This window comes from Amblyomma mixtum, chromosome 7 (genome assembly GCF_055824585.1).
Source record: "Amblyomma mixtum isolate Tamu chromosome 7, ASM5582458v1, whole genome shotgun sequence".
NCBI lineage: Eukaryota > Metazoa > Arthropoda > Arachnida > Ixodida > Ixodidae > Amblyomma > Amblyomma mixtum.
In genome coordinates this window covers 41,131,405-41,182,265 of record NC_143018.1, presented here as the reverse complement: position 1 = coordinate 41,182,265, position 50,861 = coordinate 41,131,405, and the positions used below count along the sequence as shown (strand labels likewise).

Here is a 50,861-nt window from a genome sequence, read left to right as displayed (position 1 = left end):
GCTGGTCACAGCTACTGGATTGTGTAGGAGCGTTCAATTTCTTAAGGAACATTATAGCCGAGCCATTGAAGAGCTACAATTGTATAGTCACTAGCATTTAGAATGTAGCAGCGTAGAGAGCAACGGAAATTAAGCGAGACAGACCCGTAGAAATTAACAAGCATAAAAATGGCAAAAAAAAATTTGCCCCTACACTGGAAACGCGGTACTGTTCCTCCGTCGCGCGACTGCCGGTCAGCCAACTGAAAAGAATTTTCAAAGAGGTAGATTTAACGTTCGACATCACAAACCAATATGCCAAACCAGAAATTTTGAAAACTGTCGGTCGTCTTCGATGACGGCCTTCGATTTCTTATCTGCTGCGCACTGAAGCCAAAAATTTAAAAACATATTTTTAATTATTTAATATAATTTTCTTTTAATTTAATTCTAACCAGGCAGTAATTCCCGCTTTGCTGTACATGCACCTGCCCAGACCCCATCGGCGTATTGCTAATACTGCGGAAAGAAAAATCTGTAAGAAAGAATTGGCCGACGATTGATACTCGATAGTGCAAAATTTCAGAGCTGCTGTTTAGGTGTTTGCGGTCGGACGACGGCGCGCTAACGCTGAGAGTTGCGCGTAGGCCTGCGGAGTTGGCCCAGAAAGCTTGCAAGTTACACGATCAAGTTGCGCGTAAATATCCAGAGTTGTAGAAAGCATCCAAGTTATACGGCAAAACCACACCTCGCGTTTGCAGGAGCCGCTATACGGCGCCACTCGGGCGGGGAAATTATCGAGCGATTACCTTCGGCAGTACCGTTCCCCATGTCTTACCGTGGACGCTGCTGATCTATACAGTTATACCGAGCAAAAGACTCGGAAGGCTTGTGTTTCTCTGCGGCTTTGCCGCATAACTTGGATGCTTTCTGCAGAAAGGCAGACCTACGCGCACTGAGCGAGCGGCGTTTCTGAGGGTGGCTTATAGACTTTTCATGCCCAGGTCATATGGTCGAAGTTTCTCACCACAATAGTGGCAAAAGGGATGCATGTCCTTATTTCTGATTTTAGATATGCAGTCCGGGTTGGGAAGGAGTAAGAACACTCCCGCAACCCCCTAAGGCACTGACCAGAGACCAGACAACAACATGCTCCGTGGGCGATATATGGACGAATTACCTTTCTCCTGCTGATGATGATGATGATGACTGAGGCCGCTCTCCCAGGCTACGCGGCCAGCTTAATCTCGTCACGACTGGGTGCAATGTTCGTGGTTGCTTTCTTGGACCAGCATACGGTGTCATATTCACCCGCACTGTAGGATTCAATCCAAGAGGGGCAGAAATATGCTCCCTTTACGACATCATTAACGCAGCAATCTCTCTCCATGTGCAAGGACCCTTTCCTGGCACAACCTCTTTTCTTCAGCATGATCTTTTCGTTGTACTTTTTTCTTTACATCGTCTTATATTTTTCTTCCTAATTTTTCACTCGTTTCTATTCCCGGCCTTATTCAGTACACTGATTCCCCGCTACAAGGGGACACTCCAAGGTTGTAAGGGATGCACTGCATATGGCTTGACCTGAGACACCAAAGCATGTACACGTACCTATATTCCTGCGACGCGATGACTATGACCCTCAACCACATCGAAATCTCCTTCAGGACCATTCGAAGTACATCCTGAAAGAGCATACATGACCGATAAGCACCCTCCCTTTAGGCCAGGACGCACGTAAAGGCGCCATGCATGCTCAAACTTATCCTTTACCGACCACTATTAGAACCGCATTGCCTCACCCGCTGTCCTACAACCAGTGCAGTACTGATCCCCCCCCCCCCCCCCTCCGCCTCAAGTGAAAATACACCGAGAGATATCCTCGATCTAGTCTAGCTATGCATATACAAACCATTCCTTGCTCTAAAGCCAGGACAACCCTCCCTCCCCACACCCCCCACCCGCCCTGGGCCCCAGTGAGCGTATGCAGAGAGGGATACCCGCAATCTAGCTGCACCTACCCAAACCGCCCAAACCATTCCCCGCCCCGAATGGCCGCTCGAAACCGCCCTACTTCGATGGCCGAGCTGGCTCATTCAGTCTTCTCTGTGCTTAAATTGAAGTTACGGTTAGGCACGTGTAACTTTTTCTTACTTTAGACCACAAGAGTTAGTATTTCAACCAACGCATTCTGTTTTTAATTCGGGCGAAGTTACTGCGGTAATTTGCTTTCGAGAACTCGGAAGCGGCCACAGAATTCACAATGCTCCGCAAAAGCGACCAGTGCTTGGTCTCACAGCTGGGAAATGCTCTCGGCTGTGATCGTCTTGAGACTTTTGCAGAGGAGCGCTTCACTGAAGCAAGAAAATTGGTTTGGTTTATTAGGGTTTAACGTCCCAAAGCGACTCGGGCTATGAGGGACACTGAACCAAAAAAAAGGAAGGGGGCCTGAGGTAATGGAGGGTAAGTGGTTATAACCTTCACTTTATTCGTACAGGCGTCCTCCAGCTGATAACCCCGTGCTGTTCCGGCAAAAACAAGAGTACAGATTCTGAGTGCAATACTGAAATAGCGTGGCTCAAGAGGAGCATGAGGAGCAGCGTCCATCCATTGGACTCTGGTTGAGATACATTGAGATATAGGCGGGAAAATAATAACTGTTGGCCAGATGGGAAGGGCAATAGAACTTGCATTTATGCTAGTAGTCAAAACATAACCGAGTACTGCCGCGCAAGATAGCCACATGGGATTTGTCTGGACGGATAACAGCAGGATCATCACGGATGCCCCAAAAGACATTAAAACCCCCACGAACGTACTGCGGACGTTCAGGACGTCCGCAGGACGTCCGTGGCAGGTTCAATGCCCATTGGGGCGTTTCCAAGTGCTTTACATCCCGTGGCAGGACATATGTGCTCTGAGGCTGTCCCAGCTTGAACCCACAAATTGGCACTCAAAACAACGATAACCCCCTTCCCTTACATGGCGCTGCATGTGACGCTGTACTTTAGATCGGTTCGTCGTACCATAAAAGCAAAAGTCGCACTTGAACGGTCTTTCGCCAGAGTGCTGAAACATGTGCTCATTGAGAGAGCTAGGCCGAGAAGTCGAGAAGGGGCACACGTCGCACTTATACGGTCGTTCTCCGGTGTGGCAGCGCGTATGCCTAGTAAGGTGGAAGTTGGTCTTAAACGCCGCTTGGCAGAGGGTGCATGTGTACGGCCTCTCACCCGTGTGGAATCGGACATGTCTCGTAACATTAGAGGAGCTGTTAGATGTGTACGGGCAGAAGAGACAGCTGTAGAGTTGTCCCTGTTCTTGAAGTCCACTCTGTTTCTCTTGAGGAGAGGAGCAGAATCCTTCGCTGATTGCATTCGCTCCTCTTCCACCCTCGTCGTCGTCCAACTCACAGCCGGAAGCCGAAGTCATGAAGTGGTCGCCAGGACTGTACATTGCTCCTCCTGCGATTGCAGCCAATAATGCGAACGTTAAAAAAAAATCACCGGCTCTTTCTCTGACACTTAATGAAGCTTCTCCTCTCGCAACATTCCAGTGCAGTTGTTGAAGAATCCCAGATTCAGTTTGAGTGTCTTGATCTAGAGTCCATATCTAGTTTGGGATCGCTTTTAAGCACTAAGACAAGGTCAGGGCTCGGGCACACGTCAGATAATTGCGCAGTATATCAAGCCACGCAGTCAATGAAAAGTTATTCTTGATGGCGTTCGTTTACCTCGATGATTGTTTTCTCTGCGATCTATTCGTTTATGTGTAAAAGAAGAGGCACTGAAAGGCGGACATCGCCATCGTTGATCGTGACAGCGTGGAGGAAGCAATTATACATACTATAGGCAACGAAGAATTCCCGAGTTACCATACTTCGGTCATTACGTCATACGCCTGAAAACTGTCACGAAGACCGCTTACAGAAGACAGTTTTCAGGGACTCCGTATTCTAAGGGAGAACTGCCTTGACGCACCCGGTACGCAGTTCTTGTGGTAGAAACATATTTAGAGTTTCGGAGAAAAGCCAAAAAGCCAAAAAGTCAGAATTGAATTAAATTCATCGCTGCACTAGAACTATCGCTGTAACCTATGGAATCGTATTTGTACAGGTGTCGACACAGAACTGTTTCGAAGATAGCTGCAGCGATGCCCCATATTAGTACAAAGGAAAACGTAAGTAGAAACATAAGAACTGTAACGATGGGTCTTCAGTGCTCGCAAAGAGACCAAAGTAGGCAGTATCAAAACAAGTAACAAGCAGGAGGTGCACTGACGGTGCAGTTACCAGATGAAAATGAACGTAAAACTGTAACACAGCAGAACACAAAATTTTTCAACTTTAAGCACACATCTTGATTAACCATAGCTGTAGAGATACAAGCAAGTACAACAGAATTTCAACCACCAGCAGCAAATATACTGAAATGCTTAAAGGAAGCATGTTTAGTTATTTAAAAGGAAGTAAAGAGAGTACAATGTAAAGGCGTAGGATAGAATATTGCGGACTTCTGTCAAGTTAATTCACAAATCAGTGACGTGAGTACAAACAAATGGTGGTGATAGCTTAGGCATATACAAGGGTCCTGATCTGAAAACCCCGAGGGAGAATGCATTTAGCCATTGCAGCACTCAGCCTAGAAGTTACTACCGACTGACACAACATATCAATTGCAGTGCCGAAGGCGCATTCAACGCAGGAATAAAATTCAACGTCGCCAAAGCCTTCAAGCAAGCCTTTTCTGCGGGAGAAAAATCCGCTATATTCCGTCCCGCTGGGATGGTCGATCGGGTATGAGGAAAGCCGTCGCAGAACCCTGGAAAAAAAAAGAAACAAAAAAGACTTTGCCTTCCTTCACTTTTCGCAGCATAAAATGCACATTTCTAGCAAGCCTAGAAATTGAGAGCAGCAGGCATGCTTAACATAATGTGCCCAAAGTGAAAACACTGAATATAGAGGGTGTCCTGGATGAAACGGGCAAGATTTTTTTTTTTAATCAATTGTCTTCCGTACTGAAATGAAGTGAATTTTGTTAAGGTTATGTAAAGCATCGGCCACTGTTTCTTTCATTCCTCCCGCTTTACTGGGCGATTGAAATTAAACAATGAACTTCATAAATATGCTTTGAACCCTGAGGTATGAACCGGAAAGTTGTAAAGCGCCATGAAAATGGCCCGACCTAAGGCGCTACCGACGGGGCAGCCATAGCGTGTCCCCGTTCATTCGGCAAAATGAGCTCACGAAATTAACACACACACACGCACACACACGCACACACACGTCCAGCGTAATCCGCCGCGATTACAGCGTTCTCATCAACGACTTCGTGCCGACTTCCCGCCTTCTGCACTGCCCACGACGGAGTTTAGCTTTGGAGTTGATTCCGAAAAACTTTGAGACCATTGCGGCGACCCGCATTGGAGCAATGCGAAAGCAAAACGTAAACATACACCTGACGTCTATGTACCATATCGACGTTCATGGTTATTATGACGTCTAAGTGTATTTTTTCGCGCTCAATTGATGAACTAATTACATCTCATCAACCAAATTTTTCCCACGGCAACATTTTATCACGCACAATCTGTCACAATCATACTTTCACATATTTATCTTCAGAGAACGACACAATCGTGCGGACACTTTTTGCTGACGCCGCAGAGCCATACATAATCCTTTCGCATTAATAAGCGCCAGCGCTCGTTACCAGCTGCTGGCGCTTATCTCCGAATCAGCACAGCAACGATGAAGCTCAAGACGCGAAGTTGGCAGCGCTTTACGAAATCTCGGATGGACAGAGGTGTCGCGTTGTATTTTTAATTTTCGCGGGCTGTCATTTCTTCCGAAAAAAAAAAGGGCTGCGCTAAGGCTGCCTCGTCGAAAGTGCCTGGGTCTGACCATTTTCATGCCTCCCGGCTACTTTCCAGTGCACACCTGAGCGTTTAAAGCCACATTTAAGACGTTAATAAATTAATGTCATTTAAAAAATAAAAATGCAGGGAAGAAAAACTGCCCGGTATTTTAAATAACTCCAGGAACATTTGCTCGCTTTCAGTTAGGAAGAACGATTTGTTTTTGTTTTGAATCTCTATCCATTTTAGCTGGAACAACGTTACATATAGTGATCATGATGGGTATAGTCGCATGGAGAGAGACCAGCCGAAAGGCTGGGACTATTCAGTTATAGTGCCTAGAATATTCTAGGCACTATAATTCAGTTGCAAATACACGTACCTCGCTATAGAAATATGGATTACGGAGATGCAGATATTACGTAACTTGGTCAAAACATGGCATGATGATGCCATGTCATGACATGATGATGCCATGTATCGCCGTTTAGTTTAGCGAGAATTTCTCGTTGAGCTGTAAATGCAACAATAGCCATCGTTACGGAAATGGGACATATGGGAGGTAAAAAGAGTAGAAAACTGAGCTGTAGTCGGATACAACTTAAGTCTGCAGTGAAGCTCCGCCCACATTCAGCCTCGGCGCGCAGAATTCCTCCACGACGAAACAGTAGTTCGCTGCTTAAACGTTTCTTGTTACCTAAACAAGAAGCTTATCGCAAGAAAAAAATGATGAGCTCTATAATTTTGATACATGTATTGTTTGATACAGACAAACATTAAAAACCTGATTTCGTTTACTGTTGCGATTGGCCAGCGGAGTTATACAAGACGCCGCGGACCGCGGCCCAGTGTTAGCAACTGCGGTTCCTTTAAGTTGTATCCTACTGTAGTAGGTTCATACCTCTGGGTGGGTACAGCAGGAACAACAAAACGAAAACGCAAAAAGGAACACACAGAACGTGGACGCTTCGTCCACGTTCTGTGTGTTTTTTTCTGCGTCCGCGTTTTGCTGTTGCTGCTGTACCCACCCAGAAATATGGAAGTTATACGCAATCAAACAGCTGCAGAGTCGAGTACACAAGACCGCGCGAGCTCTGCCGACGCTTCGAACCAAATTATTTCCAACAGGCGATTGTCGGTGTTTAATACGGTGCGCCCAGTGATGAAGACCTGCAAAAAAAGGAAGAAAACTTATTAACGAGAAAAACACTCAAGGAAGCACACTTCCGCAGTCTCAGGTCTTTTATGACTTGCTTCTCTTCCAAAATAAGTGCAAATATCCACACTCAACGCAACGGCTCTCAAAGTGAAGTGCCTTTTGTGCAAAAAATATCCAGACACCAAACCTCATTGAGCTTTACTTACGCTAAGTATGTACAAGAAGTTCACAACGGCTGCTCTCACTAAGGTACTGCCCACGCAAAAGTTTTCAGGCAGCAGCTCTCATAGCAGATTACTTAGGTACCGCTTCACGAAGGGCTTCAAATTATGAGCTGTCATAGCAAGATAATTACAGGCTGCCTGTGCAAAAACATCCTGGTACCAGTTCTCGCAGTAAGTTTCTTGCGTACATTCTCGGCAATATCTTCCGGGCATCAGCTCTCTCAACACCTTATACATGACCTGTCTGCTCGAAAGTGCCGAGGCACTAAAAGCTGATAATATTTTCTTTTTTGAGTAAAGAAAGTGGCGCACTAACTGCCGCACCTATATCAGTGCACACCTGAACCGCGCTGTAAGGGAGGGAATAAAAGTGTGAGTGAAAGGAAGCAAGGAAGAAGGAGGTGCCGTAGTGAAGGACTCCGGAATATTTTGGACCGCCTGGGGATTTTTAGCGTGCACTGGCATCGCACAGCACACAGATGCTCTGGAAGGCGAAACACAGAAGGCGCCCATGTGCACGCTAAAGATCCCCAAGGGGTCGAAATTGTTCCGCCATGCTAAGACACGCAAGAACGAAACTTTGGTGTTCTTGTTCAGGGAGAGAGAGAACTGGTTTGGTTTATCGGGTTTAACGTCCCAAAGCGACTAAGGCTATGAGAGACGCCGTAGTGGAGGGCTCCGGACAATTTCGACCACCTGGGGTTCTTTAACGTGCACTGACATCGCACAGTACACGGGCCTCTAGAATTTCTCCTCCAAAGAAATTCAACCGCCGCGGCCGGGATCGAACCCGCGTCTTTCGGGTCAGCAGCCGAGCACCATAACCACTGAGCCACCGCGGCGGCGGGAGAGAACTTTCATTTTTCAGGTTAAAGCCCCACCTCGATGGACACTTCCGAGGCGTACGGGCGGAGCGCCTACGCGTACGGGCGTACGCTGGAGCCTGTCTGCGCATGCGCGACGCGCGAGCAGGCGCGAGCAGGGCGGAAATATCTGTGCATGTCAGATATCGGCGCCCACCCACGGGCGCTAGCGCGCGCGTCGGAAGCGGGATACGGTTTACAACAATCGGAGGACCGCGGGGCTCTCGGGGACTTTTTTTGAAACGAACAGCTTCACTAGGGTCGTCAACACCGCACTTCGCGTGAGCTACGCCACAGATTTGCCACAGCTGCGCGTGCGCGAAACCGAGTGACGTCACGCGGAGCGCAGGTGGCCGCTGTGCCGCAGCCGTCATCCCTGCCTCGCGCTGACTCCATCCTCTAACCTTTCGCCGCCGCCGCGCGCTACTGCGCATGTGCGTCACCGGTTCCCCTCCTCGCCACCGTTTTGCTCTTCGCCGCTGCCGGCGGTCGCCGCCGCCGTCCCAAGAGGCGAATGTTCTTTCGCAAGGCGTTGCGAGAACGCGTGAGCGGCGGCGGCGGCGGCCATAGAAGAGGCGGCCATCCTCGCCCCCGTTTGACCCTTCGCCGCAGCAGTGCGCAGTGCACATTTGAAAGGAGGGGTATATAAGGCGCGCTTACCCATAAAACAGGCGCAGACACTCGCTATGGAAGGAGAAGAAGAGGCAACAGTCTGACGGCGCAGAAACACCGATCCAGAAGTGGTAGCTTGGGAGTTGGCTGAAAAGCAGCGAGAGCTTTTCGCTTCGAGATATCCAGGAGTAACCTTAGCGAAGTCACAGCCAATTTTTTTCTTCATGGCTGGAAGCTCTTTCAGGTTCCCCAAAATTTTCCTGGAATCCTTGCAGCTCCCCAGCCATCTTCTGTTCACGGCTTGACATTTTTTTCAGACGGCATGGAGGTGCATGCAACTTTTCGACGCCCGTCGCGGAGCGTGCTCAGCGCGCAGGCGCTTCGCGTGTACGCCTCGGAAGTGTCCATTGAGGTGGGACATTAATCTTCTAGAGATCTCGAGTATACCATTCATTAGATAATGTACCCTTTACCTTTAAGATCAGAAACTTGCGACATCTAATTGCAGTGCAAAAGATAGTCTATTCTCCGCAATTTTAACAACGAGAACAGACATCCATTACCAACGATAACAAAGAGCACGTGCTACACTTTTAGATACAAAATTCAAGTACAGCTTAATCCCATGTTTAGCGAGCTTGAAAAATGTTTCGGAACAACGGCGCAAGTTTCTATTTACCTCGCTAAAGATTGCCAGCAGTCTCAATTTCAGTGCCGTCAGGTGACACCGCTTCACATCAGTATTTTTCTAACATCCTCTGTATGCATGTGTGCTGCTGTAACTGGCTGCTTAAAAAGAAAACATTAAGGAATGAATTATACTTCAAGTGTTTTGCTTGTTACGGGAATTTCATAATGCAAGCTCATCAATGGTAAGTAATTAACTCATGCAAGCACACTGTAAAATTATATCGTGGGTGTCAGGTTATAAAAGTCAAGATGTAACCTGATTTCTATTTGGACATACGCACTCTTTTCTCACACATGAGGCAACATTTGTTTATATAAATTCTAAGTTCAAGCAAAAGGTTACAGAACAGAAGCACCGCTAACAACGAAGACTGCTATCAATAACCGAATGGTTTTCGGTGCAAGTACGTTAAAAAATTTATGGTTTCCATCGCCATGTTGCCCTTCACTGAAAGAAATCAGCATCCGTGTTACTCTTGGACAGACATGAGTGCATGAAAGAATTCGCGCTAAGCGCGCACGGCAACATGCTAGTATGGAAACTTTTTCTGATGGTTTCCCATATTACCGTCGCACACGAGTCGATTTCTGGACTTCCATATACCTGTGCGGCCTTTATTACGACGTGATAGTTGAAGTGTACAAAGCTCTTTTATCTGTCTGCCATGAAGCACCACACCTCACCTGTTGTAATGTGTGAGGCATCTGGAAGATTTTGGGCTTGTAACTTCGATCTCATTACATGTATCCACCCGACATTTATCTGCATCATTGTGATGCTTGCGAATTTAATTAATCCCTTGAATAAATCATGAAGATTGAGTACATTGGGAAAATTAATTCGTTAGTAATAATTTCTTGTAAAATGCGGGTGCTATTGTGCTCGTCGTCAAGGTAACTTACATAAGCTCTGTAAAGGGTGGTACTAATCGATCATGACTATTAAATTTGTAAAATAAAATGTTGCTGTGGTGTCTGGTGCAGACCAGACGCATGACACGGGACCACGCAAGCGCAGTATGCAAAAACCCTCTCCTTATATATGGAATATGGAAACCTTATACTATAGGAAATCATATTGAATGACGATGACGATATGTACACTGAAAGAAACGAAACTGAAACAAGAAAGAAGGATACAACATCGCCTCCCGCTTGAAAATACAACATAGTAATTTGCAACAACCAAAATAACATAAACTAAACACTTATTGTTCAGGTAAAGAAAACCCAAATCTTTCTACATGTCGGCGTACCCTAGTGCTGCGACGCAAAGGTTGCTCCACCGAATCCTCTAAAGGAGCAACCACTTCTTCATTAACTTCAGCCCTTGTTTCCGGCAATCGCAACAATTCACCCCGTTCAGCGTCTGCGCGGCTTTCAGGCCCAGCGGTACCCGAGTAGTCATGAGGCAATGCCCATGCCCATTGTTCTATTGTCTGCGAATGATTGCAGGGAACCCGAACTAGTTTAGACGCGTTCCAGCAACGACCGTCGCTCATCAAAAAGCTATTTTTGCCTTTTATGCCGACAATCTTGAAAGGTCTCATGAAGTTTACCGACGCTTTCCCACCGCCTGCTGGCTTGCGAACGGCAGGCGTCGGAGTTTCGCAGCGATTGGTTTCACAGATGAACGGCATTTAACATGGTGAACAAAGCCTTTCACATGCCCTAACTGTTCCGTGAACAAGTGCGCAAACTGGTGCGTAAATTCTGAAGGCAGTGAATCAGGGCGTGTCACCTGGCAGCAATTCAAGGTTGAGCCGTTGATAGTGATTCCCCAGGCTCCGAACGGCATGAAGCCCCAGCAGCGAAGTGCCCTTGGTTGTGACATGAAAAAGCACACTGGCTCTGTTTCTCTTGTAAGATACGTCAGCAAGAAGGCAACCGCTTAACTTGATTTCTTATCAGGAATAGTTACACAAATTGGCAGTCGGCGGTCGTAATGAGTACGTGTCGGCCAGATATTTGTGGTAGTGGTCTTCACTGAGCAAAAAAACCATTGTGCCTGTGTCGACAATCAACGACAATCTTATCTTCCCGATAGAAATGTTGGCTCGAATATCTTTTGCCGACGCATTACGGTCACCGATTTGAAGTACCGTGACGGCGTTGGCCTTCTTGGGCTTTCGAACGGCATATATTTCTTTTTTTTCGATTTGCACATGCTTGAAAAGTGACGAATTTTTCCACAAGAATTTTTCCGCTTGTTCCTCGCCGGACATGCAGTCTAGTTAGCCATATGCGATGACGAGCCGCACCTGTAGCAACTTCCTTGCTCAGAGTCTGGCCTTTTTCGCACATCTTGAATCTTGTTCACAGTGCTATGCGCGAATTCTCCGAGCGCTTGTTGTGTTTGCTCAATTTGCTTCCCGATGTCAACAGCACGCTGCAATGTAAGCGAAGACCCTTCATAAAGCATGCGTTCACGGGTTGTTCGTGACGAAGTGCCTTCCAGTAATTGGTCTCGAATCATGCTATCGGTAGCACTGCCAAAATTGCAAGTAGACGCAAGGTCCCGAAGACTGTTTGTAAATGCTTGAAATGTCTCACCAGGCCGTTGTCGTCTTTGGCGAAACCGGCGCCGCTCCACCAAATCATTCGTAGCGCTCGCGAAATGCGTATCCAGTGCAGCAAGCGCGTCCTTGAACTGGTCCACCTCTTCCTCCTTGTCCCCCTTGTCCTCGGCCTAGGCGTCCGCAGTCACGTCTGCTCCTTGTGCAAGGATGCTGTAGAATATTCGCTGGCCTTCAACCCCGAGCGAGTTTAGCAGAATTGCCTTGCAACGCTTCGGCTTCAGTTCATCGCCGCCAATGGCCTCCAGGAAATTCAGGAATACGCGTTTCCACTGCTGCCAAGGCACAGCCGGGTCACCGTGTGCAGGCAAGAAAGGGGGCGGTGCTGGGAAACACCCGAGTGACATGGCTCCGATACTGATCCTCGTCGCCAATATGTGGTGTCTGGTTCAGACCAGACGCATGACACGGGACCACGCAAGCGCAGTATGCAAAAACCCTCTCCTTTATTCGTCACAGTGAAGCCACTTATATAGGAAATCATATTGAATGACGATGACGATATGTACACTGAAAGAAACGAAACTAAAACAAGAAAGAAGGATACAAAAGTTGCTTTTCCCGAACTCAAGTCGTTCCTGTCAAGTGCACGTTTTTTAACACCAAAATCAAATCAGCACAGCACTACTACAGAAATATTAGCTGCCTAGCTATCTCTTACGTTGCCGCGGCTTTTCGTATGCCTTTGTTTTAATCTACCCGTTGCTCATTCGGTTTCCGTTGGCGTTCATTCAAGCCATCTTATGGTGAAAAACATATCGCTGATATAACATGGTAGGTCGTAAAAATCAGCTCGCTTTATTTATAACAAATTTGCACACACTTCTGCTACCGGGATTCGATCACGTATCCCTGGTCTGAGCGGCCGAACAACATGTATACACTGAACCACCGGGACGTGTCATGTGTATGCTGGGCTTTAGGCGTATCCGCAGCTTGCTTTAATTATTACAAGGCGGAACACTGACGACAGTTACGACCCACCGCACCAGACGATAGCACAAGCTCCTTCATCTGGTATCCCCTTCGCGAAAAGCAACCGAGCATCGAGGTTTGCTTCTAAGTCGTATTCTGGAGACCTTGCGGCACTCCTACGGACAATAAGGTCCGGAACGGAGAGGAGAAGAGCTCCATTTACCTCACAGAGATTTAGAGCTTAAAGGGATGCCATAAACGTGCTGCTACGGCTAATGAGCGAAACCCGTTGATCGGTTACTTCTGGCAAAGACCTTCGGTCATGTATGGTGCACTTGGCGCTGATTCAGCATGCAGTACCAACTGCCCGGCAACATCCCTCTCTGAAGGATGTGTACCTAAATGAATCAACGCCGTGTAGTCTAGGACATCCCTAGAGGGGTCGAAGGGCTCGAGCCCCAACCGCCTCCAAGAGTCTCGAATTCATCTCAGGCATGAATTCGGCCCGAAGCTCGGAGAGAGAGAGGCAGGGTGGAAACGTTAACAAAAGCAGTTTATTTGCTGCTGTTAGAAGGGGGGTAGTAAGGCGACTGGCTCACCCGGCGTGTCGGACTGTCTCCTTTTGTTGTGGTCAGGGATCACCCATGTCGATAGGAGCCTCGCGGGGTCCTTTAATGGCGGATTCCTTTTCGTGCCGGGACGCTGGGTCGGTCAGCTCGTGTCCGGATTCATCAAAAGCCTCGGTTACATGAATGCGACAGAAGTCGACTCCAGCCCACTTTTTGAGGGAAAGAGCAGGTTTAGAGAAGAAAAGGCGCGACTAGTCTTCTACTCGCTTCCTAGATGTTTTTGCACTTTCCCTCAAAACGTGAACTGGAGTCGACTTCTGTCGCATTCATGTAAACGCCGTTATAGAGGTCTTCCTCACGCGGGTGCCGACGGCGGGAACTCACTCGAGGTGGAAAGATCGTCTCATCTTCCTCGCGTCCAGAGTTCAAGTAACTTCCACGGGACCCTCAGCTGGGGACCCTCCTTGCTCTCCTGTCCCCTCGTCCTGCCAGCCCCTTCTCTCCTACCCGTCACGGCATCCTCCAAAACATCTCCTTCTTTTCCTGGCTAGCTCACCGAGGGGGTTGCCGCTGCTTGTTTCCTCGGAAGTGCCCCCCCCCCCCCCCCCCTCGCGACCCCGCTTCCTTTCGTCAGGGACCGGTGGGTTTTCGCGGGCGACGGAGAGCGTAGCGCCCGCATGACGGTCTGTAGGACGGTGCACGTTCCTGGAAACCGCCACGAGCTGCGGGCCGTTAACTCGGACGCTGTACTTGAGCTTGAAGGTCGAGGCCGAACGAGGCATGAAGGTCGCCAGAAGTAAAACAGGCGCGTGGCCCGTCTGCCATCATCAACCACATGGGTCGTCACAGGCGACGGTGGCATAGTTCCCCTGGGGCCGTGGTAAACATTCGAACAACCTTTCCGTTTTGTTTTTTGTTTTTTTTTGTTGTCAGCCCGCGTGAGCATTAAAGTCGTATACAATACTCTCACTGCGCTGACATCGGACTGGTTTGAAGCACAGCCCAAAGTTCGCATGTCTCACAAAGTTGGTATTGAAAGATGTGACACTATAACGGCATTTCAGTCTTTCCGGCCTCGCACATCACGTGAATGGAACCACCTTCCCACAGATATCGTCCACCTTAGTGATAACCAGCACTTTCATACTGCACTTGCTAACATTGTATAACAGGAGGATGAAAACACTTTGTTTTTTAATATGCATCACATCTGTTTTTATGTCTTGTAACCACTCCCCTCTTTTATGCCTTTGGCCCTGAGGTTTCAATAAATGAAATAAAATGTTTGCTGTATTCGGGAGCAGATACGATTGTTTCTCTAGTTAAGAACGTTCATTTTGCAACCTTACGAAAACAAAAGCTCTCACTGTCGTCATCAGTAGCGCTGCCTTGTCCCAACTCACACTATTAAGCTCCATGATCATGCCTTTGCGGTCTGCAGGAAAGAAAAAATCGGACGCATTGCTTTGGGCTCGCGGTCGATTAAAAGTTGGCCGGTGCTTCGTTATTATGCATAATGTCGGCCTAGCTGGCATGGTGCGCCGAGATTTTAGGGGACTTGTTATCGCACACGTGTAGGTTTGGACATTCCGATGAACACTGAGTGGCGATTTGACTGATTTAAAGCGGTTGTGGCTGTGAGTTAGCTGGTCAAGAACAATAAATTCGATAGGGAAGGGTAGAGTCTTCGTCTTTGCAAGCAGTGAAGGTTCTTCATGCATATCCTAGGTTGCGCAAAAGAGATGTAGCACACAAAAACTTTCCGCGCGTAGGTCGTGCGAGCAGGCGTACACAGAGCGATACTGAAGCATGCACAACAGCTATAGGGTCATTCCAGGGAGATGTATCGTACCAGTAATTGCGGGCAATTTATCCCATAACACGGATCGTGCTACGAGAAATATACCACGGCAACTGATATTGAGCTTTAATGCATGCTCAGTGCACTGACGGAAATGTTTTCATAGTTTATTTAAAGTACGAGATTGAAAGCATCTGAAATTGTGGTCAATAGCCTGAGTGTAAAAACGGCATTCGTGCGCAGTGAAAAAAAAATCAAGCCTAATCTTGGCCACACAACTAGCTATAAGCAGGACCGCGCACTGCTCGCGTGTCAGTGACCGCGAGGTGCGAGCAAAAAATTATAATAATAGCATGCAAAGAATGAAAACGGGCTACCTCTTTTGACTTCACGCGATCTAAAGCTGGCTTATGCACTGGCTTTCGTAATCACGGGTGTCGTGGTCCGCTCTCAGGAACAGGACCGCTCCACTAATTCACACCGCATCTTTGGCAGCGAAGAACATAGCACTGACGAAAACCCTGCAGACAAATAGTTCGCTGATATTTCCCAAATATTACTTGGCCTCCCTCGATCACGTGCAGGCAGCGGGCAGGCAGACAGGCACGAGGCATGCTGATGTCACCTGAAAGCATCAGTGGTTTTCAGGGTCACTCCCTGTTCTCACTCCAGCGTCTCTCTCCTGACAGCATTGACCGCGTTGTTGGGCATGCTCCCTTCTGCCGCCTTCGAAGGTCACATTGCTTTGAGCAGGGAAAGGGGTTGGGACGCGTTGGATGGTGTGATGTAGGTAGAGGCCCGGGCCAAGCAAATCCTAGCGTGCGGAGGCGCGATTAATTATGCTTGGTAAGTAATCCAATGCCGAAGGGTAATCCAATGGCGGTAATTCAAAGCAGCGGATGCAGCGAGCACAGCACAACCACCACCACGCCCATCCAAAAGCGGGAAATACTGCGAAGCGCAAGCAGGCTGAAGGTAGTTTGTTGGCCTCCTCAGTCACGAGGTCTTCACTGTTTTAGGGAGCGCAGCCAGCCTCCCTCCAGCAGCCCGCACGAATCGAACAACCTCAGGAGACGCATGCAGTCGCGGGAGCCTTCCGAGTACTCCAGTCAGAACAGGGCGGCCGTAGGAAGCCGTGCCGCTGTCCTTGATTTGGGCACGATTATGGCTACTGCAGCAGCTCCGATAGGTGACAAAATATCCTGGGAGAGAAGCACTTGTATGGAAATCCAACGATGTGATGAAAACAGTGCCGGAAGCTCCTCGCTCGCCTCAGTAGGCAAGAGCATCTCCAATGTGGGAGCATATCCGAACTGCCGCGAAGGCAGTAGTTCCATGCGGTAGGTACAAATTACTGATAGGAGTGGCCAGGCGTACCAATCCAAATAACGCGCAGATCCTTGGGCAGGCGGGCGATAACCCAGCCGGCCGAAATCCAGGTAGGCGACGAATTGAGCTGGCCCTTGAGAGCAGGCACTCACACGTCCTCACCCTTCGGCGACTTCGTGGAAACCTGCGAGTGGCACGCATCTCTGGCTGACTCTTCCTGAGGATCCGACTGAAAGAGTTTCAAGCTGTGAAGAAAAGAGGCTGGGAGAGCTAAAAGGCATTGAAGCCCTGAATAAAAGGGTCAGAGGCAGGGCTGAAAGAACTTAAACCGTGAAGAAAAGAGTTTGGGGGTAGGGTGGTGGGGTGACACTTAAAGGATTCAAACCCGGAAGAAAAGAGACGGAGAATGCCCCGCAGTTCACCGATTGTTGTAAACTGGACCCCGCTTCCGACAAGCGCTTGCGCGCTTCTCTCTAGACTCCGACGCTGTGCGTTGCCTTTGCGGACGCCAATACTCGAAAGGAGAAAGGGGGTATGCTGTAAAGAAGGGTTGCCCACGAGCGCAACGAAACGGCACAGGTGCCTCTCGGGCGTTTTCAGTTGAGCTAAGTTCGCGAAGAGAGCGAAAGTGGCTAGCAAAGCAGGCGGTGGAGGTGCGTGGATGGCAGCGAACCGCAAGAACCCGTATTGGGAGGGGGGTATGAAAGAAAAATGTCGTCAGGCAGAAGGGGAAGAGATGGGGAAGATTAGGTTGGGAGCTGGCAAAACGTCGCAAAGCTTGACAAAAGAAACGAACAAATGGCTGAGAAGCGTGCTTGGGCAGTAACATCTCGGGTAGAGAGAGGAAAAGGAATTGAAAACGAAGTAAACATAAGGAAATATGAGGAGAGGAAGAAAAACAAGACAAAATCAAAAGACCAAAAGAAAGCAGATAAGATGAAAGAATGAGAGGGAACCGATGAAAAAGGCAGCAGGGGCTACTAAACGCCTATGATTAGTATTATACCAGACTTCGTTTCGAAAAATGTTAGCAGAAGCAACACTAAAGCGGGACCCTCCCAGGTGATCCCTGTAGCCCTCCTAATGGGAGCCTTGCCTTATGGTAAGGAAAAAATGTTAAAAAAAAATAAAACACCTACGTGAGATAAAGTGCGAGGGTTAATTAGCCGCAATGATATGTCAATATTTTCATTTTATTCTTTTCGTTCAGGAATCCTGTCATTCACACAGCTACTTGTTTCTTCAATATAAGATTGATTGAAGTCTAAGGTTGTCCTGATTTTATCTGCGATTATCTTGTAGGCAACGGACAGTAAGCTGATCGGTCTGTAATTTTCAAGTCCTGGATACCTACTTTCTAATGAATTAAGAAAATGTTTCCAATATCCATGTTCCGTATAACGTTCCCATTAGGTATGCAGTAAGTTCCCTGCCTCAGTACATTCTGTCCGAGATGAGATCCCACGTGCCTCTTAAGGCCAACACACAGCCCAACTTCGAGGCCTGGAATACTGATACCACCCATGTTTTTTTGGCAACCGAACAAAAACGACTAGCCTCACGTATACGACGTTGACGCCGCCGGTGGCAGAACTGGCCTGCATTGCGAGGAGCCAGCGGAAGGCCAACAAAGACGTCACACACGCTGCGCTGTTTTTTTAGTTTCGGTTTTTCGCTTACAAGGCTTCAGAACGGCAGCCGGAGTGCGGCTCGGAGGCACTTGAGGATGCAGGCTAACACGATTTGCAGGTGGTCACATGACCTTAGATAACCGAAGGATTCCTCTATCTTGCAACGTCGGTTTGTTGCGAACCAAATGAACGTCACGCCAAGAAAAATTTCTTGGCCCCGTACAGCCGATCCGATCGTGATAACCTTCAAATCACGCTAAGGCTGTAGGCAGATAAAGCAGCTTTCCAAAGTGCTGATAATATAGCGACGGGAAGGAGGAATCCTTACGAAAGCCGGGCCGAGGTTATTCTGCTTGCTGAGCTGCTGGGGTGGCTGGGTGCAAAGTTTACGTGCTGCTCTTCAAAGGACCGGGACAGGGACACCGTCCTCGAGCGATTAAGTTGCCGCGTAAGTTTTTTACTCTTCTCTTTTTACATGTCTGGCTTCGAGTTTGTTGCGCGAGATTTGCGCCCTGCAGAGCCTGCCGCTTGGTTTGGTTCAGCTGGTAATTAAAATCCCTAGGCACCATGTCCGCGCCAGCGTAAAGAGAAACCCTGCCTGCCCCCTCCCCTTTTATCGTCAACTGGCGTTTTTTCTCTGCCAGGGCTAGAATTTCTGTCGAATGGTACATACTTATAGCTGGCTAATCTCAGTTTAGGAAGAAGGTCGCCGTACCGGTATCTCGCTGCTGCATTTGTGTGCAGTCATGAGAATTATGAGCGCGAACACGGCATCGCGTGTCGTTCTGCACAGACAGCGCAGCCTTTCGTACGCTATGTCTGCCGTCACACGTGTAACTTGCACTGCAAAAGGCTGTTTGTAGAGCGAACCTACTTCCAGCCATTACGTTTTTTGCGGCGCCGGCAGTTTCTGTATAACCTGACGTGCTCGCTGTCTACATCTGGAATACGGCTAACTGCACAAGAGTGATAGGTGGCACACGAACTCACCTAATAGAGTTCAGAGAAGCGCCAGCCAGGTGTGAAATTTCGTGTTTTGCGGGAGATATAGAAGAAGATCAAAAGGCGAATGCGAATTTTTTATTTATCGTTCCTTTCAGCTACAAGGGTGCCCGACCAGTATCCGGGCGCTCTTGTGACGAAAAACGTGCTGCCTAGCCAGCTTGATAGCACCCCAGAATATCTCTGGGCGTGAATGCCATTGTTACCGGGCAGAACTTCCATGTCCTTTATCAGTTATCCCCGTGCATTGCCGACCGAACGGGTAGCAGACGGCACCGCGGCGGTTGTATATATGTTCGTCTGCCACCCGTTACAGCACGATGATGGCGATGGTGTAAAAAATTAATTTCGTTCAACAAGTGTGCTCCGTCTGGGAGAGGCCTTCAGTCCCGGGGCCGGATTCTCGCGTGTTTGGTTGGTTTCCCCGACGAGTTGGCTTCGGCTATAGCGGCTGGCTGACCTGCCGCCGGCTGTTGTCATGAGGCTGGAGAGCCAGCTAATCCCCCAATTAACTGGCTGGAACAGCCAGCTACGTGACAATCCGGCCCCAGGGATCCTGCAGGAGCTGTCGCGAGCCTGGCTCGGTACACAAGTTTGTGCTGCTTATCCTAGTTGATGGCTTCCTCCTGACTCCGTTCCCTCTTCAAGCCTAAGATAATGCGAGACTTTACAATCCTATGGTCACTAAATCCCACCTTGCCGAGCACCTACCCATACTGCATGGTGCTCGGGAGAACGCGCTATATGAAGTCTATTTCATTTACGGCACGGTACTTAAATCGCAGTATCACCATACGTGATGCACTAGTGGGAACGAAAGCCGCCGGGGGGCGTGACTGGCGACCTAGGCCGATGACGTTTGCTACCCGGTGGTTAGAGAGCGCATTGGTGGTGTAGGCATAGATTCGTGCTTTGTGATGTGGGATACTTAAATGTGAATGAAATCAGCAGTCATCAAAGCCAATACAAAACATAATGGATTTTTTTTTTTTGTAAAGAGAAAAAGATTGGGCATATGGGTAATGCATACTTAGAAGGAAGCCACACCACGGAAATGAAGACGGGACGCGAGACAACAGAAGATCAAGCGCTTGTCGGTTTCTGGCCTTGATCAATGGAATTACATTAGCGCGACTGATTGTATGTATCCATATATGTCTTATTAAGAAGCCCCTCATTTCACCGCGCTTCTTCGCTTAGTGCTCAAGTGAGTTCCAGGAGAGTACTACGGCAGGCTGGTTGGTATGACATAATTAAGCATAAAATTTCGCGGAGTCAGACACAGGACATAAGTAGACAGGACGAACGCAAGCTTTCAAATAGTTTATTGAAGCAACGCCTCACACTTTCCTCAACAACAATACGCAAGCGCGCCAAGCGCTCCACCGTGCACTCGAAACGTAATCACCTTATCAAGCCGAGGAAGCAAAGTTCCTTTTTGTACAAGTGAACCGAAGTGTCGATAACACATTTTTCGAATCCTTATCTGTGTATATGCAAAGCTTCGTAAATTTCACTTGCCTTCATTTCTCTGGCGCCGCCGATTATCTTAGTTTTCTTGAAAAGCAGCTTATCTTTTTTCGTTGCAGATAGGCAGTGCTTAGTTCTAGAGCTGCCCACAGTGCGGGCCTGTCTACTTTTGCCCCGTGTCCTTCGCGCAGTTCTGTTTCATTATGCTTAAATGAGGCAGCTGTTGGTAGACACGGCACCTTTATTCCTAGGTCTGTTAAAGCTCGTCCTGAAGATCTTTGTCCCGTTGCACATTTCTTAGTGCGGATGCATTCGTCTTGACATACGTACAGTCTAGCGCGATTTGAAGGTTATCGCGCGAGCGTCGACCAGCCTAGCCCTCCAGGCACCTAGCGGCCGACTTTGGAACAGGAGAAATCATGATTTCGCACTCTCCTCTTCCTCGTTCGCTGTTCCGTGCAACAAGCTTCACCCCCGCGACGAGATCACCACCCTTTCTCTCTATTCTAAGCTTTGCATTGGTTGCGATAAAATGTGGACTTGGTTACCTCTCGTATCTTGCGGGCGATAACAAAATTGGTGGGAAAGAAAATAAAAAAAACTGATAGCCCAGAGAAGGGAGTGACAGCTGCTGAAGGAACAGCAAAAAGAGTGAGGGAAGCTGGCCTGATACCTGCCTCGCCTCGGCAGAGAATTCTGGGCCATGCCGCTGTTCATGTTCTCGGCCGACGCTCGCGCGATAACCTTCAAATCGCGCTCGACTGTACAGTGAGGTATACGCGTCTCTGTACTGGACTATTGCTGTACTGGGACAGGGGGGCGGATGGAGAGGTCTGATAAATGCACCCCCTTTAAAGCTGACAGAGTGCATTGAAAACTGTTCTTCTGTGCTTCCAGAGTACCTCTAAGCGAGACTGAAAGTGACCGTAGACGTATAAATAGCAGACAGGAGAAATAACGCCCTTCCCGCATGCAATTTTCGCTATAGACATATAATGGCACTGAAAAAGCTAGTGCAGAATGAAGCGGTTGTTTAATCCATGTAAATCATACTTCAGGAATTAAAAAAAAACGATGCAGAATGCTTATTGCACTTTAAAATTGGGAATCATTCTTCTCTAGGCGCCGCGGTGGCTCAGTGGCTATGCTGCTCGGCTGCTGGCCCGAAAGACGCGGGTTCGATCCCGGCCGCGGCGGTTGAATTTCTTTGGAGGAGAAATTCAAGGCACGTGTACTGTACGATGTCAGTGCACGTTAAAGAACCCCAGGTGGTCGAAATTTCCGGAGCCCTCCACTACGGCGTCTCTCATAGCCTTAGTCGCTTTGGGACGTTAAACCCCATAAACCGACCGACCGACCGACCGACCGACCGACCGACCGACCGACCGACCGACCGACCGACCGACCGACCGACCGACCGACCGACCGACCGACCGACCGACCGACCGACCGACCGACCGACCGACCGACCGACCGACCGACCGACCGACCGACCGACCGACCGACCGACCGACCGACCGACCGACCGACCGACCGACCGACCGACCGACCGACCGACCGACCGACCGACCGACCGACCGACCGACCGACCGACCGACCGACCGACCGACCGACCGACCGACCGACCGACCGACCGACCGACCGACCGACCGACCGACCGACCGACCGACCGACCGACCGACCGACCGACCGACCGACCGACCGACCGACCGACCGACCGACCGACCGACCGACCGACCGACCGACCGACCGACCGACCGACCGACCGACCGACCGACCGACCGACCGACCGACCGACCGACCGACCGACCGACCGACCGACCGACCGACCGACCGACCGACCGACCGACCGACCGACCGACCGACCGACCGACCGACCGACCGACCGACCGACCGACCGACCGACCGACCGACCGACCGACCGACCGACCGACCGACCGACCGACCGACCGACCGACCGACCGACCGACCGACCGACCGACCGACCGACCGACCGACCGACCGACCGACCGACCGACCGACCGACCGACCGACCGACCGACCGACCGACCGACCGACCGACCGACCGACCGACCGACCGACCGACCGACCGACCGACCGACCGACCGACCGACCGACCGACCGACCGACCGACCGACCGACCGACCGACCGACCGACCGACCGACCGACCGACCGACCGACCGACCGACCGACCGACCGACCGACCGACCGACCGACCGACCGACCGACCGACCGACCGACCGACCGACCGACCGACCGACCGACCGACCGACCGACCGACCGACCGACCGACCGACCGACCGACCGACCGACCGACCGACCGACCGACCGACCGACCGACCGACCGACCGACCGACCGACCGACCGACCGACCGACCGACCGACCGACCGACCGACCGACCGACCGACCGACCGACCGACCGACCGACCGACCGACCGACCGACCATTCTTCTCTAAATGGGAACATACAAAACTGCACTCCCACAATGCTAAGCTTGTCCAGGGAAGGTTTAGAACCTCTTGAACCTCTGCCTCAGTGGTTATGGCGCTCGGCTGCTGACCCGAAAGACGTGGGTTCGATGCCGGCCGCAGCGTTTGCATTTCTATGGAGGCGAAACTCTAGAGGCCCGTGTGCTGTGCGGTGTCAGTGCATGCTAAAGAGCCGCAGGTGGTCGAAATTATCCGGAGCCCTTCACTACGGCGTCCCTCATAGCCTGAGTCGCTTTGGGACGTTAACCCCCCATAAACCATAAACTCACACTAGCCGGCGATCTACACAATAAACTTTCAGAGTTACCGCGCAAAAAAAGCGGAGTGCTACATGCAGGACGTTAAGCATATTAAGGTTACATACCTAATGGCTAAGGGCTTGATTTTGCTAAAGCACTGTTTAGAAAAAGCTGCAAATAGACCTCTCCCTGCTTGCAAGTCAAAAGATGCCACGTGGAAGAGCAAGAGAAAATGCCTATTTCTTCGTCCTCGCGGGCGTTTCCTTGCACCCCTTCAACAGCGTCTGCAAATATAATGCAGCAGTTTGCTGGTTCGCGGCATCGATCACGCGATGAGGTGTTTTTATTTATTTATTTATTTATTTCTTGTACACCTCAAATGCCCCTGAATAGGGGTATTACATGAGGGGAAACAATACACAAAATGAATCTGAAAAGAATGACATGGGGTTTAAAACAGAACATTTTCATTGGCTTTTTTAAAATGGACGGGGCTGGTGCGGAGTGCGGCATCGGCAGGCAGGCCATTCCAGTCTACTGCAGTCTGGGAAAAGAAGGAATGAAGGTGCGCAGTGGTGCGTGCGCGGGTGGATAAACGGCTTTTCTGTGACTGGTGCGAGGAGACACGTGATGAGCTGGTTTTAGATCTGCAAGGGATGAATGATAAAACTTGTGGAAAAGGATGAGTCGGCAGATTTTGCGTCGCAGCTCGAGGTCAGGCAGGTTAGCTCTTGACTTCATGGCAGTCACACTAGACTGATAAGAGTAGTCTGAATGTATGAATCTAGCTGCACGGTTTTGCACTGATTCAAGTGCTTTAGTTAGATAAGAAATGTGAGGGTCCCAAACTGCGCATGCATATTCCAGCTTGGGACGAACCAACGTTATGTAGGCGGGAGTTTTAATAGACGAAGAAGCTACTGGCAAATTACGTCGTAAGTAAGACAGGACACGATTAGCTTCATTAGTAATGGCAGTGATATGGGTGGACCAAGAAAGGTCATGCGGTATGTTAATTCCCAGGTACTTACATGTTGATGTCGGAGAAATAACGGAACCGCAAAGTACGTAGCAAGGAGTTGGGTAAGTGCGTCGTTTTGCAAACTTACAAGCTGTAAGCTTGTAAGTTTCCTCATTAAGTATATATTATTGTAGTTTGTTTATTTTGTTAATTGATGCAATTTCTCTTCATAGCGGCAGCAACGTGACAAGGTGTGCACGTGTTTTTCCTGTCCCGCATTAAGACGTCACTTGCCGCCCTATGTCATGTGCATGACAACCCCCATGACTTCGCACCTACCGAAGCCCTGAAATGACACTTCGGTGGTTATCCAGATAATTTTCTGCTGGTTTCCGGAGTTCGAAAATGGTCGTCCAAGAGGGCATCCCTCAAAGCCTCCGCAAACCAACAGCAGAAATGACTCCCACGCGACAATGGCTACATACCAGACACGATAAGTGTGTCGTTCTTACAATATGACAGTCTCGTCCAGGTGTTTTTGCATAACACTTTTCAAATTTGAAGTTTATTCATCGTTTCAATACACAAGATGAAAAGGCAAGAGATAAAGGCGTAGCCTGACAAGCGCTCTTGCTTCATCGAGCAGTCACAGCGAACAGGATGTATATGTACACAAAGGTTGCAATAATAAAGCGCATATGTAATAAACAAGACAATTGCGCGCACATCTTGCATAAAAATCAACATCACAGAAAAGAAGGTAGTACTAGGAAACAGATTTTCTAATTATACAAATACAAAAAAACCCTATAAATATCAATACAGCCATTACTATAATGTTTTTTCTAATAACCACTTCCTCAGTTAACTTTTCGCACCTCGAAGCGGAGAAGTGTCCGTGTCCTGTCAGCATGCAGCGGCATACGGCAACTAGCACTTTTTATGCTTCCCAGGAGGCGTAGAATTTTTTTTTAATTTGTTGCAGGAGCCCTCTCCCTCATAGCCTGAGCCACCTTGGGACGTTAAACACCATAAAACCAAACCATTTGCTGCAGGTGCAGGGGTTTTTCAAGGTGATAATGGCAGCCAAGGATAGCACTCATCAAGGCGAATGAAGAACGAAGGCTATAAGCAGTTTACTTGATGTGATTTATTGGTCAGTGACTGGAAGAACGATGGATATCTTAATTTTCTGTGAAAACGGAATGCGGGGTGTGGGGAGCGGACGGTCCATCAAGCTAGGATGCAGACCCGTAATAGAGGTTTAGAATAGGGGGGCCCCAAGGCTTGGGGGCCTCAATGAAATGGCTGGCCCCAGCGCTACGTAAGAGTGTGCCAGTGAGTTTTAGAATACGGGTCTCCTCTACGCAGCGGGGACAGGCTTGCGTTTCTGTTGCAGCGCCACTACGACCATCCAAAAAGCTACTCCTCAAAAGTTTTTAAGATATGAGTTTTTTTTTCTTCATCAGAAACTGCTATTATTGCAGACACACGATTTAAGAGTAAAAAATTGTAAGTGTTTTTTTACTGAGGCAGGAAACCCCATTCGAACGTCCCACCAAGTCACCTCTACGGCGACCAAACAATGCTACTCGCTAAGCCTAGTAGCATTGTAAACACGGAAGCAATCTGAAAATATGGCGATTTCATCGCTAAAATTTTGTGGCGCGGGCATCTTCAGACAAAGCGAAAGCTTCGTGCGCCTTTCGTTTGCCAAGAACTTAGTATACAGAGCAGCGGCGACGACGAATCGGTGGTGAAGAGTATAGTGAACTATAGTGAACAGAGAGGCCCCGCTTCGATGGGCGCCGCCATGTTGCCTGTACGTAGAGCGGCATTGAGGCGCCCGCTATTTCGCAAAATAGCGTTCACCGCTAACGTTAACCCAAGACGCAGCGCGGGCATAGCGTTCTGCGCATACGCACTTCGACGCCCAAACTTCTTGCGGGGGCCCCCAAAGCTTTGGGCCCCCTATTGTTACACTCCGTAATAGACACCTTTAGCATACCGTGTACCATGCTATCGTTACCGGTACCGGAGTACCGGGAGCTCGCGCGCAGCCAATGCGCATGCGCAAATCGCCTTGACGGCGCCAGATGTCGCGATGTGCCCACGAGCTGCGCGCGCGTCTGCAGCATCGAGGCCATGGAGGAAGCAAAAACTAGGAGGGAGCATGACGTCACAATCTTGAAGCCTAGTCATAAAAAATATAGTGGAAAGCATCATGGGAAATAGGCCCTCACGTGACAAGGCAGCGGTAGCTCTTTGCCGGATTTCGGTTTCGGTTTCACCCTCTCGCTCTACGAGCAACTGCGCGACCATCTGCTCGTGTTCACTGACGGCTCCGTGGTGAGCACAAACTGCTCGCTCGCCGAAGCGGCCACCGTCCCCGAGCGACGCGTGCGCTGAATGCGGCACAGTGGAGACATTGGAGCACATGTTCCTTCGCTGTGTCGCTTCTGCAGTGCCGCGTCGCGAGATGATCGCGGCCTACAGGGCGCTGGGAATCATCCCGGACAGTCTCGAAGCGCTCCCGTGGCCGCGCGGCAGTGCGCGCATCCGTGACAGAACAATGGTGAGCCTCTGTGCGTTCATCGAGCAGGCGGACTTGACTTCCCGCTTGCTCTTCGCCATGTAGTGCGAGCGTGACACGACCGCTCCGTGGGTGCTAGCTACCTGGGACGGTATGCGCGGCCGGGCGCCCCACCCCGGCCGCTAGTGCGGTGTGCCGCGCGCGCGATTAGTCCGAGACAGAACGCTACGTGCGCGCGGCTATGTAGTACATACAGTTTACTTCTTTTTGTGATTGTGCGCAATGGCCGGGAGACCCCGCGCAGGGGCAGACGTAAAGCCGTCGGTACTCTCTCTCGACAGCGAGAGAAATACTTCACTGCTGCGTTTCACGTCGGAACCGCATATGTGCGCGAGCGTATTCGGCGCGACTTGTGCCTCGAGGATAGCGGAGAACGGCGGGCTCATGGGCGGGCCGAAGTCCGCCTGCCCGAGAAATAAAACCTTGCGCAGCGCGCCGGAGCGCTCGTAAAACACGTTCGTCCGCCTTGAGCGCTCTGGAAGCCACTGCGCCCTTTTTTTAGAGGCTCGTTTTCTTCGCCTACTCTCGAGTTCTCCGCTTATAGCATGCGCTGAAATAAACACTCCGTATGTGTGTATAACGACGAAAGGAATTCCTCTCCATTATTTTTATGAACCAAAGTTGAACAGTGACGAGGTCGCGGCCGCACCCTTTGATGAAAAGTTTACCTGCAGTTTTCTACAGTGCTCCCAAAAACTCGAGTGTAATCAACAGAAGTGTTGAGACGCGGAGCCTTCAGACAACCTCGAGCTCAGTACGCATTCCGCCAAAGCTGCAACACAGGCGCTGCGCTTCTGCGCTACATCGGAGCACGGACGTTCACTAAAAAGCACCGCTGGTTGGCAGTCTGGTAACTGTGGAGGGCCTATTTAATTCCCAAGAGTCAGTGCGCAAAAGAGCCCTCGGAAGCGGCGTCAGAGGAGGGAGGCTTGCAGAGGCTGAGCGCACTCTCTCCTAGTTTTTTTCCTCCATGATCGGGGCCAATCAACGCTTGCTCAGCGGCGGTGGGCGGGCACCCGGTACTCCTTTAGCGGTAACGGTAACACGGTACACGGTATGCTAAAGGTGTCTTATGTCTCTTTTTAACGCAACAGCGGAGGACGGGAAGGTTCCAGCCTCAAGGAGGTATGGTCGGTAACTGACCACTATCGTTGTGCGGGATTGCAGGAGTGGGGGCCGAAGAACACCATGCAAGATCCAGGGCCCAGGGTGCGGTACCGACTGCGCGGTCACCACTTCAGTGGCGTCAATTGGCGACCGACACGGTTCGCCGAGGCCGTGCCCATGATCCGCATCTGTGGCCTCTGCCATACGATTCCCAAGGAGACGGTAGCTCTTCCCTGCGCACATTTTCTCTGCGAGTTGTGCCTCAGAGCCTGCACACAAGACGGCCGTAGCGTTTGTCCGCTGGACGGGGAGGCCTTCGCAAAAAAGCAATGCAGCTGGAATAAATTGCTCATTAGGACAGGGAGGGAAATGAAGGTGAGATTTTTTTTTTTACGGCGACAACTGTCATAGGTTTAGTTTAGCAATATAGCCCTGCATTTTACTTTTGAACGTACGACGTCAACGATAAGATAATTACTGCGTGAAATGACTTTTTTCACATTGACTATACGATTAAATGACCTAGTTGCTGTTGTTACCTCGTTCCAACTAAGTTGGAAAGAAATAAAATTAAAAAGGCATAACTTGTCTGATAACATCCAATTCTGTGCAAAATACTCAAGTTGTCTAGTTTTTCCGAAACGGGGAACTAAGATACCTTGGACTGATACCAATAAGAAAATGAGTGGTGTTCTGTGAAGGCAACGCCAAGCCACAGAGGGTATAGCAAAGTGCTCTAAAAAAAAAAAAAAACCTTTCGCGGTTATGTTTTCTCATTGAGTTTTTCACCAGCGGCGTTCTTTTATGGTTTGTGCTTTTGCAATTTTGCAATGCAATGACCCCACCAACACCTCTGCCTAGCGCTCTAGGACATGTCTTCGTTGTCGGCGGCATCATGGTGACTTGACACTACTAGGCCGGTAACTTACCGGTGACTTTACAGTTACCTAATGTCACGTGATGGTGATGTTGTTGCGTAGTGACGCCATGGCCACGTGTTGCTGAACGCCAACGACGGCGATGCCACTCACGCCACGAATGAGCAGCCAACAACCTCGCTGTAAAGCGTTTTGCGTTTCAAGAAATAATGCATGGGTTCGCTTTTGCTCCGGCTCATTCTGCTATGTGGAACTGATTTACCATTGACCAGTTCTTTATTTTTTCTTCCAAGGCTCACTGCTGGAACGAAGCCCATGGCTGCAAGTTTGTAGGTACCATGGTCGTCATGCTGCGACATTACGAGACCCAATGCAAATTCCACGCTCTCGAGTGTCCGCAGTGCGGAGACGCAGTGTTGCACAATCAGCTTGCCGCTCACTACGTGGCCGGATGCAGAGGCGGCAATCCCTCAACCGCTGGAGACGTGGACAGCCGGCTTAATGTGCATGACGGCAGAGCAGCCGTGGAGGAATTGAAAGCCATGGTGGCATACCCGCTTCAAGACCAGCTTCCCGCTCTCCAGAGCCAAATGAACACACTCATCGAGGAGTCGAGGACAGAAGCCGTGCGCTTGCTGGAAATCATTAGTTCGCTCACTCAGTCTGCAGACACCATAAAGGACGGAGTGGAGCAAATCGCCGGCAACGTGGCAACGACGCTGGCGGAAGTCCAGCGATCTCGGGAAGATTCCGAACAAAACACAGGCGGCGTCATCGGAGCTTCTGTCCCGGTGGGGTACATACCGTGGCACACAGAGCAGAAGCTCATTCTTCGTAGGCTGGAGAAGTTAGCCGAGCAGTCACTAATTGGTATGGAACAGCTACGTGAGAACACTGTGGCGGACACCCCGCTTGTACTAATCAGCGCTGCGGCGGATACAGGGCTGCTACCGATCGTTAATGCCTCACCCGAGCCACCCACTACGTTTAGGCTGAGTGACACTGACCGGCTCTCATCAACAGCTTTAGTTGGCGAGAAAGTGTACATATTGGGCGTGAAAAATATTGGGCACCTATTACCGACTCTCTGGACACCAGGTGTTATCAAGAAGGGAGCGACATTGACCATATGGGATTTCAGGGACAGGTATCTGAAGGTTACTCTCACTGCCACCAGCAAAATTGCGCTTATTGGTGGTGGTCCCTTTCTTGATGTCCGTTTGGAGTTCTCCTGCCTCATTCCATCCTCTCGATTGCCGTCGGTTCGATATACTGTGAAAATGCTGCATAAAGAGCCTCGAAAGAATCATCACTTGGAATTGTCGGGTGAACGTCGCGACTCAGGTAATTTACACTCTTACTTTGGAACAAGTCTTGAATTGCTCGACGTCGAGGGTTTCCTTCACGACGGAGAATTTCGTCTTGAATTGAAACAGGAAGTTTCTTAATTGACGGGCACATATCATCGTCTAGCCACTCATCGTCACAAATGTAGACCTCGCCTTGTTTGGGCATTGTTGTCGTTTATAAGTGAACTTTGTGTCTCATCGTCAGTTTATCTTTTGTATTGATTGTTTTCGTCCCGAAAAATGACACTGTAAGCGCTCTTACACGATTGCACCATCCACGTCATTAGCGCACAGGGATTTCACCCATGAAATTAATTCTAACGGTAAAACTGCGGAGAATTCTCGACTGTCTTGGCGAGCCTTGTATATCTTTATGCGGCTCCGTCGATGAATGATTAATCGAAGGTTCTTAGGCGTCTGGTCATCTGCATCTCAGCTTCCAAACATTTAAGCAGCACAGCAAACATTTAAGCAGGTCAGCAAACATTTTACATTATATCTCCTCGATGGGATCGCGTATCATACTTTTATCTCTCCTACATATCATAATCATGTCAATTTCATAAATCTCATATTTTATATTGGACCGCATCGGACAAAGGCGAAAAAAAACCCTAATCTGCGTTTCTTCGTCAGACCAGCCGTATGTGTATGTTGAAGATTTTAAATTCTGCTAAAATTGACCATCTCCGAGATGTTCGGCATGAAAAACAAAGGTGTTATTGAATATTGCACAGTCAGATATTTCGCTTATTTGTACCTTTTTCGCCAAGAAAACTGCTTTCACTACGATATGTACAGAAGCATATTCGGAAAAACGACGCTAAGCCCAAAATGCCTCGTATTGCTGACGCTCAGCGCAGTGCTTATAACTTTCTAAGCTTGACATGCCAAACTTGGCTAATGCGCGATTTCTAGTGACATTGAATTAATTGCCTTTAGACAACAGTAAAAGTAGTTTGTAATTAATTGGCGTCAAATATGTTTGTGATTATTGACCTGAATTTGTCAGGAATTATCACTGAAATGTTTCTTGGATGCATTTGTTTAAAATTATTTTGTCGGTTTATTAAAAATCTCACGAAGTGCTATTTGAATCTGACTTGTGAATACTGAATTATGTGATTTTTTTGTCGAAAATAAAGGCGTACAGTCATGCTGTTGGTTTTGCCCTTCAGGGCAATAAGGGCTCTGAAAAAGTAAAACAGAAATTTCATTAGTGGTTGGCCCTAAGGTAGAAACTGACAAAGCTTACGCTATGTTGTGTAATGCTCGAAACCCAGCGAGAGCTGGGGTGCAAGTGTGTACTGTGCAGATCTCCATCTTTGTTACTTCGCATGATATCTGCTGTACGCACTGTCCACATGCACGTCATCCACGAGGGAGCTCTCGAGCCCGACGCATCACGGCGGCGTGGCTGGTCGGTCTTTGATTCAGGCCCGAGCCCAAGCAGCACACGTAATGCACCCAATATTGGCAATGTATCGGTAAAGGCCGACCCTTTCAAAGGAGAAGAGAGAAACCATCCATTTCCAATATTGGCTCGACTACTTGTGCTGCTTGGGAGGCGACAGAAGTGCCGTATGGGCCGCGTCGCTCTAACTCCCACCAACCTTGGTGCGACACATTCTACACCCACACACCTGCTTACCATTCACTGCTATAATTGAACGCCATATCGGGTAAAGCTCCACAATCTCGCCCTCTTCGCTCAGTTTTCATTGTGCTCTACCTCACCCTGTTATTTCTTGCAAAGCTGAGGGCGACTGCGCACAGCATTGCCCTCCTTTAAGCTTCTGTGGCGGCGCTGTGGTTATGGCGCTCTGCTGTTGAGCCCATGAAGTGGATTGAATCCCAGGCGTAGCGGCCGAATTTAGGTGTAGGCGATGTGCGAAAGGCGCCCGTTTGCTGTGCGATGTCAGCTCACTTCAAGAACGCCAGGTGGTCTAAATTAATCGGGACTTCTCCACTACCGCTTCTCTCGTGGCCCAAGTGCTGCTTTGGGCCGTTGAGGGCATTGAATCCCGCATAGTATACCGTAGCAGATCTCTCATCTACCTGCTTCCGCCCTCACATTAACAGACCTAAATTCGATCGCTGGTCTGAAGTTCCCGAAACAGGTCCCTCTTTAAGAAGGAACCATGTGTTCTCCACATCGCAAAGATAATGACAGTGAGATGTTCAGAAATCCTCTGGCAATGATCGCTTTACTACGACACAGAAAATTGTGTTCACCAGATTTGCACTGAGAAGGCTATTCTTTTTGGCGATGAACTCGCAGTGCCAACGTGGCGATGCTCAATCGGCTATTTGCGCCATGGCAAGGGCCTCAGTCCAGATGAACGAAACGATACCGATTTGTCTGAGTTGGTCAAATGTTTAGAGGAATTAGTCTGAGCGCTTATGTGTGAGTCTGTTCATACTGCGCGCCTATCCGGCCTGAGGGATGAGTGGTTTGCAGTCGCTAAACGATGAGCGATGATTCCTTGTCACTCGATCGTAGGGTCAACACAAACATGAGAAGAAACACATGTATCCGTGCCTTTACATTCTTAGATACTACCTGCAGTTGTTCCCTAAAGGTGCCCTAAAGAGGATTCTGAGCTTGTCTTTATACAGCGGGAACTCTACCTACACGCTCCGAGCATTCTTGGAAACTTCGAATTATTTTCCTCTGGCTGATCTTCCTATTAAATTCAGTTAAACGTCCTGGCACCCTCTTCTTTATTTTTAGCTGGCCTCCGAGAGCAGGCGAAGTCAACCAACGCGCGGAGTGCCTTTATCCAGTCACGTGGCGGCTTCGCTTTCGCTTTTACTTTTTTCTCTTGGGGAGGGGGGGGGGGGGGGTTGTGACTAAATATTTTTAGTAGACAACATAACCGCAAACTAGGCCCAAGGAAATAAAAATACGCGTGGACTCTTTGCTTTCGCAGGTCATTGCGTATCAATCCGCCGATGGCAGCGTGGCAACACACCACGCGATTGGCTGAAAGGCACTCCTAGCGTTGGCTGAGTGCTCCTACTCTCGGAGGTCAGGTTAACAAAGAAAATGGCTGGAGTCGGGACGTTCGACCCGATTTATTAGAAAAATTGGCAGCAAGGGACAATAATTCGAAGTTTCTAAGAATTGCTCCGAGCGTGTAAATCGAGTTCCCGCAGTAAAAAGGCGATCTCAGAATAATTTATTAGTGCACCTTTGAGTTTTAACACTGGAAGCACAGACATAACAGCATGAAGCAGCGTGTAGTTTGAAAACGGAGGCTGTGGATAGCACCTCAAACGTGCGTGGTCTCTCGACCCGTGGCAGTATGGAGATCATTACGTCAAAGCTCCACGCACCTTAGATTTGCGTCGGACACACGTTCTTGGTTCCCTCGGAAAAAAGGGCATCCGCATAAACGTAATTAATACTTTGAGCGCATATTAATGCCATTGAACACGACAATGCGGTATTTGATATGTGCGTCACAAGTGAATACCTTTAAGAGGACGTCGGCGGTAGTGCATTTAGTGTAAGAGCGTACGTTGTTGGGCTAGTCGGTCAATCATAGTAAATACAAGGGGGGTACTGCGCACGAAAAGACATGGACAAGAAGATAACACAACAAGCACAGACTCGCGACTAACTTTATGTGAAAAAACGACACTCCTTTTATAGTTTCAAACTGTCACATTACACACATGTGATGTGACACGAATGTGCATTTGGTGTGTTTGTGTGTGATTCGATAGAATATATGGGATTCTAAGAAGGTTTAAGCAGGGGCTTAAAAGACGTTAGGACTAATGAGAATTCGCTTTTGATAACAGCTGCACGGTAAACATTGGATGAACGTTCTCGCAAGCATTCATTGTTGCGAGGAATCGGAACACTTATGAGCAAGAGAAGAAGAGCGCCTCCTCGTCAGAATTCTCACCAACACTGTACTGTGCCCGGCGGTGCTAAGCCATTTCAACACATCCTTTGATGGCGCGTGTCAGTTCTTTGGGGAGGTGGCTGAAACCTTCCACATGGTTTGGGCGTGCGAATCAAACCCATCTCCCCCAAACCCACCAGAGAGTACTGGGAGGCGACCCTGCTCGGCTGTTTAGACCTCAAGGCCCAAAAGGCCTTGGTTCAACGGACGCGGGCGGCGTTGCTTGCGAATGCACCAAGTATTGTAAGGGAAAAAGGGCTCTACCCCAATCATCTCTCTAGTTATTTAATGGCTGATAAATTCTTTTTGCTACCAACACCTACTCATACTAGTTCAGCACCTTACAAAATGCGGCCTCCTAAAGTGAATGCATCAGACTACCATTAATTGTTGAATAGTAACTTTAACGAAATATTTCTTATGTCACTGAATGTGAAGCTTGAATCGCACATCTTTGGCGCTTAAAGGATGCCTGCTGTCGTCTGGGGTTTTATTTATTTCGTATTTATTATCGCTACAGTTACGCTGGTCAGAGACAAGACTAAAGGAGCACACCGACTGTTCACATTGGTTTGTAGTCCATTGTAACTCTACATCAAATACGCATGCAGTTGTGTTACCAACTACCTAAAGTTTAAGCCATAACAAGGGCATTTTGAGAGTCTTGGCGATTGCACGTCAAGGCTGAGGAGCAGTTAATTCGTGGGCTACTGCGTTATTTTCCCGCAGACCTCTGACGAGCGCAAGCCATTGGGATACCACGATCTCCGCCCTTACAAAAATTTTTTACACAGTGCATAGACTGTCCATACACTTTTATCGTGTCTATAGACTCTCTATGAACAAATCCTAGAGAACAATCTGTAGGCAATACAAATGTTGTTGGCAGTCTACAGACAATCTATAGATTTATGGCCATACGCTTTTAGTAGACTTTTGTTTATAGGCAGTCTATAGACTATGAATAGACAAAAATAATATCTACACGAAGGCAGTAGATTCTATAAGAAGTCTATAGACTGTCTATAGACCATTTCTATAAGGGCGGAAAGCCATGGTAAAAGGAAGGTAAGATTTTAGTGAGATGAAGTACGTGCACGAAAAGCTCAAGCAGGTTACTAGGTCGAAACTTCTTTCGGGAGGATGATCGGTAATTGAATATCAATCGTGCATTTGGCTTCTTTACCCTGGTTGTAGGCAGTTTCAGGGACCCTTCGTAGTGCCTTAAATGACGCTTAATTTGGAGGCGAACGCGTTTTCTTATGGTGAATTTTTATGGTGTAAAGGGATCTCTGGCCAAAGAGCACCAAGGCACAGGTTGTTTTCGTCTACTAAAAATGTGGTCAAAGACCCATTTCTCAAGCATTTCACACTAAAGAAGCCGAGCAGCAGGCAGAGGCAAGCTTGTTCCCGTTTTATCACCGGTCGGTACCCGGCAGTAGTGGAAATTGAACCCTTTATCTCCGGCGTACGGTGCGCATTCTCAAACCACAAGGTCACCACTGCGATATTATGCGTTTTCCCTTGTTCCGCTTTGTCGTTCGAATACATTCACGCTGATGCGCTTCCAAAAGCCTTAGTAAAAAGAAAGTAGATATGAGGGCTGCGATAAGGGCCACGTGCCACGGGTGATATGGTCAAACGAGTTACTCTTACTGAATGGCCGGCCTCATCTTGAATTCGTAGGCAAGCTTTGATATTTTACCGAGAGTAAGAGCCTCACGGCACTGTCAGCAAAGAGCTGTATGGTAAATGTCTTTCAACTGCCTCGCCTTTCTACTTCCTACGCTTCGGAACACTACTTTTCAGTTTATGCAGGGAGAGGAATCCCTGCTGATAACAGTAAGGCAAATGCAACAACCATGGAAGAAATGGAAGGAAGATGGATACGAGTGGTTGGCTTGAAAAAGTTGCAGGGTTTTAACGTAGACGTGCGAAAGCTTTCGCTCACAGATGGAAGATGGAGACATCGACGTGAGATGCGCAACGTGAACCTGTCTTGCAGTTTAAGAGGAGGGGACATTGGCTACGGCGATGGCATAAGCGCTCCCGTGCAGCAGCCAGCAACGCTTATCTGTTCGCGCCGCTGGGGGTTCGAAACCCACTCATGGCAATATCTTTTAGTATTGAAGCTTGGCCAAGGTCAGCCTCAAGGTCATGCAAACCACATGTTTCTTGTTTGTGTTTGACCATGTTCAGAAGTGCATACGCATTAAAGCTATACTGGAGTGACAAAGCGTTGCCGTTAAATAAACGAACGCCTCTTCAACACCTATAGCGCTCAAAGGTAACGCGGTTGATAGGAAGAAAGACAATAATCGTTGAAACGGGCGCGATAAGCGGGGCGGTGGACAGATCGTTAGAACGCTGGGAAACAATAGCGCGGTATCTTGACGTTGCTGTAGTAACCGACGGCGAAGTGGTTGGCGTCTAAAGGCGACGCATTCGACCCGGTGATAAAATAACTTATCATTCTGCCTCAGTGCAGTAGCGGAAACCGAGAAGATCGCCATGCCGGATCCGAGAACAAGTACGTTGTACCGCTTGCGCGATCACGTCGCCGGCGTCAATTGGCGCCCAACGCGGTTCGCCGAAGCCATCCACGTCACTCGCGTCTGTGGCCTCTGCCACATGATTCCTAATAGAACGGTGCTCCTTCCCTGCTCGCACTCTCTCTGCGAATCCTGTTTAGACGCCAGCGCCCAAGATGGCGGCGGTGTTTGTCCCCTGGACAGGGAAGCCTTCGCCGCGGACGAGTGTATTTGGAATCCGTATCCCTCCAGGAAAGCAGTAGCATTGAAGGTTAGTGCTGGTTTCTTCGTGTTTAAAATACTGTTGTAACAAACGCTTCTTCGCGCTGCCGCTTCGGCTGTTCCGGATTTCTGCGTCGGCGTTGTCGGCGTAACCTCCATCCCGAGTAGCAAAGTGAAACGTCACCCGCAAGGTGGCGCCAAGGGAGGTTCCCGGTGTGTGACTCGCAGCTTAACACACCATATGAAGAGCTGCGCTCGAACCTTGCATTGCCGAATATCGTAATCGTGTACCAGTTTTCCTTCTGAGGACCAAACAATTCTCAAGTGTTGCAGAATGGCTTTATGTATGGAACTGAAACGAGCCCGAAAGGTCTTTGACGCGTAGCGACACGATACGAGCCCAGCTGTGCGTGCGATGTATAGTGCGATGGGCCCGTTTTCAAAAGAGATGTTCACCAAATGCATGAATTTAGTGCGTGCTGCTTTATTGTTCTTTTACAGTCCAAATTGATTTTAGCTGTCCAGTGGACATTGTAAACGTCCTGATTGGCTCTCGGTACAGCGATAACCTAAATAGAGTTGCCTAAAAGTGTTACCTAAAATAGAGTTACCTAAAATCACTGGAACAATAGGGAATTTAAAAAAATATCCTTTCTACACAAACTAAGCTGCTGGGTTGCAACTCACTGCTCAGCTCACATTTCAATTATTGGCAGTTATTACGGCGTGCTGCTACATTAACAAACCTTGAACGCATTTATTTATTCAAAAAAAAAGATATCTCCGGCATGCGTATAAGTCATCGTAGGTACATCATAGCGCAGACTTCGAACCAACGTCATAATAACAAACCTACGTCATACCTACGAACCAACCTCATGCAAATAGACGAATTAAAGAAAAACGCATTAAGCTATCGAACAAGACATGGAGAGGAATGGATTGTGTCGACACCTCGTCTGAATCGTGGAAGAGAATGCATTCACTACACGCTTTCGTCTCTTCTTAACATGCATCATGCCACCAATTTCGATTTGTTTGCATGTTTGCGACGGGAACTGCACACTAGGTATACATTTAACATAGCTTAAGTTTACTTGTATACATATTGCTTTTTCTTGTGTTATTTCTGTATTCTTTGGTGTATCCCTCGTTGATTTAAAACTGTACAACCGTTCGTACTGCCTCGCTGTTGAACTTTAGGCTTGTAGACTCATCAAGTTTTTTTTTCTACAACGCCTCCATCTGTACAGTAAGGTGTAAAAATAAACTGATTTGATTTTGATTTGAGTTACCCGACCGTAGATAAATCTTGAATGAGAGATAAACCTCAAACTAACTTCTGCTCTTGTACCGTGCATCGACAATCACGTCAGATTGTCATGTCAGATCACCTCAGCGCTCTAGGCCGAATGTGAGAAACGCCCTTTCATACAATTTCCTGGCTCGACTTGGAATCGCTTCAATTACCACTGAGCCCATCTCTATTTTTTCTTCTTGAAGGCTCACTGCTGGAACCAACCCCATGGATGCGAATTCGTGGGCACCATGGACGCCATCTTGAGACACTACGAGGCTGAATGCACATTTCCCACAGTAGAGTGCCTGCAGTGTGGAGTACCGGTTCTGCACAATGAGCTGGCGAAGCACTACGTTACTGGGTGCAAAGCAAGCACTCACTTGCCCTCTAAAGACCACGATGTCTCAGTCACTATGGGTGATATCAGAGCAGCTGTGGAAGAACTGAAGGCTTACGTGAGAGATCCGCACCACGACCAGCTGTCAACTCTTCCGACTCAAGTGAACCAACTCATGGAGCACTGTAGGCAGGACGCCACACGTTTGATGGAAACCATGAGTTTGCTTACTAACTCAACAGAGAATATAAAGATGGAGGTGGCACGAATCGCAAGCACTTTGTCTTTTACACCTGCGGAAGACCGCCATCGTCGAGGAGGTTCAGCAGATGAAGCCGGAGGTGATGTTTCTGGAGCCGGTTCCAACGGAGCATCCATACCATGGCGCACAGAGAAGATGCTGATTCTTCGCCGCCTGGAAACGTTCACAAAAAATTCACTAAATGCTCTGGAGCAGCTAAGAAAAAGCGTTCAACCAGGCACGCGTTCGACACTCATCAGTGAGACCAGAGCCTGCCCACTTACCACGGTTGAGCAGCTGAGCGACGCTGAAAAGCTGTCATCAGACTCGCTATCTAGCACATGTTATTAATTGAAGCTATGCAACGCTAACGAGTTTTTGAGGTGTGTAAATGAAATTGGGTGGAAGAAAAGAGCACAGATGATTTTATGGGATGGAAGGGACAGGTATTTCAAGGTGACCTTCGCCACCGAAAAGTACAACAATGACATCAGGTTGTACTTGTGTTCGGAGTGCTTCTGTCTCCTCTCGGCTACTCGTTTGCCAAATGGCCCATGCAAAGTGACATTGCTGCATAAAGACTATGTGAAGAGACATGAGATGAAGGTATTCCCTCTTACACTTGCTCCGGACCCACTTTATTGCCGCTTCGATTTCTGGACGGAACTTCAGCCTATCAAGGACGGAGGATTCCTGCAAGACGGACAGTTGCACTTTCTGTTGTCCATGAGCGAACAGTGAACTAAAGCGTCGGGTCGTTGGGTACCTATTCGTCAGCAACATTGGTTTTTGGTTTGGTTTTTTGGGGTTTAACGTCCCAAAGTGACTCAGGCTATGAGAGACGCCGTAGTGAAGGGCTCCGGAAATTTCGACCACGTGGGGTTCTTTAACGTGCACTGACATCACACAGTACACGGGCCACTACAATTTCGCCTTCATCGAAATTCGACCACCGCGGTCGGGATCGAATCTTCGTTTTCGGGTCAGCAGCTGAGTGCCATAACCACTGAGCCACCACGGTGATCCCCAAGATTGAGTTTGCGTTCGTTCAGTTTTCATTTACAGGCTGACTTTACGTTCCACCATCCGCCTCTATTATCATTATTTACCTCTGCCTGGGTGCTGCACGTTTTGTTTCCTTTCAGAAAACGACAACCTGAAAGAGTGAGACGGCTTGTACATTCCACAACCTTCATGCTTATTGAACTGAACCTGAAAAATATACTGCTATAACCCTATATACAAGGCGTGGACAGATAGGCATATGGAAACGGTCATTAACAAAAATCTTTTAAGTGAAGAGCCACAACATAAAGAGGAGGGGGGGGGGGGTATTTTTTTTTTTAATTTCTGGCAACACGCATGATTTTTCGATTTCTCCGCAAGATAGCGCAAACTGGCGACAGCTGCCTGCGTGCCCCCCTCTTCTAGAAACTAAAGAAAGCTGTCTTTAGCGGCAGAAAATGGGAAAGGCAGATGCCAGAGAGTCGCGAAGCGCACTTGAACCCGCCTGGAGCCGCATGCTGCTCTTGAGCTGAGATAGGCCACCTCGCTTTATACAATGCTTAAATAAATTTTACACTTGAACATGTCTGGTTTCCTGCTCTCCCGAAGACGTATATATATGGTGTGATCTTATATATAGTCTCATCAGACCGCTCTCCCCGTAAAAGGAGCTCTTGTAAGTTAGAAAATACCAAAAACACTAAATACACCTGTCATCATCACTGACCCATGTTGCAAGTAAAATACAGGCATCACCAACGATTTTTGAACGTAGATCCTGGAGGCTACACTTACCGTCATTCTTTACAAATCAGCGGCAATCCGTCCTTTTCGGTAACGGCGTAACGAGTTTTAATAGACTAGCGGAAAAAAAATTTAATCAAATTTTATTCCGGATAAACGCATCTTTTCCTTATGAAAAACCGTCAACATACTCAGCAAGCGCGAAAGAAGTCATTTTCCGCTCAGAATAATAATTGCATGGAGTTGGTAAGTGCATTAAATTTCGAGTCTTGGCCTCGGTGCTTGATGTCGAAGTGTCACCGACAAAAATTTTTCCAGCATGGCAGATATTTTGCAGCTGCTGCATTTGCACAAGGCATGAAAACCACAGAACATAAATTATAGGCATCAGCATACGTAATAGCCCGAAGTGTTCTTGCGTTTAAAGCTGTAGACAGATGAATTTTCGAACACCAACAAACTATATGAGTTGTTTCATGGGAATAAACAGATACCTCCTCGGAAGTTTCAGTCGCAGGCGTTAAGCGGAACATAATTTAATATGATTTTATATTTTTTCCACATAGCCGCTCAGCTATTCCACCCAGGTCGAATGACGTCAACATGCGCTTGCCCCAAGTATTATGACGTCATAGTACCCAGTGGTTGTTCAAAAGAACTACCAGTGCTTGCCGGCGACGTCAACGTCACCAGTATTGTGGCAGTCCAGGCTGAACGGTCAACCGTGACGTAAGGTACACATCACCGCTCGCACCGACCGAGATGGAAACTACCGGGTGACAATCGTTTGTATTTAATTTTTAACTTTGCGCACTGGTTCAGATTTTGACGATGTGCGGCCCTTACAAGAAAGCTGTATTTTCTTGCTGTTATGCGTACCCCGTCCATGCCATGGCCCGCGGTTTGAGACGAATTCGTATTCTACTGAGGGACTCTCAATGTATGTAACGCATTGAACGCAGATGATATCAGGACTGGGGGGAACCACCACCGTTTAGAAAGGTTCGTAGGGAACGTTATTGGCAGGCGTAACATCTGCCCAAGTTATTCCCAATAATGATAAGAATAAGGCACCTGTCGCGACACTTTTGGCGACTTTTTTAAAAAAAATTACCTACTGCCGAGTAGGGAGATTTTGCAGCACCGCGTACGGTATAATGTAGGCTGTGAATGCTACGCCCGATATAAACATTTTGATATTTTTCGTCTCTGGTTGCATATGAGCTGTAACGTCGTAAAGCTTGGCATGGGGTTTAATATAAAACGTGGGGGAGGGTTCCGGATTAATTTCTACTAGGTTTTTTTTAGCGTGGATAGAAATATCAAAGCCAACTGTCTTAACGGCCCTGTTTCGTATTCCGCCTCAATTAAAGTGCGGCCGCCAGAGGTTGAATTCGATCCCGCCACTTTGGCCGGACCAGCCGAACGTGAAGATCACTGAGCCACTACCTCGGGTTTGACTTCAGCCCTTTTCAACAGCTTTTTGTTGTGTATCTGGCTGTTTGACGGCGCTGCCCGTGACAGTTGTAGCTACGCCTCGTCAAGTTTCGTAGCGCCACTAACCTCATGTACGCACCTTGACGCCTCCGTTGGCAGAACTGAACTGCATGGCGAGAATAGTGGAAATAACAAACATACACTCGCCAAAAAATGTGATCAAGGGACCCGTACGGGCCCCAAAACGTCGCGTTTCCTTTTCAACAATTGGTTGGCGTGTGTATGTTCGTGATTTCCACTATGTTCGCTCCTCGCGAGACGATATTCCGTCGAACTCTGGACTATGTGCATTGCGAGGAACCAGCGCGAAACCAAAGAATACGTCACCCACGCCGCGGTCTTTTTGTTCCGTTACGAATTCTAGCTCGCAGTTCTTCCGGACGGCAGGCGGAGTGCGTCGCGCCGGCATAAGCGGATGTCACCTGGTCGTCAACTTCCGGATTACACGCGGCTCCGTGCCGCTGGCGCGCCGTGGAGCGGCTCTGAAGGGCATCTGGGGTACTATTGCTCAGGCGTGGTGAAAGCCGCAGGCGGGCCCCCAGGCACCCGTCGTCGAGGCACCCACGGTCACTACTCCGGCGGCTCGGAGCCGCGTTCGATATGGAAGCGGACGACCGTGTACGCAGATAGCGTATACCCGGCGAGCTGATAGATAGCGACAGGAAGGAGGGATCGTGGATGAATGGCGAACCTAGTTTGTTTAGCTCGCTTAGCTGCTGGGGTGGCTGGGGTTGCTGGAGCCTGGACTACAGTGGTGGCGTGGCGTGTAGCTGCGAAGTGGTACGTGCTGCTCTTCCCAAGACCCGGGACCGGGACGCCGGTCGAGGATAAAATAGCCGATTAAGTGCTGCTATTGCCCCTTTTCTTCTGTATGTTTTAGAGTTTATTTATTTATTTATTACAATACCCTCAGGGCCCGCAGGGCTTTATAGAGGGGGTGGGTGAAAGAAGAAGGAAAACACATTGCAACAAAGTACAGGCAAAAGGCAAAAAATCATGATGCAGACGCTTGTTCGATGATGTGCTTGGTGATAAGTGGCTTGAAAGATGACGCGTCTTCAGTGCAGGCGATATGGGGTGGAAGGTGGTTCCAATCTATGCCAGTCTTTGGTAAGAAAGAATTAAAAAGCACATTCGTTTTACACGTTGGAATTGAAACTTTATGCGAATGATCAACACATGATGACACGTATGATGGTATAGAAGAAAAAAATTCCTGTTTTAGTGTCTCGTTATGAAAGAAAATGCTGTGGAAAAGACTGAGGCGTGAAATATTTCTGCGAACTGCGTGATTAGTCAGACCAAGTTTAGTTTTCATTAAAGAAACACTAGCCGTGCGAGAATAATTGGAAAGGATGCCCCAGAACTGCGCCCAGCACAGCTAAATGCTTTCGTTGGTTCAGCGGATGAAATTACTGCGTTGGTGCCAATGTAAGGGGATACCATGCCTACGCCCCCCCCCCCCATTCTATCTCTCTTTTTCTTTCTTTCATTGCGGTTTTACGTCCCAAAGCGACTCAGGCTATGAGGGACGCCGTAGCGAAGGGCTCCGGAAATTTCGACCACCTGGGGTTCTTTAACGTGCACTGACATCGCACAGTAAAAGGGAATCTAGAATTTCGCCTCCATCGAAGTTCGGCCGCCCCGACCGGGATCCTTCCGTTCTATAACACTCTAACCTGCAGGACCACCGCTCCAATCAGATCACGCGTGATGTCTGGCAGGTCACGTGGTAAGAAGGACCTCCTTGCCCCTCTTGGAATTTTTCCTTGAAGCCACCGCATACTCCACAACTCATGACGCAACTGCAGCTTTCCCTTGTGGTACGAAGGAAAATGCAATGATTTACGAACTATTTTCTAAAGCGCATTCAGTGCACATCGTGTGCAGTATAAAATACTTATGAAGTACCATACATACAATTGCAAATAAAAATTCTCCGTAAACATTGTTTCCATAACTCGAAAGCATGGGTAACGCACTCGGAGGAACAATAAAATAAGGAAAGAAGGAATTGATATTGTTATCACCTGAGTCGTGTTTTGTCTACAGCCTACGATGCACAACATATAAGGCCTCGCAGCCATCGCGCTAAACCCTCATGGTTATACACCGTACACAGACTCAATGGCGGCCATAAAGGCGCTCTAGATAGGAAACGTACCGTCACCCTTAAAGGCGACCTGCACACCGCGCTATAATACTTACGACCTCGCGGTGTCATACTCCGATGGGACTCTGGCTATGCTGGAATCGCAGGAAACGAGCTGGTCCATCGACTCGTCCGCGACATCACGCACCGGGCACCTTCAATCTCGTGGCTTTTACCGCCGGCAAGGGAAGATAACGTTGCGTGCAAACGCAACATATACACCTTATGACAACGTGAGGGACACCCTCCAGACATGGTCTTTCCCCCACCCAGTGCTACCAGCACCATCATTCCACAAACTCCGCCAAATACAGCTGAACATATTACACACCCCTGCCGGGTCCTACCTGAATCGCCTCCGAGCTACCCCAGTCGTAACTTCCCTGGACCTTACGCAAACCTAGAGAATTATCTTTAAACATGCCCAGTCGCCATGCAGTCCCCCCACTTTCCTTACCCACCCCAACTATTTTGAAGAGTTTGGTTAGCTTTGGACCAGTTTTATGATCAACTCGTCCTGGTGGAACAAACCCGGTCTTACCTTAGCGACTACAACGAAGTCGCCCATTAAACTGCGGTCTCTCTCCATTAGGTGACGCCCAAGTGAGGATAAAGCCAGAGAGAGGAATTTTAGTGAGGAAAAGGTGGAGAGAGGATAAAGCCAGAGTTACTTAGATAACTCAGTGAAAACGCACTCGTGCCGATGGATAAATTGTATGTCTTAATACCAGTCGTTTATTCATCTTAGGCATTGCCAGAGTTCTGGGAGATAGAGTTTCTCTAAACTCGAGCTATCCTGCATCAGGCGGGTATCGCTCGAAGCCTTCGCAAATCGACAGCAGAAATAACTCGAATGCGATAGGAACGGCGTGGCACATGTGATAAGCTCAAGCTATAATTCTATTTCTTTTTTTGCAAATCAGCCAGATTAGGATCATCCGACTGAAGAAGGTGCTTTCTTATCCTCCTTTCCTGCCCTCTACGTAGAGGTGGGCTAACCTTCGCGCCTGCGCCTCGGTTGTGGAGTAGAGTATAGAGAACTACGTTGGTGGCGCCCAACGACGACACGCGGATGAACTGAAGCACCTGCAAGCGGCAGCAAGCAGCCTCAGATATCCGTTCAAACATCGCGCTTTACATGGCTAGCGGCGCGGCGCAGCAACTGAATGGCGGCGTGTAATGGGCTCCCACTGCAAAGTGTGCGATGAGGCTAGCACTTAAAAAAAATATAGGAGGCTCCGCTTTTGCAATATGCCGCTATCCTACAGCTGACTAGCTCAGAGAGTCAGACTTTTCATATTTTGTAGCGGGGAATATTATCCGTGCCCTGTCAGCTCGGAGCGGCATGCCATTATTTGCCAACTGGCGCTGCCTCCTATATTTAGCAGGTGCCGTTGCACTTTTTTTTTTCAGTTGTTGCAGATCAAGAGGTAACTCCGGGTGATAATATGCGGACAGCGATTGCACCCAAAGTGGCGAAAGAAGAATGAAGGGTGAGGGGTTGTCTTAAGGGGTTTGTTCGAATGACAAAGTTGTTGATAAAAATATATCCGCCCGCTTGGCAACTTAATGCGGCGACCACCAGCAGCACACACAGCTGATAGCGTCGACGAGAAGGACGATGATATATTTGAACTCTCCATGATAACGGAGTGCGGGGAGATGGTCGCAAGAGCTTTAGTCCGAAGTCCCGTGATATCTTCCTGTTACCCTAGCAACAAACGGGAGGTGTTCGCCTGCAGGAGATATGGTCGAGCAGCATTAAGCGACCGCTATTGTTCTGCGGCAGTGCAGGGGCGGAGGCCGAGAACACCGCCATGCTAGATCCTGTGCCCGGAGCGCTGTACCGGCTCCGCGACCACATCTCTGGCACGGCCGCTCAATGGAGAGCGCGGCCGTGTCTCTGGCGTCAACTGGCGACCGACGCTGTTCGCAGATGTCGTTCCCAACATCCGCATATGTGGTCTTTGCCACATGATTCCTAAGAAGACGGTAACTCTCCCCTGCGAGCATTTTCTCTGCGAGTCCTGCCACAGAGCCAGCGCACAAGATGGCGGCGGCGTGTGTCCGCTGGACAGGGAGGCCTTCGGTGAGGACGAGTGCAGCTGGAACCCGTTCACCAGTAGGAAAGCGAGAGAGTTGAAGGTGAATTATGTTTCTATCTTGTACAAAGGGCAAAACGCCTGCCTATAACACGTTCTGGGCCTGTTTCGGGCTGAACACGCGATATCTAGCGATAACATTAGGTTAAAAATGGTCTGGGTGTAAGCATGCTCAGTTAAGCTCGTAAAATTTCTTCGTCATTTTTCGCCTTCCTTTCGGTAGTGGCTTTGGGAGCTGCGGAACGCAGTTCGGCTGTTCTAGAAAGGCGTTTTGCCCTGTATACAAATGCATCCGTAACATGTGAAGTTCCCTTCGCCCTATCGCTGCCGCTGCATTGTTGAGGGGAAGCATTGGTAAAGCCGTCAGTGAATAGATTTTCTGCTGGTTTAAGCTCATCCACTGTAAGGTTGCAGTAGTCTACCGGATCCCTTTACCTTGCAGCCGTAAATATGCACGGTGTTTCACGTAAGACTTTTCAGAATTTTTAAAAATAGGCGTTTTGAGTTGGAACAGCGCTTTTTTCGGCATAGCATGCGGGCCCTTACGTACGGCGCCATATGAGCATAGTGTGGCGGGCTTCCTAGTCCGCGTGGCATATGCATTAGGGAACCCGTTCTCTGCAACGAGCTTGATGTGGGCAAAAGTTGAATTTTCAAATTCTTAGAATTTGAAATTGATTTCTTCTGTGGCGACCCAACTGTGAATGCCCTGATTTAATCCTTGCGAATCGAAGCTGTAGTGCATGTTACGTGCCATTAGCCTTGTCTGTTTGGTGATAGCATCATAGACGTCCTTTCAGCAATTACAAGTTATTGCAGTAGATATATTTCGCTCCAGTTCATCCTCAAACATTAAACTTATTCACTACTGAGCCCATCTCCATTTTTTCTTCTTGAAGGCTCACTGCTGGAACCAACCCCATGGATGCGAGTTCGTGGGCACCATGGAAGCCATCTTGAGACACTACGAGGCTGAATGTATATTCTACGCAGTCGAGTGCCAGCAGTGCGGAGTAGCAGTTCTGCACAGCGAGCTGACAGCGCACTGCGTGGCTGGATGCAGCGGCGGCCTTCTTTTACCCAATACAGAGCCCAATGGCATACCCACTATGCATGACATCAGTGCAGCTGTGGAAGAACTGAAGGCTTTCGTGAGAGATCCCCAGCACGACCAGCTGCCAGCTCTTCAGAGTCAAGTGAACCAACTCATGGAGCAATGCAGGCGGGATGCCACAAGTTTGATGGAGACCATGCGTTTGCTCACTCAGTCAACAGATTGTATAAAGGGGGAGGTGACACGAATCGCAAGCACCGCGCAACAGGACCGCTCTGTGGGTGGCTCAGGGGAAGAGGTTAGCGCCGGTATCTCTGGAGCCGGATCAGGCAGGGCGCCTATACCAAGGCGCGCGGAAAAGATGCTCATTCTTCGCCGTCTGGAAGTGTTCACAAAACATTCACTGAATGCTCTGGAGCAGCTGCGAGGTGGGACAATAGGCATACCGGTTACCATTCAGCCCCTGGAAGAAATTGAATGTCTATCAGAACCGAGCTACAGTCCGCATTATGTAGTGAAGCTGAGCAACGCTGACAAGGTATTGAGCAGTTGTCACTGTTTTGAACGAAAAAATTGGGGACAGCATATTATCTGGGATCGGAGGGACAGGTATCTCGTGGTTAAATTCTACACTGACTATTACGGTGATGCAGTCAAGTTATGGGTCCTTTTGGAACGGTTCTTCCTGCTTCCCTCAGCTCGCCTACCATCAGGTAGCCTTAGTGTGAGCGTGCTGCATCAAGACCCGAAAAAAAATCTTACGATGAGACCAATGCCATTTTTATTGTTGCCGCACTGTTTTCGTTGCTGCAACAGATTTTTCACGGAAATTCAAATGGTCAAGGACAGTGGATTCCTCCTCAACAAAGAACTGCGCTTCAAGTTATCTTTCAAGAAGGATGGATAGCTGGGCGAGTTTGTAATAATACATTGTGGGAGGGAACAGAGTTTCGAGTCAGCGCTCGTCTTTGTGTCCTCTTGCTTCGTCTGTCGTCTTGTTCGCGCTGTTCCTTCCCACGATGAGTTATATTTCATCAAATGACTGAGCAAAGAGCGTTAACGTGAAGCAGCTTGCTGCCACCAATGTTGAGCTCGCTGTCGGTCTGCTAGTTCTGTCATCTCTAAATTGACACCAAGATGACAACGTCTTATTCATCTGATTATTGATGTTTAAGATACCGGGTGTTCAAGAGAACACTTTCAGAACGCGAATTTCAGTTTCGAAAACGCTATTACCCTTGGCGCTGAGGCTCAACAAAATTTGGCCGCATCGTGCGAAAATACATTCCCTTTCGAAAGCATACAGGCGAAGCAACGCCTCTAGCGCAAGTAATAGGTCGAAAAGCCCAAATTTTTCGATCCAGAGCGGCAAGAGTAATGGTGCTTTCGAAATTATAGAAAGCGATATGGCTATTACTACGTCAGGCTACAAATATCTATTATATACCAGGTGTCCCAGCTAAATGTAACCAAACTTTTAAAAAACACGGGGTGCCCTAGCTATCTGAAACCAAATGAGGGTTGTTTAGAATCGCGTGACCTAGTCTGCAGTATTTTTCTCGTTCTTCAAGGTTGACTAATTAGTTAAGCTCAATTAACTAACTTTCTAATTATGGACTTGAGGAACAAAGTATCAATGGAAAAGTTGTAGATCGCTTTGAGAAACAGCTTACTGAGACATTTGCAGCAAAGTAATGTTTACGTAAAGTAGTTTTTTTACCGGCCTTTAACCATAACCCGCACAATAAGAAAAAGCTTCCACATGACAACTGTGCCACTTCAACCTCCCAAGACGCGCCTTAAAGAATAAAATCCATTTTTTTCTGAAGTCCTCTCCTCGATGAGACTTTGGGTGCACATTGGGGCAGAGAAGTGAGCGAGCAGCTGGCCACGTGACAACTTTCTTTTAAGGCCAATAAATGAAGCTACGTAAATCGCAACTTGACGGAAACAGCACTACTAGCAGTTTTTCTAGGTGATCTAAAACGTTTGCATTGACACTTTCTTCCTGAAGTTAATAATTAAAAAGTTAGCTAATTAAACTTAACTAATTAATTAACTCTGAAGAGCGAAAAAGATACTCAAGACTAGGCCACGCGACTATGAACAACCCTGAGTTGGTTTCACTAGACTAGGTCACTTCGCCTTTTTTAAAAGTTTGGTTACATTTAGCTGGGACACCCGGTATATTAGAGATTGTTCATGCCTTCCGCCGACTAGCCCAGACATTAACAATAAAGGCACCCTGAAAATGGCATCTAGGAAGAAGCAACACAGAAACTATGTTTTCGCATTTCTTCGTCGTCCTCCTTTTTTCGTGCCGGTTAATGGCAATTTAATTTTTTTTTTTTACTCACAGAGCAGTCTGAAAACACCAGCCTGCTTATTCCTACCATGGTCTTCGGGCCAATTGTATTGCTCCGACAGAAAATGCTGCTATCATGCCAAATGCAAGGACGAAAATAAATTTGCATGCTTTCGCTTCGTAAGTGTTCCCTATCTTTGTGTCCCGCTGCAGGTAAACCGCTCCATGCTAACTAAGGAGAGGTTCCTTGCACTTGAAGTGAAAAGCACGGACATCATCGAGTTATTCCTACTCGTTCTGAATCCCGGTCTCTGACATTAAAATCGTTTTGGAGGGAACTAAAAAGAAAGTAGCATTTTTTATCGTGAAGTGCGACAGCCTTGGGAGCTTTCATTAAATTTAATTAAAAAGAAAACAATCCCGCCGACTGGGGAAGATGAAAATAGAAGTGTTCTTCAGATAATCAGGGATGTCGGCTTATATGGAGCCTTACAGTATTGTTGAGAAAAGACGTTATTTATTGAACTTCCAAATTTTCCCGGTAGACACTATGCTGCATCATGGTCTCTGTATGCGTTAAAATCAGTTCCTAATATTGAGGTCTGCCTCGCGTTTTCCAGTTTGTTAACCCCAAAATATCGAAAGTGGCAATGATACTTTACCTCCTGCTCTGTCTGTTCTTCGAAGCGTTCACGCACGTTTATCAGTTTATCAGAACGGTTATCGGGCGTTTTAATCGCAGAAATAGTTACATGCAGGATGTTTCACCTAAGACTGTGCAGTTTTTAAAAATAGGGTCTTTGAGTCTGAAGAGCGCTTTTTTAGCACTGCACTGTGAGCACTGTACTGCATCAGAATACAGCTAACACGTGCTAACTAGCACGCTGGTTAACTAATATTGAATAGGTAACTTCCGAACTATTACCTTTAGGTTCCTTAGTTATCAAGAGGCGTGAAGCCCACCGTAAATAATATCCACATAACTTTTTAGAATTTCGAAAACATGGTTACCGTCGGAGTTGTGGCCCAGCAAATTTTGGCGGCCAAATTTCGATGGAGGCGAAATTCTAGAGGCCCGTGTACTGTGGTGCACTGTGTACTGTGGTGTACTGTGGTGTTAAAGAACCCCAGGTGGTCGAAACTTCCGGAGCCCTTCACTGCG

General features: G+C 48.4%; 3 protein-coding genes across 3 annotated transcripts; all 3 read left to right on the top strand.

The window, feature by feature from the left end:
- Positions 1-18,361: 18,361 nt before the first annotated feature.
- On the top strand, positions 18,362-31,407 carry LOC149335790 (uncharacterized). Its single transcript, XM_089554554.1, has 3 exons — positions 18,362-18,649; positions 28,126-28,440; positions 29,237-31,407. Exons 2-3 carry the CDS (start codon positions 28,147-28,149, stop codon positions 30,389-30,391), a joined length of 1,449 nt encoding a protein of 482 aa, XP_089410680.1. The 5' UTR covers positions 18,362-18,649; positions 28,126-28,146; the 3' UTR covers positions 30,392-31,407.
- Positions 31,408-36,713: 5,306 nt separating this feature from the next.
- On the top strand, positions 36,714-40,191 carry LOC149335789 (uncharacterized). The gene is made up of 2 exons (XM_089552363.1): positions 36,714-37,011; positions 38,466-40,191. The coding sequence occupies exons 1-2, from the start codon at positions 36,721-36,723 to the stop codon at positions 39,189-39,191; spliced, it is 1,017 nt and encodes a 338-aa protein (XP_089408489.1). The 5' UTR covers positions 36,714-36,720; the 3' UTR covers positions 39,192-40,191.
- Positions 40,192-43,882: 3,691 nt separating this feature from the next.
- LOC149335788 (uncharacterized) lies at positions 43,883-49,450 on the top strand. Its single transcript, XM_089554006.1, has 3 exons — positions 43,883-43,909; positions 46,063-46,383; positions 47,240-49,450. The coding sequence occupies exons 1-3, from the start codon at positions 43,883-43,885 to the stop codon at positions 48,299-48,301; spliced, it is 1,410 nt and encodes a 469-aa protein (XP_089410132.1). The 3' UTR covers positions 48,302-49,450.
- Positions 49,451-50,861: the final 1,411 nt, after the last annotated feature.

Excerpts from the sequence above, each read along its gene's own strand:
- LOC149335790 (XM_089554554.1), top strand. The coding sequence starts at position 28,147 with ATGCAAGATCCAGGGCCCAGGGTGCGGTACCGACTGCGCGGTCACCAC. Across the intron at positions 28,441-29,236 it reads GGACAGGGAGGGAAATGAAG|GCTCACTGCTGGAACGAAGC; the intron begins GTGAGATTTTTT and ends TTTTCTTCCAAG.
- LOC149335789 (XM_089552363.1), top strand. The coding sequence starts at position 36,721 with ATGCCGGATCCGAGAACAAGTACGTTGTACCGCTTGCGCGATCACGTC. Across the intron at positions 37,012-38,465 it reads GGAAAGCAGTAGCATTGAAG|GCTCACTGCTGGAACCAACC; the intron begins GTTAGTGCTGGT and ends TTCTTCTTGAAG.
- LOC149335788 (XM_089554006.1), top strand. The coding sequence starts at position 43,883 with ATGACGCAACTGCAGCTTTCCCTTGTG. Across the intron at positions 43,910-46,062 it reads AACTGCAGCTTTCCCTTGTG|ATCCTGTGCCCGGAGCGCTG; the intron begins GTACGAAGGAAA and ends CCGCCATGCTAG. Across the intron at positions 46,384-47,239 it reads GGAAAGCGAGAGAGTTGAAG|GCTCACTGCTGGAACCAACC; the intron begins GTGAATTATGTT and ends TTCTTCTTGAAG.